At 48.0% G+C, this 71,899-nt stretch overlaps 1 protein-coding gene across 3 annotated transcripts; it reads left to right on the top strand.

The window, feature by feature from the left end:
* Window positions 1-47,998: 47,998 nt before the first annotated feature.
* Window positions 47,999-71,469, top strand: LOC132826707 (histone PARylation factor 1). 3 transcript variants are annotated; one of them, XM_060842815.1, is made up of 8 exons: window positions 48,001-48,154; window positions 49,260-49,425; window positions 52,723-52,909; window positions 53,498-53,596; window positions 56,136-56,271; window positions 63,902-63,989; window positions 66,781-66,953; window positions 71,247-71,469. In XM_060842815.1, exons 1-8 carry the CDS (start codon window positions 48,110-48,112, stop codon window positions 71,376-71,378), a joined length of 1,026 nt encoding a protein of 341 aa, XP_060698798.1. In that variant the 5' UTR covers window positions 48,001-48,109; the 3' UTR covers window positions 71,379-71,469. The 3 variants fall into 3 exon arrangements, with proteins under 3 accessions (XP_060698808.1, XP_060698798.1, XP_060698789.1); XM_060842806.1 differs by having other exon boundaries at window positions 48,002-48,154; window positions 56,121-56,271; XM_060842825.1 differs by lacking the exon at window positions 56,136-56,271 and having other exon boundaries at window positions 47,999-48,154; window positions 63,871-63,989.
* The last annotated feature ends 430 nt before the right edge of the window (window positions 71,470-71,899 follow it).

Here is a 71,899-nt window from a genome sequence, read left to right as displayed (position 1 = left end):
GCACTTAATGGTAAGGTCCTAGGGAGTGTTGCTGAACAAAGAGACCTTGGAGTGCAGGTTCATAGCTCCTTGAAAATGGAGTCGCAGGTAGATAGGATAGTGAAGAAGGCGCTTGGTATGCTTTCCTTTATTAGTCAGAGTATTGAGTACAGGAGTTGGGAGGCCATGTTGCGGCTGTACAGGACATTGGTTAGGCCACTGTTGGAATACTGCGTGCAATTCTGGTCTCCTTCTTATCGAAAAGATGTTGTGAAACTTGATAGGGTTCAGAAAAGATTTACAAGGATGTTGCCAGGATTGGAGGATTTGAGTTACAGGGAGAGGCTGAACAGGCTGGGGCTGTTTTCCCTGGAGCGTCGGAGGCTGAGGGGTGATCTTATAGAGGTTTACAAAATTATGAGGGGCATGGATAGGATAAATAGACAAAGTCTTTTCCCTGAGGTCGGGGAGTCCAGAACTAGACGGCATAGGTTTAGGGTGAGAGAGGAAAGATATAAAAGAGACCTAATGGGCAACTTTTTCACGCAGAGAGTGTTACATGTATAGAATGAGCTGCCAGAGAAAGTGGTGGAGGCTGGTACAATTGCAACATTTAAGAGGTATTTGGATGGGTATATGAATAGGAAGTGTTTGGAGGAATATGGACTGTTGCTGGCAGGTGGGGCTAGATTGGGTTGGGATATCTGGTCGGCAGGGACAGGTTGGACTGAAGGGTCTGTTTCCATGCTGTACATCTCTATGACTCTATAACTGTATAATACTGTAGTGCTAGCCTTTTCATTTCTTGAATGTTAACTGAATTTAACCTTCGTACAACCTCTATTCATTCACAGCCTGCCCACACCTAATTGCCCAGAGGGTGATTAAGGGGCAGCCACATTGCTGTGGGTCTGGAGTCACATGTCGGCCAGACCAGGTAAGGATGGCAGATTTCCTTCCCTAAAGGGCAACAGCAAACTAGATACAATTTTCTTGACAATTGACAAAGGTTTTTGGTCATCATTCGGCTCTTCATTTCATATTTTTTTAAAAAACTGAATTCACATTCAGGGTCAGATTCAAGCCCAGGTGCCCAGGACATTACCTGAGTATCTAGGCCCATCACCTCCCACCAGGCTTTGTTGCTTTCAAATGTGGGCTGCTTCAGTATCTGAGGAGTCACAAATGGCGAACATTGGTGAACATCTCCACTTCGGACCTTATGATGGAGGGAAGGTCATTGATGAAGCAACTGAAGATGGTTGGGTCTAGAACACTAGCCTGAGGAACTCCTGCAGAGATGAGATGATTGACCTCCAACAACCATAACCATCTTCCTACGTTCCAGGTATGATTCTAACCAAGTGAAAGCTTTTCCTCTGATTTCCATTGACTCCTGTTTTACTAGAATGCCTTGATGTAACAGAAATGGAGCCTTCTGTCAAAGGCAGTCATTCTCATTTCCCTCGAATTCAGCTCTTTTATTTATATTTGTAACTAGGCCTGGGGTTGAGTGGCCCTGGTAGAACTGAGCAAGTCATTGCTGAGCAGGGTGCTGCCTGATAGCACTGTTGGTGACCCCTTCTACCACTTTACAGATGATGAGGCAGTAATTGGTTGAGTTGAATTTGCTCTGATCTTTGTGTTTAGGACATACCTGGGCACATTTCCACGCTTCCTGGTTAATGCCAGTGCTGTTGCTGTACTGATAGTTTGGCTCAGGGCACAGCTAGGTTCTTGGACACAAGTCTTCGGCACCATTGCTGGACTGTCGCCAAGGCCCGTAGCCTTTGGAGTATCTTGGATGTTCAGCCTTATCTTAACATCATATGGGTGAATTAAATTGATTGCATCAGTGACTTTGGGGACCTCCAGATGACACTGAAATAGATCGTCCACTCAACATTTCTGGCTGCAGATTGTTGTGAATGCTGTGGGCTTATCCTTAGCACCGGGCTGTCTTGTTATGCTTGAGCTAGATTCAGGACCACACGTGAAATGCCTGCTTTGATGTGGGAGAAAGTGAAAAGCAAAATTGAAATATTGTAATGCTGAACAGTTCAAGTGGAGTTCAACACGAGCATTATCAAGGAAACACTTACTCAATCAGGAACAATTTATAAAATTCAAAACCTTCCTGCCAGCTCAAAAACATTGACTAAGATAATTGTGATTTTCTCTGGGTGATATGAGTGGCTTATTAATGCAGAATGAGGTTAAAATAAATGCATTTTTTGAAAAAGGAAGTCTCTATGGTAGGAATCTGCTGCTACAGCATAGGGAATGTGGAGTGTCTTTTCTTTAATTTATCTTTTCACGGGATGCAAATTGCATTTGTTGCCCCGTCTTAATTTAAGTGGCTTGTTAGCCCACTTCAGAGGGTATTTAAAAGCCAAACACATTATTGTGTCTGCACACGTATGCCAGACCAGGTAAAGTCTGCAGACTTCCCTCCCAGAAGGACTTTAGTGTGTCAGAATGGGTTTTACAACATTCAGTGGTGTTTACACAAAACCAGCTTTCAATTCCATATTTGATTAACAGCGCTATCCCTCAGCCTCTACTGAGCTTTTTATTCTTTTTGAAGCTCAGGTACCCCTCAATATTCAGGACCCAATCGTTGTCATCCTGCAGCTGTGAGACTCTAATGGTTTGATATACCAAATGACACTGTCAATTTGTTGACTTTGTTGTGATTGACTGTTGGCATATATTTAGGCTTTCCTCTCCTTCTCTTGCTGCTGTTCTCTGACCCTGATCTCCTCTCTTGAAAAGTGTGGCGCTGGAAAAGCGCAGCAGCTCAGGCAGCATCCAAGGAGCAGGAGAATCAATGTTTCAGGAAGGGCTTTTGCCCAAAACATCGACTCTCCTGCTCCTCGGATGCTGCCTGACCTACTGTGCTTTTCCAGCGCCACACTTTCCAACTCTGATCTCCAGCATCTGCAGTCCTCACTTTTCCCTCATCTCCTATGACTATTTTACCATTCTGAACAAAACAAAATTCTTTAGTTAATCCCCTGTGCCATTAGATTCCCCAAGAAAATTACAATTGTTGTGATGAAAATTCATAATGTATTGTTATTGTTCTGGGTTCTAACATGGAAAAATGTATGGCTTCAGATTTGACTCGTGTTTCTGAATTGTTGGTACATGCATTTATTTGAGTGTTTGAGGTAAATAGTGCAATGCATTAGAAGGCAAAAACAAATTAGGGGCGGCACGGTGGCACAGTGGTTAGCACTGCTGCCTCACAGCGCCAGGGACCTGGGTTCAATTCCCGCCTCAGGCGACTGACTGTGTGGAGTTTGCACGTTCTCCCCGTGTCTGCGTGGGTTTCCTCCGGGTGCTCCGGTTTCCTCCCACAGTCCAAAGATGTGCGGGTCAGGTCAATTGGCCATGCTAAATTGCCCGTAGTGTTAGGTAAGGGGTATATGTAGGGGTATGGGTGGGTTGCGCTTCGGCGGGTCGGTGTGGACTTGTTGGGCTGAAGGGCCTGTTTCCACACTGTAAGTAATCTAATCTAATCTAAAAATCTACTGTTGTCTTGCGAATCATAGAAAGACAGAACTGTCCAGAAGGTCAGGCAGTAGGTGCAAGTTCCGTGAGAGCAAAAAGTTGCTGTTAGTCTAGCAATCTCCAAAAAAATCAGGGCTGGGGCAACAGTCCTCAGTGACTCAGAAGAAAACTCCCAAATTAAAAAACTGCTTTAGGTATGAAACACCGAAGGGTTTGCCCTGAAGGATTTTATAAGTCAGTAAGAATTAAGCTCCAGAAACCAATAACAGCCATGCCAAAGGATGAAGGAAATTTAAAATGGAGACATGGTGGTGAGACTAGATTGGGTTGGGATATCTGGTCAGCATGGACGAGTTGGATTGAAGTGTCTGTTTCCGTGCTGTACATCTCTATGACTCTGTGACCCGATGACTGGGTATTCCATAAGGTTGTTGTTGAAGGATATCTGTAAGAAGGCTGTTTCAAATAGTTCTTAAATAGTGTAAAACATTCTTTGTGCTATTTAGTGTGTCATAAATATTGATATATCTTTGTTAAAATTACATCGGCTACCTCTGTGAATACGATCAGTCGGAGCATTCGGTACACTGCTCCTTCATCAGGAGCTAGCAGTGCTCCAAAAGCTGGTATTTTCAAATAAACCTGTTGGACTATAACCTGGTGGCGTGTGATTTTTGATCTTGTCCAACCCTTAGTCCAACACCAGGACCTCCACAATATGATCAGTGACTAACCACAATGGTAAACAAACTGCAAAAATAAAAAATTTGGTATATCAAACCAGACCCCACTCTGGTGTCTGACTTATCCAGTATTACCATCAGGTGGGATCGTAACACTGTTCTTATAAAGGCTGGCCCTGACTTCACTGAACTAAATGCATCAATCATTTAGAGATGGGAAAGTACAGGAAAAGAGAAGATAGAATCAAAGAGTCATAGAATCATACAGCACAGAACCAGACCCTTTCATCCAGCTATCCACGCTGACCAAGTTTCCCAAACTAATCTCGTCCCACTTGTCTGTGTTTGATCCATATCCCTCAAACCTTTCCTATTCATGTACCTGTCCAAATGTTTGTAAAATGTTTTGAATATCGTAATTGTACCTGCATCTACCACGCCCTCTAGCAATTCAATCCACACACACACCACCTTTGAGGTGAAAACATTGCCCCTCAGGTCCCTTTTAAATATTTTCCCTCTCACCTTAAACCTGTGCCCTCTAGTTTTGAAATCTCCTATCCTGTGGAAAGACCTTTGCTATTCACTTTATCAACGCTCCTCATGATTTTTGAAACCTCCAAAACCCCACAACTTCCTATGCTGCAAGGAAAAAAGGCCGATTCAGCCTCCCCCGATTATCCTGGTAACGTTCTTGTAAATCATTTCTATACCCTTGACAATTTAATAATATTGTTCCTATAGCGACCAGAATTGTATGCAGTACTCCAAATATGGCCTTATTCATGTTCTGTACAGTCTCAACATGGCATCCTAACTTCTATACTCAATGCTCTGACAAATAGAGTTATAGAGTGCAAGGTTTGTGAAGGTTTGTAGCTCAGGTTGAGGTTTAGGGTGTAGGTTTGCTCGCTGAGCTGTAGGTTTGATATCCAGATGTTTCATTACCTGGCGAGGTAACATCATCAGTGGTGACCTCCAAGTGAAGCAAAGCAGTTGTCTCCTGCTTTCTATTCATATCTTTCTCCTGGATGGGGTTCCTGGGGTTTGTGGTGATGTCATTTCCACTATGTTTTCTGAGGGGTTGATAGATGGCATCTAGATCTATGTGTTTGTTTATGGCATTGTGGTTGGAGTGCCAGGCCTCTAGGAATTCTCTGGCAAGTCTTTGCTTAGCCTGTCCCAGGATAGATGTGTTGTCCCAGTTGAAATGGTGGGGTTTTTTTTCATCCATGTGTAGGGCTATGAGGGAGAGAGGGTTGTGTCTTTTTGTGGCTAGCTGGTGTTCGTGTATCCTGGTGGGTAACTTTATTCCTGTTTGTCCTACGTAGTGTTTGTGGCAGTCCTTGGATGGAATTTTATAGATGACATTGGTTTTGTCCATGGGATGTACTGGGTCTTTTAAGTTTGTTAGTTTTTGTTTGAGAGTGTTGGTGGGTTTGTGTGCTACAAGGATTCCGAGGGGTCTCAGTAGTCTGGCTGTCATTTCTGAAACTACTTTGATTTATGGTAAGGTGGTTAGGGTTTCTGGCTGTGTTTGGTCTGCTTGTCGTGGTTTGTTCTTGAGGAATCTGCACACTGTATTATTTGATTATCCGTTCTTCTTGAATACGTTGTATAGGTGGTTCTCCTCTGTTTTCCGAAGTCCATCTGTGCTGCAGTGTGTGGTGGCTCGTTGGAAAAGTGTTCTGATACAGCTTCGTTTGTGTGTGCTGGGATGGTTGCTGGTGTAGTTAAGTATTCGGTCAGTGTTTGTCGGTTTTTTGTATACGCAGGTTTGTAGTTCTCTGTTGTCCATTCTTTCGACTGTGACGTCCAGGGATGCGGGTTTGTTGTCGGTTTCTTCCTCCTTGGTGAACTTTATGCCTGTGAGGGTGTTGTTGATCATGTTAGATGTCTCTTCTATCTTGTTTCGTTTTGTGATGACAAAGGTGTCATCTACGCAGCAGATCCAGATTTTTGGTTTGATGGTTTGTCATCACAAAACGAAACAAGATAGAAAAGACATTTAACATCATCAACAACACCCTCACAGGCATAAAGTTCACCAAGGAGGATGAAACCGACAACAAACCCGCATTCCTGGACGTCACAGTCGAAAGAATAGACAACAGAGAACTACAAACCTGCGTATACAGAAAACCGACAAACACTGACCAAATACTTAACTACACCAGCAACCATCCCAACACACACAAACGAAGCTGTATCAGAACACTTTTCCAATGAGCCACCACACACTGCAGCACAGACGAACTTCAGAAAACAGAGGAGAATTACCTATACAACGTATTCAAGAAGAGCAGATATTCAAAACATACAGTGTGCAGATTCCTCAAGAACAAACCACGACAAGCAGACCAAACACAGCCAGAAACCCTAACCACCTTACCATACATCAAAGAAGTTTCAGAAATGACAGCCAGACTACTGAGACCCCTCGGAATCCTAGTAGCACACAAACCCACCAACACTCTCAAACAAAAACTAACAAACTTAAAAGACCCAGTACATCCCATGGAAAAAACCAATGTTGTCTACAAAATTCCATCCAAGGACTGCCACAAACACTATATAGGACAAACAGGAATAAAGTTAGCCACCAGGATACACGAACACCAGCTAGCCACAAAAAGACACAATCTTCTCTCCCTCATAGCCCTACACACGGAGGGAAAAAACACCATTTCGACTGGGATAATACATCTATCCTGGGACAGGCTAAGCAAAGACTTGCCAGAGAATTCCTAGAGGCCTGGCACTCTAACCACAACGCCACAAACAACCACATAGATCTAGAAGCCATCTATCAACCCCTCCGAAAATGAACATGAAATGACATCACCACAAAGCCCAGGAACCCCATCCAGGAGAAAGATATAAATAAAAAGCACGAGACAACAGCTTCACTTCACTTGGACCTTGCCACTGATGATGTTACCTAGCCAGGTAATGAAACGTCTGGATATCAAACCTACAGCTCAGCAAGCAAACCTACACCCCATAGAGTCATAGAGTTATAGAGATGGATAGCACAGAAACAGACCCTTTCATCCAATTTGCCCATGCCGACCAAGATATCCTCAATTAGTCTAGTCCCATTTGCCAGCACTTGGCCCATAACTCTCTCTACCCTTCCTATTCATATACCCATCCAGATGTCTTTTAAATGTTGCAATGTATTAGCCTCCATCACTTCCTCTGGCAGCTCATTCCAAATACATATCACCCTCTGCATGAAAATGTTACCCCTTAGGTCCTTTTAAATCTTTCCCCTCGCACCATAAACCAATACCTTCTAGTTCTGGACTCCCCCACCCTGGGAAAAAGACCCCGTCTATTTTATCTTCCATGCCCCTCATGATTTTGTAAATGAAGGCATGTGTGCCAAACACATTCTTCACCACCTTTCAAGGAATTATATACCTGAACACCTAGGTATATCTGTTTGGCCATACTCCCCAAGGCCCTATTATTAACTGTGTTAGTCCTGCCCTGGTTTATCTTACCAAAATACAACACCTCACGTTCATCTAAATTAAATTCCATCTGCCTTGCTTCAGCCCCTTGGCCCAGTTGATCAAGATCTCATTGAATTCTTAGATAACCTCCTTCACTGTCCACTTTACCACCAATTTTGGTGTCAACTACAAACTTACTAACCATGCCTCCGGTATTCACATCTAAATCATAAATGACAAACAACTGTGGACTCAGCACCGATCCCTGCGGCACTCCACTGGTCACAGACCTCTAGTCCGATAAACAACCTTCTACCACCATCCTCTGTCTCCCACTTTAAAGCCAAGTTTGTATCCAATTAACTAGCTCTCCCCATATGATCTAACTTTACTGAGCTGTCTACCATGTGGATCTTTGTCAGGAACCTGTAAAGATAGTGGAGTGGAATGCCCCTCCGGTCGGATGTGAAAGCTCCGGGTTTAGTTGGAAATCCCAAGAGACAATGTCAGCAGGAGGTGTGGTTGGATGCGTTCATATTAGACCATTTAGAGTACTGGGGGCACAGTGTGTAATGGATAATGGCTTCAGAGAGGTGGTCACACTGCAGATACAGTCAGGTAGAGGGGTGACTGTCAGGAAAAGTAGGAAGATCATGCAAGAGGCTCCTGTGGCTATCCCTCTCTCAAACAAATATAACATTTTGGTACTGTTGGGAGGTGATAACCTCTTGGTAGATATCTAACAACTGGATAAGCTTTCTCACTTCATTAAGCAAGTGGCTCTTCAGCATTTAAATCATTAGAGACACAACAAAATGAACTATATCACCATAAACATAGCCATTGACTAAACTGTTTGACTCCTGTTTACCTTAATCAAGGAAGGATTCAGAGAGACACTTATGTTCATAACCTACCGCTGCAACTTTGGTATAGTATGGCTCTAAAAATGAACAGCATCAAATTGCTATCCCAGTAATGATTGTAAATCAGAAGGTGGAAGGGAGGGAGGAATTTAGTGAAATTACAATCACTAGGAAGCTGTCCTGAACAAACATCTTGCTTTATCATTCATAGGATGTGGGCTTCTCTGGCTAAACCACCATTCTTGGTCCATCTCTCATTCCCCAAAGGGCAGGTGAGATAAACACATTGCCGGGGTCTGGAGTCATATGTAGGCCAGATCAGGTAAGGATTAGAGACAAAGAAAAACTGCAGATACTGGCATCCAAAGTATATAGGCAAGAGGCTGGAAGAACACAGCAAGCCAGGCAGCATCGGGAGGTGGAGAAGTCGATGTTATGGGTGGGTGTAGGGGGAGCTGCAGATAAAGGGGGTGGCGGGGGCAGAGTAGGGGATAGGTGAAGGATGGCTGTTTCCTTCCCTAAAGGGATTTGTGAACCAGATGGGGTTTTCCTGACAGTTGACAATAACATAATTAGACTTTTATTTCCAGGTATTTATTGAATTCAAATTCCACCATCTGCTATTAGCAGGATTCAAACCCAGGTCCCCAGAACATTACCTGGGTCTCCGGATTAATAGCCTAGAGGTAATACCACAAGGTTATCACTTCCCATGACTGATGGTGCTGCAGGCTGCCACCTCCCCCGGTCCTGACTGAGTTCTTCCAAGGGTCTAAAAAGATACAGCTGATGACAGAGTCTCTTTCCATCGATTAGAATCCATACAGTGCAGAAACCGTCCTTTCGGCCCAACAAGTCCACACTGACCCTCCGAAGAGTAACCCATCCCCCAACTCATGCACCTATCACTATAGGCAATTTAGCATGGCCAATTCACCTGACCTGTGTATCTTTGGACTGTGGGACGAAACCGGAGCACCCGGAGGAAACCCACACAGACACGGGGAGAACGTGCAAACTCCACACAGACAGTTGCCCAAGGCTGGAATCGAACCCGGGTCCCTGACGCTGCAAGACAGCAATGCTAACCACTGAGCCACCGTGCCACCCTGAGTCATAGGTCATTTCTATTAATTGTTCAGAATCTGTTCGATTCTGGATATATTCCATCAGACCAGAAAGTAGCAAGTATGATCTCTCCATCCAACAAGAGAGGGAGGCAAATACAGGAAACCCTTCATCAATAGCTCACCACTCAGAGAGCATCATCCATACAGGAAACCCCTCATCAACAGCTCACCACTCAGAGAGCATCATCCTTACAGGAAACCCCTCATCAACAGCTCACCACTCAGAGAGCATCATCCATACAGGAAACCCCTCATCAACAGCTCACCACTCAGAGAGCATCATCCTTACAGGAAACCCCTCATCAACAGCTCACCACTCAGAGAGCATTATCCATACAGGAAACCCCTCATCAACAGCTCACCACTCAGAGAGCATTATCCATACAGGAAGCCCCTCATCAACAGCTCACCACTCAGAGAGCATCATCCATACAGGAAACCCCTCATCAACAGCTCACCACTCAGAGAGCATCATCCTTACAGGAAACCCCTCATCAACAGCTCACCACTCAGAGAGCATCATCCATACAGGAAACCCCTCATCAACAGCTCACCACTCAGAGAGCATCATCCATACAGGAAACCCCTCATCAACAGCTCACCACTCAGAGAGCATCATCCTTACAGGAAACCCCTCATCAACAGCTCACCACTCAGAGAGCATCATCCTTACAGGAAACCCCTCATCAACAGCTCACCACTCAGAGAGCATCATCCTTACAGGAAACCCCTCATCAACAGCTCACCACTCAGAGAGCATCATCCATGCAGGAAACCCCTCATCAACAGCTCACCACTCAGAGAGCATCATCCTTACAGGAAACCCCTCATCAACAGCTCACCACTCAGGGAGCATCATCTATACAGGAAACCCCTCATCAACAGCTCACCACTCAGAGAGCATCATCCTTACAGGAAACCCCTCATCAACAGCTCACCACTCAGGGAGCATCATCTATACAGGAAACCCCTCATCAACAGCTCACCACTCAGAGAGCATCATCCTTACAGGAAACCCCTCATCAACAGCTCACCACTCAGAGACTATCATCCATACCTGCTCAGATTGTCAATCAGGACACAGCACAACATTAAACATTTAGCTTTAATCTCCTCTTGGCTCTTGCTGATATTTTGCTGATTACATTTCTAGCTAACATCTATAAAAGTTGTGCATCTAAGCAACGCAAATAATAAGTCCAACTGAAAAGAGAGATGCAAGACAAGTATTATGGCTTTAGGATGTTGGAGTAATCCTGTGATGACGCAACAGAGCTGCTCCTCTCTGGGCAGAAATAGCACAGTTTAGGAAACTGAACCCAAGCTTCTGTATCCTTTCTGTGCAGAGATGTGTTTCCCAACCTCACTTAGGATAACTCTGGTTCAAATGTTTAGATTATGCTCCCTTGTAGCCCTTAAGTCCCCAACCAGTGGAAATTCTTTCTCTCCATTTACTTCTATCCAGTCGTCTTATTGTCTCGAATGTTTTCATCAAATCATCCCTCAACTTCATAAACTACCCCATTAGTGTGTACAATCTTTCCTTGTAATTGTATCCTTGGAGTCCTGATTTTATTCCAGTCAATCTACATTGCCCTCCCTCAAGGACAAAAGTGTCCAGAAGTATGATGTACAGAATTGTCCCAAAGTACTCCAGACATTCTGGGGTTTAATCTTTTGAGTATCTGTGCTTTATAGGCGAAAAAAGTAACTTTGCATGTGTTCAATGTTAAAAATCACACAATGCCAGGTTATAGTCCAACAGGTGTTGCGTGATTTTAAACTTTGTCCACCCCAGTCCAATGCCCGTACCTACACACTCATGTGTGTTGTGTGAGGCCACAAAGAACCTGGGACAAACTTGCAATGATGTTACGGAGCTAATCCTCATGGAACATGAATAACACAATGTGGGCAGAGTTAGAGGAGAAACAGAAACACATGAGAAGCCAGGCAGTAGCCTAAGGTCAAGCCTTCTAAATGTTTGAAACACCTAGAGTCATGGAGTCATTGAGATGTACAGCACGGAAACAGACTCTTTCGTCTGACTCGTCCATGCTGATCAGATATCCTAAATTAATCTAGTCCCATTTGCCAGTATTTGGTCCATATCCTCTAAACCCTTCCTATTCATATGCCCATCAAGATGCCTTTTAAATGCTGTAATTGTAACAAACTCCACTCCGTACTACCTTTCTTAAACAGTGGCACCACGTCTGCCAACCTCCAGTCTTCCGGCACCTCATCTGTGACTATCGATGATAAAATATCTTTGCAAGAGGCCCAGCAATCACTTCCCTAGCTTCCCACAGAGTTCTAGGGTACACCTGATCAGGTCCTGGGGATTTATCCACCTTAATGCGTTTTCAAGACATCCAGCACTTCATCCTCCGAAATATGGACATTTTTCAAGATGTCATCATCTATTTCCCTACATTCTATATCTTCTATGTCCTTCAACATGTTGACTGGTGACCTCCAGAAAACTGGAGATTGGCTAATGTGGTACCATTATATAAAAAAGGTGGTAAGGACAAGCCAGGGAACTATAGCCTGGTGAGCCTGAAGTTGGTGGTGGACAGGTTGTTGGAGGGAATCCTGAGAGACACGATGTACATGTATTTGGAAAGACAAGGACTGATAAGGGATAGTCAACATGGCTTTGTGTCTCATGTACCTGATTGAGTTTTTTGAAAAAGTAACAAATAAGATTGATGAGGGCAGAGCAGTAAATGTGATCTATATAGACTCCAGTAAGGCATTCACCAAGGTTCTCCATGGGAGACTAGTTAGCAAGGTTAGACCTAATGGAATACAGGGAGAACTAGCCATTTAAATACAGAACTGGCTCGAAGGTAGAAGACAGAGGGAGGTGGTGGACGGTTGTTTTTCAGACCGGAGTCCTGTGACCAGTGGAGTGCGACAAGGATCAGTGCTGGGTCCTCTACTTTTCTTCATTTAGATAAATAATATGGATATAAACATAGGATGTATTGTCAGTAAGTTTGTAGATTGGAGGTGTAGTGGACAGCAAAGAAGGTTACCTCAGATTATAACAGGATCTTGATCAGTTGGGCCAATGGGCTGAGGAGTGGCAGATGGAGTTTAATTTAAGTAAATACGAAGTGCTGCATTTTGGGAAAGCAAATCTTAGCAGGACTCATATACTTAATGGTAAGGTCCTAGTGAGTGTTGCTGAACAAAGAGACCTTGGAGTGCAGGTTCATAGCTCCTTGAAAGTAGAGTCGCAGGTAGATAGGATAGTGAAGAAGGCGTTTGATATGCTTTCCTTTATTGATCAGAGCATTGAGTACAGGAGTTGGGAGGTCATGTTGCAGCTATACAGGACATTGGTTAGGCCACTTTTGGAATATTGTGCGCAATTCTGGTTTCCTTCAATTAGAAGGATGCTGTGAAACTTGAAAAGATTCAGAAAAGGTTCAGAAAAGATTAAAAGGTTGTTGCCAGGTTTGGAGGATTCCAGCTATAGGGAGAGCTGAAGAGGCTAGGGCTGTTTTCCTTGGAGCATTCAAAGGCTGAGGGGTGATCTCATAGGGATTTATAAGATTATGAGGGGCATGGATAGGATAAATAGACAAAGTCTTACCGACTGGCATGAGGCTCACAGTTTTAAGATATTAGGAGAAAGGTATAGAGGAGACGTCAGAGGTAGGTTCTTTACACAGAGAGTAGTGAATACATGGAATGCTTTGCCAGTGGTGGTGACGGAAGCAGAGTCATTAGGGACATTTAAGTGACTGCTGGACATGAACATGGACAACAGTGAATTTAGGGGTGCATAGGTTAGGAGAAAGTGAGGACTGCAGATGCTGGAGTACCAGAGTTGAAAAATGTGGTGCTGGAAAAGCACAGCAGGCCAGACAGCATCCGAGGAGCAGGAGAATCGATGTTTCGGCCATAAGCCCTTTTTCAGGAATTAGGCTGGTGTGCTAAGCGGGCTGAGATAAAAGGTAGGGGGGAGGGAATTTGGGGGAGGGGTGCTGGGAATACAATAGGTGGAAGGAGGTGTGGGTGAGGGTGATAGGCCGGAGAGGGGGTGGGGAGGCGGAGAGGTCGGGAAGAAGATCGCAGGTCAAGAGGGTGGTGCTGAATCCGAAGGTTGGGACTGAGGTAAGGTGGGGGGAGGGGAAATGAGGAAGCTGGAGAAATCTACATTCATCCCGTGTAGTTGGAGGGTTTCTAGACGGAAGATGAGGCGCTCTTCCTCCAGGCATCGTGTGGCCAGGGTCTGGTGATGGAGGAGGCCAAGGACCTGCATGTCATTGGCGGAGTGGGAGAGGGAGTTAAAGTGGTAAAAGCAATGACTGCAGATACTGGAAACCAGATTCTGGATTAGTGGTGCTGGAAGAGCACAGCAGCTCAGGCAGCATCCAAAGTGCAGCAAAATCGATGTTTCAGGCAAAAGCCCTTCATCAGGAATAAAAGTGTTCAGCCGCAGGGCGGTTGGGTTGGTTGGTGCGGGTGTCCCAGAGGTGTTCCCTGAAACATTCTGCGAGTTGGGTCTAGCCTCAGGGGTGTAAAGATTCGTGCGCCAAACTACCACTGTGCCTCCCTTGTCTGCCGGTTTGATGGTGAGGTTGGGGTTGGAGTAGAGGGAGTGGAGGGCTGCATGTTGTGAGGGTGAGAGGTTGGAGTGGGTAAGAGGGGTGGACAGGTTGAGGCGGTCAATGTCACGGCGGCAGTGGTAGTTTGGTGCACTGATCTTTATACCACTGAAGCTGGACGCCAACTCGCAGATTCCTCCTCCTACTGCCTCCTTGACCATGACCCCACCTCACACCACCAAACCATCATCTCCCAGACCATCCATAACCTCATCATCTCGGGAGATCTCCCATCCACTGCCTCCAACCTTATGGTCCCACAACCCCGCATCGCCCGTTTCTACCTCCTGCCCAAAATCCACAAACCCAACTGCCCCGGTGGACCCATTGTCTCAGCCTGCTCCTGCCCCACCGAACTCATCTCAGCATAACTCAACACGGTCCTGTCCCCCTTAGTCCAAGAACTCCCCATCTACGTTCAGGACACCATCCACACCCTTCACCTCCTCCATGATTTTCACTTCCCTGGCCCCCAACGCCTTATCTTCATGATGGATATCCAGTCCCTATACACTTCCATCCCCCATCACGAAGGCTTCCAAGCCCTCCACTTCTTCCTCTACCGCTGACCCAACCAGTACCCTTCCACTGACACCCTCCTTCAACTGACTGAACTGGTCCTCACTCTTAACAACTTCTCCTTCCAATCCTCCCACTTCCTCCAAACCAAAGGAGTAGCCATGGGCACCCGCATGGGCCCCAGCTATGCCTGCCTCTCGTAGGATATGTGGAGCAGTCCATCTTCCGCAGCTACACTGGCACCACCCCCCACCTTTTCCTCCGCTACATCGATGACTGTATCGGCGCTGCCTCGTGCTCCCACGAGGAGTTTGAACAGTTCATCCACTTTACTAACACCTTCCACCCTGACCTCAAATTAACCTGGACCGTCTCAGACTCCTCCCTCCCCTTCCTAGACCTCTCCATTTCTATCTCGGGCGAAGGACTCAACACAGACATTTACTACACACCTCCCTCCCGACCTGCCCCCTGTAAAAATGCCATCCCCTACTCCCAATTCCTCCCCCTCCACCACATCTGCTCCCAGGAGGACCAATTCCACTACCGAACAACTCAAATGGCCTCCTTCTTCAAAGACCGCAATTTCCCCTCTGACGTGGTCGGCGATCCTCTCCACCATATCTCCTCCACTTCCAGCACCTCCGCCTTTGAGCCCCGCCCCTCCAATCGCCACCAGGACAGAACCCCACTGCTCCTCACCTTCCACCCCACCAACCTTCGAATACATCTTATCATCCTCCGTCATTTCCACCACCTCCAAACAGACCCCACCACCAGGGCTGCATAAGTTAGGTTATTTTATTTTACATTAGGATTAATCCTCGGCACAACATCATGGGCCGAAGGACCTGTTCTGTGCTGTACTTTTCTATATTCTATGTTTGGTGTCTTTTCATTGTGGTAGGGGAGTCCAGAACTAGAGGGCATAGGTTTAGGGTGAGAGGGGTAAGATATAAAAGGGACCTAAGAGGCAACCTTTTCTTGCAGCATATGGTGCGTGTATGGAATGAGCTGCCAGAGGAGGTGATGGAGGTCGGTACAATTGCAACATTTAAAAGGCATCTGAATGGGTATATGAATTGGAAAGATAGAGGGATATAGGCCAAGTGCTGGCAAATGGGACAAGATTAGGTTAGGATATCTGATTGGCATGGACGGGTTGGACCGGAGGATCTGTTTCCGTGCTGTACATCTCTATGACTCTTTGACTCTATGACTTCCTCCGGCAGCTAATTCTCTACACATACTACACTCTGTGTAAAACAATTGCCTCCGAGTTCCCTTTTATATCTTTCTCCTCTCACCTTAAACCTATGGCCTCTCATTTTGGACACCCCTACCTTGGGGAATTATTGATTATTCACCCTATCCATGCCCCTCATGATTTTATAAACCTCTATAAGGTCAGCCCTCAGCCCCTGATACTCCAGGGAAAATAGCCCCAGACTATTCAGCATCTAGCTTATACCCCACAACCCTGGGAACAGCCTTGTAAATCTTCTCTGCACCCTTTCAAGTTCCACATCTTTCTTACAGCAGGGAGTCCAGAATTTGACACAATATTCCTCAAGTGGCCTAACTAATGTCCAACACAGCTGCAACATGACGTCCCAATTCCTATACTCAATTCACTGACCAATAAAGGCAAGAGACATGCAGAGAAGTACATAAAATAGATGGACCAGCATTAGACAATAGAGTTAATTGAATTGTCTTTTAATTGTGTGACAGTAAGATTAAAGCCAGGTATATCTCTGGACGCCATTCATTTTAGTACTTAGCATGTATAAGTAATAAAACAATTTTATAAAAAGGCCAAGTCTGAAAACTGTTTTGGTCCTGCTTTCTCCTCAACCAGTCTTGAACCGAAACACAAGGCTGTGGCCATAAAACAACACGACGAAAGAACACCACACCTTCTGTGTGACTTGGTGATGCAGTTAAACTGCCCTTGTCTTTACAGATGCTGATGTATCAATTTATATACTGTATTCCCAACATCCTCTCTGTATGGTCATGGGATTGGAAAGTGTGCCATCTAGTGACACCATAATTAGTGCAACAACAACTTGAGTTAGGAAAAGGAAAATGCTGTGAGCACTGTAAATGTAAAATAAAAGCAGAAAGTCCTGGGAAAACCCTGTTTGCAGTCTGTGATTGTCATCTAATCCGTTTGGGATTTATGTTGATTGAGACTGCAGGGGACTGGCTGCCAGTAAATGTTCTCACTTATTGGGCTTGTCTTCTAGTTATATATCGGACCCAGACATAATATGAAGCTTCTAGATAGGAGGATTGCCCAAAAGTTCTGGTAGTTATGTGACCTATTATCATTCATGTAGATTACCTTCTTTACATGCTGAAAGTGTGTTGCTGGTTAAAGCGCAGCAGGTCAGGCAGCATCCAAGGAACAGGAAATTCAACGTTTCGGGCAAAAGCCCTTCATCAGGAATGAGGAAAATGTGTCCAGCAGGCTAAGATAAAAGGTAGGGAGGAGGGACTCGGGGGAGGGGCGATGGAGATGTGATAGGTGGAAGGTGGTCAAGGTGAGGGTGATAGGCCAGAGTGGGGGTGGGGGCGGAGAGGTCAGGAAGAAAATTGCAGGTTAGGAGGGCGGTGCTGAGTTCGAGGGAATCGACTGAGACAAGGTGGGGGGAGGGGAAATGAGGAAACTGGAGAAATCTGAGTTCATCCCTTGTGGTTGGAGGGTTCCCAGGCGGAAGATGAGGCGCTCTTCCTCCAACCGTCGTGTTGTTATGTTCTGGTGATGGAGGAGTCCAAGGACCTGCATGTCCTTAGTGGAGTGGGAGGGAGAGTTAAAGTGTTGAGCCACGGGGTGGTTGGGTTGGTTGGTCCGGGCGTCCCAGAGGTACTATCTTCTTTACATGTCAACATTAACACTGTACACTACACTGCCCAAATCTTTGACTATATTAGATTCCCTACAGTATGGAAACAGGCCCTTCATCCCAACAAGTCCACACAGACCCTCCGAAGAGTAACCCATCCAGACCCATTCCCCTACCCTATATTTACCCCTGACTAATGCACCTAACACTATGGGCAATTTAGCATGGCCAATTCACCTGACCTGCACATCTTTGAATTGTGGAAGGAAACCGGAGAATGCAGAGGAAATGCAGACACAGGGAGAATGTGCAAACTCAACACAGGCAGTTGCCCGAGGCAGGAAGCGAACTTGGGTCCCTGGCACTGTGAGACAGCAGTGCTAACCACTGAGCCACAGGGCTGTCTTATTCCGTACATTATTTACATTATGTTACATTCAGCAGAAATGGGGAGAGAAACAGAATTTATATTTGCGAAACTGAGGGGTGAGAGAGTAAAGTGATGGGTTTCATGCTGTCCTGTTCAATTTGACTTGTCAAATCTGATTCTCTCAGTACAACATGATACCGTATTTAATGTAGTATCATTCACCCAAGGGTGCTGCACATAAATGATATCAGATAAAATTTGACACCATTCACAAAACAAAAGTTTTGACACCAACATGTTATTAGAACAGATGACCAAATTCTTGGTCAAACAGATACAGACAGCTCTCCTATAACGCCGTAGTTGTATTTCAGTGAAACCTCACTTAATAGAAAAATTGTTTAATATAAATAATTGGGCCTATGGGAAACATGGGGTTAGGGGCAGACCAGCAAAAAATATCACTCACAATCGCTCAAAAATCACCCAAGAGTCTAACGCAAAGTGTAGCACAGCCTGAATGAAGGTTGAAATCATATTTATTAATGAAACAAAAGTAAATTTAATACAGTACTTTTTAGAAATGTAAGAGAACTGCTCTGTGTACAGTACCTCTCACAGAAAACTGCTCTGTCAGCAGCTGACATCAGTGCATGTGCTGAATGAAGTACACGGACTGATCCCCGCGCTATTATCAACAGAGGTAAGTGTTCTCCAAAGTGCCGTTCCCTAATTCTTCAGAGACGTTATAGCCAAATCGTGCTGCTGAAATGTGCGTTACCCCAGAACTACCTGTACTTTGTAAGGTGGCCCTTAAAGATTAAGAGAGAGATATAGAGAGATGGAGGAGTTTAAGGAATGAATTCCGAACAAAGGCAATCCCAATGATTAAAGGTAAAATGATTAAATGGTGTACCAGGTTAGTAAGATCTGGGGGGTGTTGCTGAACAAAGAGTCCTTGGAATACAAACTAGAGGGCATAGGTATAAGGTGAGAGGGGAAAGATTTAAAGCGGACCTAAGGGGCAACTTTATCACGCAGAGGGTGGCGCATGTATGGAATGAGCTGCCAGAGGAAGTGGTGGAGGTTGGTACAATTACAATATTTAAAAGGCATTTGGATCGGTACATGAATAGAAAGGGCTTAGAGGGATATGGGCCAAATCCTGGAAAATGGGCCTAGATTCATTTAGATTATCTGGTCGGCATGAACAAATTGGACCAAAAAGTCTGTTTCTGTACTGTACAACTCCATGACTCTACGAATATATGACCTTGCAGGATTGTAAGGCTGGAGGAGATTATAAAAACAGGGAGGGCAAGGGCACAAGGGGATTCCAAAAGAAGGAGAAGAATTTCAAAATTAAGGTTTTGCCAGTGAGCCAGGAAAGGGGTAGCAAGGGCAATAAAGCAATGATATGATGGATGAATGGATTAGCTGTGGGCTAGGACACGGAGAGCAGAGCTTTGGATGAGTTCACACTTATGGTGAGTAGTAAGTGGGAAGCCAATCAACAGAGCCTTGGAATTATTGCACCTGGAGGCAGAAGGCATAGATGATGGTTTCAGCAGTCGATGAGCTGAGGCAATGAGTTGATGTTATGAAGGCACAGATTGGTAGTGTTTGGGAAGGCAAGGATAGGGAGATAGGGAGTCATCCCAGGGTCAAACAGAAGCATCAAAAGCAGTAAATAATAGCCCAAGGTAGACTTCATGAGGCGCAGCAGCGTTATGACTGTTTATAACAATCTTTATTTGTGTTTCCAACTACACAATTTTATATACAGATGAAGTCTCTCACAAATTAAACCACAGCCTCTTTGCTGTTTGTGAGTTAGGGCTCCTGAGTTCAGTAAAGAACCATCACTTACACTGGACTAAATTATATGCAAAATAACATGTCAGCCCCATGATGTCAGCTAATCTTAGTTAGATATATTTAAAGATATGATAGCATGTAGAAGCAAAGAGGTAATAATAAGCAAAATTATATGTGACATATATAAACTGAGCTGACCATATAAATAGAAAGAGCAGATTACCCAACCTGAGAGTTATGATTAGCCACAATCATATCGAATGATGGAGCAGGTTCAATAATCTGAATGATTTACCCACATTGCCAACCTGGTGAAATGTTAGGCATGGTCTGTGGGTAATGATGTATGTCACTCACCTAGCTCCTAGTCGGAGAAACAAAACTAAAGATAGTGTAAACTGCTGGAGGTTGTAGGCAATTTTTCTTCTTCAAAGATCAAACTGCTCGGTTTCAACAGTCAGACAAGCAAAGTGTTAAAGGACTAAATGGTTCAGGTGAAAATGAGAGTCCAGACACTGCAATTTCAGTTTGGGGGTTTTGGGTGGGAAGGGGTGGGGAGGAGGTTATGAGAGGTCGGCCGGGAAGAACTCAGTGCAGTAAAGAGGATCTGAGGAGGTGGGCAGGCCCGACATCAAGAACTTTGAGCAAAAGTTCAAGAATGTAGCATTCCTTCAGCATCTACGTCCAAGCTCCTTTTCTCTCGCATGTCCTCCCCTCCAACACATGTCCCATTCCCCATCCAGGACTGGCCATGCCAGACCATGATAACACCCAATCCGCTGCCTCTCCATGAGCCCCGCCACACCCTGTGCCAAAAGTAGCCATCCCCACCATCCAACCCTCCCCCAGTACTCTTCTCCAGCCAAGAAAACACTTAGATTAGACTTACAGTGTGGAAACAGGCCCTTCGGCCCAACAAGTCCACACCGACCCGCCGAAGCGAAACCCACCCATACCCTTACATTTACCCCTTACCTAACACTACGGGCAATTTAGCATGGCCAATTCACCTGACCCGCACATCTTTGGACTGTGGGAGGAAACCGGAGCACCCGGAGGAAACCCACGCTGACACGGGGAGAACGTGCAAACTCCACACAGTCAGTCGCCTGAGTCAGGAATTGAACCCGGGTCTCAGGCGCTGTGAGGCCGCAGTGCTAACCACTGTGCCACCGTGCCACCCACAATGATATTTCATATTCATCATTACTGAGACAGGGAGTTTGGGTCCACACTGAGGCCTGGAGTTTGGGTCCGTGCTGAGGCTGGGAGTTTGGGTCCACACTGAGGCCGGGAGTTTGGGTCCACACTGAGGTTGGGAGTTTGGGTCCACACTGAGGCCGGGAGTTTGGGTCCACACTGAGGCCGGGAGTTTGGGTCCACACTGAGGTTGGGAGTTTGGGTCCACACTGAGGCCGGGAGTTTGGGTCCACACTGAGGCCGGAGTTTGGGTCCGTGCTGAGGCCAGGAGTTTGGGTCCGCACTGAGGCCGGGAGTTTGGGTCCACACTGAGGTCGGGAGTTTGGGTCCACACTGAGGTCGGGAGTTTGGGTCCACACTGAGGCCGGGAGTTTGGGTCCACACTGACGCCGGGAGTTTGGGTCCACACTGAGGTCGGGAGTTTGGATCACACTGAGGCCGGAGTTTGGGTCCACGCTGAGGTCGGGAGTGTGGGTCCACACTGAGGCCGGGAGTTTGGGTCCACACTGAGGCCGGAGTTTGGGTCCACACTGAGGCCGGGAGTTTGGGTCCGCACTGAGGCCGGGAGTTTGGGTCCACACTGAGGCCGGGAGTTTGGGTCCGCACTGAGGCCGGGAGTTTGGGTCCACACTGAGGCCGGGAGTTTGGGTCCACACTGAGGCCGGGAGTTTGGGTCCACACTGAGGCCGGGAGTTTGGGTCCGCACTGAGGTCGGGTGTTTGGGTCCACACTGAGGCCGGGAGTTTGGGTCCGCACTGAGGCCGGGAGTTTGGGTCCACACTGAGACCAGGAGTTTGGGTCCGCACTGAGGTAGGGAGTTTGGGTCCACACTGAGACCAGGAGTTTGGGTCCACACTGAGACCAGGAGTTTGGGTCCGCACTGAGGTCGGGAGTTTGGGTCCACGCTGAGGTCGGGAGTTTGGATCCACGCTGAGGCCGGAGTTTGGGTCCACACCGAGGTCGGGTGTTTGGGTCCACACTGAGGCCGGAGTTTGCGTCCGTGCTGAGGCCAGGAGTTTGGATTCACACTGAGGTCGGGAGTTTGGGTCCACACTGAGGTCGGGAGTTTGGATCACACTGAGGCCGGGAGTTTGGGTCCACACTGAGGTCGGGAGTTTGGATCACACTGAGGCTGGGAGTTTGGGTCCACACTGAGGCCGGGAGTTTGGGTCCACACTGAGACCAGGAGTTTGGGTCCGCACTGAGGCCGGAGTTTGGGTCCACACTGAGGTCGGGAGTTTGGATCACACTGAGGTCGGGAGTTTGGATCACACTGAGGTCGGGAGTGTGGGTCCACACTGAGGCCGGGAGTTTGGGTCCACACTGAGGTCGGGAGTTTGGGTCCACACTGAGGCCGGAGTTTGCGTCCGTGCTGAGGCCAGGAGTTTGGATTCACACTGAGGTCGGGAGTTTGGGTCCACACTGAGGTCGGGAGTTTGGGTCCACACTGAGGCCGGAGTTTGCGTCCGTGCTGAGGCCAGGAGTTTGGATTCACACTGAGGTCGGGAGTTTGGGTCCACACTGAGGTCGGGAGTTTGGATCACACTGAGGCCGGGAGTTTGGGTCCACACTGAGGTCGGGAGTTTGGATCACACTGAGGTCGGGAGTTTGGATCACACTGAGGTCGGGAGTTTGGGTCCGCACTGAGGTCGGGAGTTTGGGTCCACGCTGAGGTCGGGAGTTTGGGTCCACGCTGAGGTCGGGAGTTTGGATCCACGCTGAGGCCGGAGTTTGGGTCCACACCGAGGTCGGGAGTTTGGGTCCACACTGAGGCCGGAGTTTGCGTCCGTGCTGAGGCGAGGAGTTTGGATTCACACTGAGGTCGGGAGTTTGGGTCCACACTGAGGTCGGGAGTTTGGATCACACTGAGGTCGGGAGTTTGGGTCCACACTGAGGTCGGGAGTTTGGGTCCACACTGAGGTCGGGAGTTTGGATCACACTGAGGTCGGGAGTTTGGATCACACTGAGGCCGGGAGTTTGGGTCCACACTGAGGCCGGGAGTTTGGGTCCACACTTAGACCAGGAGTTTGGGTCCGCACTGAGGTCGGGAGTTTGGGTCCACGCTGAGGTCGGGAGTTTGGATCCACGCTGAGGCCGGGAGTTTGGGTCACACTGAGGCCGGGAGTTTGGGTCACACTGAGGTCGGGAGTTTGGATCCACACTGAGGTCGGGAGTTTGGATCCACACTGAGGTCGGGAGTTTGGATCCACGCTGAGGCCGGAGTTTGGGTCCACACTGAGGTCGGGAGTTTGGGTCCACGCTGAGGTCGGGAGTTTGGATCCACACTGAGGTCGGGAGTTTGGGTCCACACTGAGGCCGGGAGTTTGGATCCACACTGAGGTCGGGAGTTTGGGTCCACACTGAGGCCGGAGTTTGGGTCCACACTGAGGTCGGGAGTTTGGGTCCACACTGAGGCCGGAGTTTGGGTCCGTGCTGAGGCCAGGTTTTTGGGTCCACACTGAGGTTGGGAGTTTGGGTCCACACTGAGGCCGGGAGTTTGGGTCCACACTGAGGCCGGGAGTTTGGGTCCACACTGAGGTCGGGAGTTTGGGTCCGTGCTGAGGTCGGGAGTTTGGATCACACTGAGGCCGGGAGTTTGGGTCCACACTGAGGTCGGGAGTTTGGATCACACTGAGGTCGGGAGTTTGGGTCCACACTGAGGTCGGGAGTTTGGATCACACTGAGACGAGGAGTTTGGGTCCGCACTGAGGTCGGGAGTTTGGGTCCACACTGAGGTCGGGAGTTTGGGTCCACACTGAGGCCGGAGTTTGGGTCCACACTGAGGCCGGAGTTTGGGTCCACACTGAGGTCGGGAGTTTGGGTCCACACTGAGGACGGGAGTTTGGGTCCACACTGAGGCCAGGAGTTTGAGTCCACACTGAGGCCGGGAGTTTGGGTCCACACTGAGGTCGGGAGTTTGGGTCCACACTGAGGACGGGAGTTTGGGTCCACGCTGAGGTCGGGAGTTTGGATCACACTGAGGTCGGGAGTTTGGATCCACGCTGAGGCCGGAGTTTGGGTCCACACCGAGGTCGGGAGTTTGGGTCCACACTGAGGCCGGGAGTTTGGGTCCACATTGAGGTCGGGAGTTTGGGTCCACACTGAGGCCGGGAGTTTGGGTCCACACTGAGGACGGGAGTTTGGGTCCACACTGAGGCCGGGAGTTTGGGTCCACACTGAGGCCGGAGTTTGGGTCCACACTGAGGTCGGGAGTTTGGGTCCACACTGAGGCCGGAGTTTGGGTCCACACTGAGGCCGGGAGTTTGGGTCCACACTGAGGTCGGGAGTTTGGGTCCACGCTGAGGTCGGGAGTTTGGATCCACGCTGAGGCCGGAGTTTGGGTCCACACCGAGGTCGGGAGTTTGGGTCCACACTGAGGCCGGAGTTTGCGTCCGTGCTGAGGCCAGGAGTTTGGATTCACACTGAGGTCGGGAGTTTGGGTCCACACTGAGGTCGGGAGTTTGGATCACACTGAGGTCGGGAGTTTGGGTCCGCACTGAGGTCGGGAGTTTGGGTCCACGCTGAGGTCGGGAGTTTGGGTCCACGCTGAGGTCGGGAGTTTGGATCCACGCTGAGGCCGGAGTTTGGGTCCACACCGAGGTCGGGAGTTTGGGTCCACACTGAGGCCGGAGTTTGCGGCCGTGCTGAGGCGAGGAGTTTGGGTCCACGCTGAGGTCGGGAGTTTGGGTCACACTGAGGTCGGGAGTTTGGGTCCACACTGAGGTCGGGAGTTTGGATCACACTGAGGTCGGGAGTTTGGGTCCACACTGAGGTCGGGAGTTTGGGTCCACACTGAGGTAGGGAGTTTGGGTCCACACTGAGACCAGGAGTTTGGGTCCACACTGAGACCAGGAGTTTGGGTCCGCACTGAGGTCGGGAGTTTGGGTCCACGCTGAGGTCGGGAGTTTGGATCCACGCTGAGGTCGGGAGTTTGGATCCACGCTGAGGCCGGAGTTTGGGTCCACACCGAGGTCGGGAGTTTGGGTCCACACTGAGGCCGGAGTTTGCGTCCGTGCTGAGGCCAGGAGTTTGGATTCACACTGAGGTCGGGAGTTTGGGTCCACACTGAGGTCGGGAGTTTGGATCACACTGAGGCCGGGAGTTTGGGTCCACACTGAGGTCGGGAGTTTGGATCACACTGAGGTCGGGAGTTTGGATCACACTGAGGTTGGGAGTTTGGGTCCACACTGAGGCCGGGAGTTTGGGTCCACACTGAGACCAGGAGTTTGGGTCCGCACTGAGGTCGGGAGTTTGGGTCCACGCTGAGGTCGGGAGTTTGGATCCACGCTGAGGCCGGAGTTTGGGTCCACACTGAGGTCGGGAGTTTGGATCACACTGAGGTCGGGAGTTTGGATCACACTGAGGTCGGGAGTGTGGGTCCACACTGAGGCCGGGAGTTTGGGTCCACACTGAGACCAGGAGTTTGGGTCCACACTGAGGTAGGGAGTTTGGGTCCACACTGAGACCAGGAGTTTGGGTCCACACTGAGACCAGGAGTTTGGGTCCGCACTGAGGTCGGGAGTTTGGGTCCACGCTGAGGCCGGAGTTTGGGTCCACACTGAGGTCGGGAGTTTGGATCACACTGAGGTCGGGAGTTTGGATCACACTGAGGTCGGGAGTGTGGGTCCACACTGAGACCAGGAGTTTGGGTCCACACTGAGACCAGGAGTTTGGGTCCACACTGAGGTCGGGAGTTTGGGTCCGCACTGAGGTCGGGAGTTTGGGTCCACGCTGAGGTCGGGAGTTTGGGTCCACGCTGAGGTCGGGAGTTTGGGTCCACACTGAGGCCGGAGTTTGGGTCCACACTGAGGTCGGGAGTTTGGGTCACACTGAGGTCGGGAGTTTGGGTCCACACTGAGGCCGGGAGTTTGGGTCCACACTGAGGTAGGGAGTTTGGATCACACTGAGGTCGGGAGTTTGGGTCCACGTTGAGGTCGGGAGTTTGGATCATACTGAGGTCGGGAGTTTGGATTCACACTGAGGCCGGGAGTTTGGGTCCACACTGAGGTCGGGAGTTTGGATCATACTGAGGTCGGGAGTTTGGGTCCACACTGAGGTCGGGAGTTTGGGTCCACACTGAGGTCGGGAGTTTGGGTCACACTGAGGTCGGAGTTTGGGTCCACACTGAGGTCGGGAGTTTGGGTCCGTGCTGAGGCCAGGTTTTTGGGTCCACACTGAGGTCGGGAGTTTGGGTCCACGCTGAGGTCGGGAGTTTGGGTCCACACTGAGGACGGGAGTTTGGGTCCACGCTGAGGCCGGGAGTTTGGGTCCACACTGAGGCCGGGAGTTTGGGTCCACACTGAGGCCGGGAGTTTGGGTCCGAGCTGAGGTCGGGAGTTTGGGTCCACACTGAGGCCGGAGTTTGCGTCCGTGCTGAGGCCAGGAGTTTGGATTCACACTGAGGTCGGGAGTTTGGGTCCACACTGAGGTCGGGAGTTTGGATCACACTGAGGCCGGGCGTTTGGGTCCACACTGAGGTCGGGAGTTTGGATCACACTGAGGTCGGGAGTTTGGATCACACTGAGGTTGGGAGTTTGGGTCCACACTGAGGTCGGGAGTTTGGATCACACTGAGGCCGGGAGTTTGGGTCCACACTGAGGTCGGGAGTTTGGATCACACTGAGGTCGGGAGTTTGGATCACACTGAGGTTGGGAGTTTGGGTCCACACTGAGGCCGGGAGTTTGGGTCCACACTGAGACCAGGAGTTTGGGTCCGCACTGAGGTCGGGAGTTTGGGTCCACGCTGAGGTCGGGAGTTTGGATCCACGCTGAGGCCGGAGTTTGGGTCCACACTGAGGCCGGAGTTTGGGTCCACACTGAGGTCGGGAGTTTGGATCACACTGAGGTCGGGAGTTTGGATCACACTGAGGTCGGGAGTGTGGGTCCACACTGAGGCCGGGAGTTTGGGTCCACACTGAGACCAGGAGTTTGGGTCCACACTGAGGTAGGGAGTTTGGGTCCACACTGAGACCAGGAGTTTGGGTCCACACTGAGACCAGGAGTTTGGGTCCGCACTGAGGTCGGGAGTTTGGGTCCACGCTGAGGCCGGAGTTTGGGTCCACACTGAGGTCGGGAGTTTGGATCACACTGAGGTCGGGAGTTTGGATCACACTGAGGTCGGGAGTGTGGGTCCACACTGAGACCAGGAGTTTGGGTCCACACTGAGACCAGGAGTTTGGGTCCACACTGAGGTCGGGAGTTTGGGTCCGCACTGAGGTCGGGAGTTTGGGTCCACGCTGAGGTCGGGAGTTTGGGTCCACGCTGAGGTCGGGAGTTTGGGTCACACTGAGGCCGGGAGTTTGGGTCCACACTGAGGCCGGAGTTTGGGTCCACACTGAGGTCGGGAGTTTGGGTCACACTGAGGTCGGGAGTTTGGGTCCACACTGAGGCCGGGAGTTTGGGTCCACACTGAGGTAGGGAGTTTGGATCACACTGAGGTCGGGAGTTTGGGTCCACGTTGAGGTCGGGAGTTTGGATCATACTGAGGTCGGGAGTTTGGATTCACACTGAGGCCGGGAGTTTGGGTCCACACTGAGGTCGGGAGTTTGGATCATACTGAGGTCGGGAGTTTGGGTCCACACTGAGGTCGGGAGTTTGGGTCCACACTGAGGTCGGGAGTTTGGGTCACACTGAGGTCGGAGTTTGGGTCCACACTGAGGTCGGGAGTTTGGGTCCGTGCTGAGGCCAGGTTTTTGGGTCCACACTGAGGTCGGGAGTTTGGGTCCACGCTGAGGTCGGGAGTTTGGGTCCACACTGAGGACGGGAGTTTGGGTCCACGCTGAGGCCGGGAGTTTGGGTCCACACTGAGGTCGGGAGTTTGGGTCCACGCTGAGGTCGGGAGTTTGGGTCACACTGAGGTCGGGAGTTTGGGTCCACGCTGAGGTCGGGAGTTTGGGTCCACACTGAGGTCGGGAGTTTGGGTCACACTGAGGCTGGGAGTTTGTGTCCACACTGAGGCCGGGAGTTTGGGTCCACACTGAGGTCGGGAGTTTGGGTCCGTGCTGAGGCCGGGAGTTTGGGACAACACTGAGGTCGGGAGTTTGGGTCACACTGAGGCCAGGAGTTTGGGTCCACGCTGAGGTCGGGAGTTTGGGTCCACGCTGAGGTCGGGAGTTTGGGTCCACGCTGAGGTCGGGAGTTTGGATCACACTGAGGTCGGGAGTTTGGGTCCACGCTGAGGTCGGGAGTTTGGGTCCACACTGAGGTCGGGAGTTTGGGTCCACACTGAGGTCGGGAGTTTGGGTCCACGCTGAGGTCGGGAGTTTGGGTCCACACTGAGGTCGGGAGTTTGGATCATACTGAGGTCGGGAGTTTGGATCACACTGAGGTCGGGAGTTTGGGTCCACACTGAGGCCGGGAGTTTGGGTCCACACTGAGGTCGGGAGTTTGGATCACACTAAGGCCGGGTGTTTGGGTCCACACTGAGGTCGGGAGTTTGGATCATACTGAGGTCGGGAGTTTGGATCACACTGAGGTCGGGAGTTTGGGTCCACACTGAGGCCGGGAGTTTGGGTCCACACTGAGGTCGGGAGTTTGGGTCCACGCTGAGGTCGGGAGTTTGGATCCACACTGAGGTCGGGAGTTTGGATCCACACTGAGGCCGAGAGTTTGGGTCCACACTGAGGCCGGAGTTTGGGTCCACACTGAGGTCGGGAGTTTGGGTCCACACTGAGGTCGGGAGTTTGGGTCCACGCTGAGGTCGGGAGTTTGGATTCACACTGAGGTCGGGGGTTTGGGTCCACACTGAGGCCGGGAGTTTGGGTCACACTGAGGTCGGGAGTTTGGGTCACACTGAGGTCGGGAGTTTGGATCCACACTGAGGTCGGGAGTTTGGATCCACACTGAGGTCGGGAGTTTGGATCCACACTGAGGCCGAGAGTTTGGGTCCACACTGAGGCCGGAGTTTGGGTCCACACTGAGGTCGGGAGTTTGGGTCCACACTGAGGCCGGAGTTTGGGTCCACACTGAGGCCGAGAGTTTGGGTCCACACTGAGGCCGAGAGTTTGGGTCCACACTGAGGCCGAGAGTTTGGGTCCACACTGAGGCCGAGAGTTTGGGTCCACACTGAGGCCGAGAGTTTGGGTCCACACTGAGGCCGGAGTTTGGGTCCACACTGAGGCCGAGAGTTTGGGTCCACACTGAGGCCGAGAGTTTGGGTCCACACTGAGGCCGGAGTTTGGGTCCACACTGAGGCCGGAGTTTGGGTCCGTGCTGAGGCCGGGAGTTTGGGTCCACACTCAGGCCGTGAGTTTGAGTCCACACTGAGGTCGGGAGTTTGGGTCCACACTGAGGCCGGAGTTTGGGTCCACACTGAGGTCGGGAGTTTGGGTCCACACTGAGGCCGGAGTTTGGGTCCGCACAGAGGCCGGGAGTTTGGGTCCACACTCAGGCCGTGAGTTTGAGTCCACACTGAGGTCGGGAGTTTGGGTCCACACTGAGGTCGGGAGTTTGGGTCCACACTGAGGCCGGGAGTTTGTGTCCACGTTGAGGTCGGGAGTTTGGGTCCACACTGAGGTCGGGAGTTTGGGTCCACACTGAGGCTGGGAGTTTGGGTCACACTGAGGTCGGGAGTTTGGGTCCACACTGAGGTCGGGAGTTTGGGTCCACACTGAGGTCGGGAGTTTGGGTCACACTGAGGCTGGGAGTTTGTGTCCACACTGAGGTCGGGAGTTTGGGTCCGTGCTGAGGCCGGGAGTTTGGGACAACACTGAGGCCGGGAGTTTGGGTCCACACTGAGGCCGTGAGTTTGGGTCCACACTGAGGTCGGGAGTTTGGGTCACACTGAGGCCGGGAGTTTGGGTCCACACTGAGGTCGGGAGTTTGTGTCCACACTGAGGTCGGGAGTTTGGGTCCACGTTGAGGCCTGGAGTTTGTGTCCACACTGAGGCCGGGAGTTTGGGTCCACACTGAGACCAGGAGTTTGGGTCCACACTGAGGTAGGGAGTTTGGGTCCACACTGAGGTCGGGAGTTTGGATCACACTGAGGTCGGGAGTTTGGATCACACTGAGGTCGGGAGTTTGGGTCCACACTGAGGCCGGGAGTTTGGGTCCACACTGAGGTCGGGAGTTTGGATCACACTAAGGCCGGGTGTTTGGGTCCACACTGAGGTCGGGAGTTTGGATCATACTGAGGTCGGGAGTTTGGATCACACTGAGGTCGGGAGTTTGGGTCCACACTGAGGCCGGGAGTTTGGGTCCACACTGAGGTCGGGAGTTTGGGTCCACGCTGAGGTCGGGAGTTTGGATCCACACTGAGGTCGGGAGTTTGGATCCACACTGAGGCCGAGAGTTTGGGTCCACACTGAGGCCGGAGTTTGGGTCCACACTGAGGTCGGGAGTTTGGGTCCACACTGAGGTCGGGAGTTTGGGTCCACGCTGAGGTCGGGAGTTTGGATTCACACTGAGGTCGGGGGTTTGGGTCCACACTGAGGCCGGGAGTTTGGGTCACACTGAGGTCGGGAGTTTGGGTCACACTGAGGTCGGGAGTTTGGATCCACACTGAGGTCGGGAGTTTGGATCCACACTGAGGTCGGGAGTTTGGATCCACACTGAGGCCGAGAGTTTGGGTCCACACTGAGGCCGGAGTTTGGGTCCACACTGAGGTCGGGAGTTTGGGTCCACACTGAGGCCGGAGTTTGGGTCCACACTGAGGCCGAGAGTTTGGGTCCACACTGAGGCCGAGAGTTTGGGTCCACACTGAGGCCGAGAGTTTGGGTCCACACTGAGGCCGAGAGTTTGGGTCCACACTGAGGCCGAGAGTTTGGGTCCACACTGAGGCCGGAGTTTGGGTCCACACTGAGGCCGAGAGTTTGGGTCCACACTGAGGCCGAGAGTTTGGGTCCACACTGAGGCCGGAGTTTGGGTCCACACTGAGGCCGGAGTTTGGGTCCGTGCTGAGGCCGGGAGTTTGGGTCCACACTCAGGCCGTGAGTTTGAGTCCACACTGAGGTCGGGAGTTTGGGTCCACACTGAGGCCGGAGTTTGGGTCCACACTGAGGTCGGGAGTTTGGGTCCACACTGAGGCCGGAGTTTGGGTCCGCACAGAGGCCGGGAGTTTGGGTCCACACTCAGGCCGTGAGTTTGAGTCCACACTGAGGTCGGGAGTTTGGGTCCACACTGAGGTCGGGAGTTTGGGTCCACACTGAGGCCGGGAGTTTGTGTCCACGTTGAGGTCGGGAGTTTGGGTCCACACTGAGGTCGGGAGTTTGGGTCCACACTGAGGCTGGGAGTTTGGGTCACACTGAGGTCGGGAGTTTGGGTCCACACTGAGGTCGGGAGTTTGGGTCCACACTGAGGTCGGGAGTTTGGGTCACACTGAGGCTGGGAGTTTGTGTCCACACTGAGGTCGGGAGTTTGGGTCCGTGCTGAGGCCGGGAGTTTGGGACAACACTGAGGCCGGGAGTTTGGGTCCACACTGAGGCCGTGAGTTTGGGTCCACACTGAGGTCGGGAGTTTGGGTCACACTGAGGCCGGGAGTTTGGGTCCACACTGAGGTCGGGAGTTTGTGTCCACACTGAGGTCGGGAGTTTGGGTCCACGTTGAGGCCTGGAGTTTGTGTCCACACTGAGGCCGGGAGTTTGGGTCCACACTGAGGTCGGGAGTTTGGGTCCGTGCTGAGGCCGGGAGTTTGGGTCCACACTGAGGTCGGGAGTTTGGGTCCGTGCTGAGGCCGGGAGTTTGGGACAACACTGAGGCCGGGAGTTTGGGTCCACACTGAGGCCGTGAGTTTGGGTCCACACTGAGGTCGGGAGTTTGGGTCACACTGAGGCCAGGAGTTTGGGTCCACACTGAGGCCGGGAGTTTGTGTCCACGTTGAGGTCGGGAGTTTGGGTCCACACTGAGGTCGGGTGTTTGGGTCCATGCTGAGGTCGGGAGTTTGGGTCCACACTGAGGTCGGGAGTTTGGGTCCACGCTGAGGTCGGGAGTTTGGGTCCACGCTGAGGTCGGGAGTTTGGGTCCGTGCTGAGGTCGGGAGTTTGGGTCCACACTGAGGCCGGGAGTTTGGGTCCACGTTGAGGTCGGGAGTTTGGGTCCGTGCTGAGGTCAGGAGTTTGGGTCCACACTGAGGTCGGGAGTTTGGGTCCACGTTGAGGTCGGGAGTTTGGGTCCACGCTGAGGCCGGAGTTTGGGTCCACACTGAGGCCGGAGTTTGGGTCCACACTGAGGCCGGGAGTTTGGGTCCGTGCTGAGGGCAGGAGTTTGGATTCACACTGAGGTCGGGAGTTTGGGTCCACACTGAGTCCGGGAGTTTGCGTCTGTGCTAAGGCCGGGAGTTGGGGTCCACACTGAGGCCGGGAGTTTGGGTCCGTGCTGAGGCCTGGAGTTTGGGTCCACACTGAGCTCAGAATTGGGGTCCACACTGAGGCAGGGAGTTGGGGTCCACACTGAGGTCGGAGTTGGGGTCCACACTGAGGCAGGGAGTTGGGGTCCACACTGAGGTCGGTGTTGGGGTCCACACTGAGGCAGGGAGTTTGGGTCCACGCTGAGGCCTGGAGTTTGGGTCATACTGAGGCCGGGAGTTTGGGTCCACACTGAGGTCGGAGTTTGGTTCCACACTGAGGTCGGGAGTTTGGGTCCACACTGAGGCCGGGAGTTTGGTTCCACACTGAGGTCGGGAGTTTGGGTCCGTGCTGAGGCCTGGAGTTTGGGTCCACACTGAGGTCGGGAGTTTGGTTCCACACTGAGGCAGGGAGTTTGGGTCCACACTGAGGTCGGAGTTTGGGTCCACACTGAGGTCGGAGTTTGGTTCCACACTGAGGTCGGGAGTTTGGGTCCACACTGAGGCCGGGAGTTTGGTTCCGCACTGAGGTCGGGAGTTTGGGTCCACACTGAGGCCGGGAGTTTGGTTCCACACTGAGGTCGGGAGTTTGGGTCCACACTGAGGTCGGGATTTTGGGTCCGTGCTGAGGCCTGGAGTCCAAGCTGCCTTCCACCCCAGACGTCGCCGATGCCACCTGAGGATGGGAGGTAAATAGAAAAAGAAAATGAAAGGAAAACGTGAGGAGAGAAAGCAAAGAAAAGTAACATATGTATCAGACAATCTCTAGCTCAGGAGTCCTACTCCACCGCCATCTTGGAAGTTGGATAAAAGAAATAGGAAGGGAAATGTGGTGTAGACCGTCATTGCAAGAGTGTAGGGAATAATAGGAGGGATGTACTTTTGCTACAACTGTACAGGGAATTTGTCAAACTTTCCTTGTGTTTCTGGGTATTTGGTGTTCCTACTTATAAGCAATACCTTATGTCACCACTGTCACACCCACACCAGACGGGTTCTCAAAGTGGACTGTGAGCTACACTCTCATTTAGCCCTCCTTTGAGTATTTTTGAAAAAATAACCAGTAACAAAGCAAGTTTTGAACAGATCAAAATAAGCAGTATGCTGTCTTAGATAAAATTCAGATCCAAAGATTAAAAGCAAATACAGATAAAAGATACTTATCTTACTTTAGTTATCAGTCTGTTACTGCTACAGGCTACTTGCTTGAAGATTGTCACTTCAAAAGAAAGGTGTTGAAAATATAAAGTCAGAATTCCACAGCTGCAATGGCTTTTGTAATTGAATACATGATATCCCATGTGTGCACGTGTGTGATAATAATAAGGATGGCATTTGCTCATGTTAAGAACCTGTAGTTGTAATCTGTTGCACTACAGCTACCACACAGTTCTGCCCTTCTGGAAACTCTGCAGCTCTTGATGCCTGCTATAGGTTTATCAGGAGAATTTACAGATTGACAATCAATAAATGCTTCCGGAGTCATTGATGAAGCAACTGAAGATGGTTAGGTCAAGAAAACTATACTGAGGAACTCTTGCAGTGTTGTCCTGGAGCTGAGATGATTGCTCTCATGCTATGGTTGGCATGATCCCAGCCAGCAAAGAATTATCGCCATCCATCACCATTGACTCCAGTTTTGCAAGGACTTCTTGATGCCTCACTCAGTCAAATGCAGCCTTGGTGTCAATCCTCACTTCCCCTCTTGAGGTCAACTCCTTCAGCTATGTTTGGACCGACGTTGTAACAAAACCAAGTGCGAGTGGACCAGGTGGATTTGAGTGTCAGTGAGCAGGTTATTGATAATTAAAATACAGTCCAACTCTCATTAATCTGAGGGCCACCATGCTTCAGGCAAGGGGAGAGTCATGGAATCATAAAGATGTACAGCACGGAAACAGACCCTTCAGTCCAACTCATCCATCTCGACCATCTATCCCAAACTAATCTAGCCCAATTTGTCAGTACTTGGCCCATATCCCTCCAAACCCTTCCTATTCATAACGCATCCAAATGTCTTTTAAATGTTGCAATTGTAACAACCTCCATCACATCCTCTGGCACCACCCTCTGAATGAAAAAGTTGCCCCTTAGATCCCTTTTATATCTTTCCCCTCTCACCCTAAACCTATGCCTACTAGGACTGGAATACCCCGCCCCAGTGAAAAGACTTTGTCTGTTTACACTACCCATGTCCCTCATGATTTTATAAACTTCTATAAGATCACCCTTCAGCCTCCGATGCTCCAGGGAAAACAGCCCCAGCCTATTCAGCCTCTCCCTGTAGCTCAAATTCTCCAACCCTGGCAACATCCTTGTAAATCTTTTCTGAATCCTTTCAAGTTTCACAACATCTTTCCGATAGGAAGGAGACCAGAATTGCACACAATATTCCAACAGTGGCCTAACCAATGTCCTGTACAGCCGCAACATGACCTCCCAACTCCTGTACTCAATACTCTGACCAATAAAGGAAAGCATACCAAACACCTTCTTCACTATCCTATCTACCTGCGACTCCACTTTCTAGGAGCTATGAATCTGCACTCCAAGGTCTCTTTGTTCAGCAACACTCCCTAGGACCTTACCATTAAGTGTATAAGTCCTGCTCTGATTTGCTTTCCCAAAATGCAGCACTTCTCATTTATTAAAATTAAACTCCACCTGCTACTCCTCAGCCCATTGGCTCATCTGATCAAGATACCATTGTAATCCAAGGTAACCCTCTTCGCTGTCCACTACACCTCCACTGTTGGTTTCATCTGTAAACTTACTAACTGTACCTCTTATGTTTGCATCCAAATCATTTATATAAATGACGAAAAGTAGAGGACCCAGCACCGATCCTTGCGGCACTCCACTGGTCACAGGCCTCCAGCCTGAAAAACAACCCTCCACCACCACCCTCTGTCTTCTACCTTTGAGCCAGTTCTGTATCCAAATGGCTAGTTCTCCCTGTATTCCATGAGATCTAACTTTGTTAATCAGTCTCCCATGGGGAACTTTGTCGACGCCTGACTGAAGTCTATATAGATCACGTCTACCATTCTGCCTTCATCAATGCTCTGCGTTACTTTTTCAAAAAACAGGTTTGTGAGATGATTTCGCACACACAAAGCCATGTTGACTATCCCTAATCAGTCCTCGTCTTTCCAAATACATGTACATCCTGTTAGTCAACCTCCAGTCTTCCGGCACCTGACCTGTGACTATCGATGATACAAATATCTCAGCAAGGGGCCCAGCAATCACTTCCCTAGATTTCCACAGAGCTCTACGGACACCTGATCAGGTCCTGGGGATTTATCCACCATTGGGCACTTCAAGACATCCAGCACTTCCTTCTCTGTAATGTGAACATTTTTCAAGACGCCACCATCTATTTCCCTACATTCTGTATCTTCCATATCTTTCTCCACAGTAAACACTGATGAAAAATACTCATTTAGTATCTGCGCCATCTCCTGCAGCTCCATATGAAGGCCGCCTTGCTGATCTTTGAGGGGCCCTATTCTCTCCCTAGTTATCCTTTTGTCTTTAATGTATTTATAAAAACCCTTTGCATTCTCCTTAACCCTATTTGCCAAAGCTATCTCATGTCCCCGTTTTGCCCTCCTGATTTCTCTCTTAAGTATACTCCTATGTCTTTATGCTCTTCTAAGGATTCACTCGATCTATCCTGTCTATACCTGACATATGCTTCCTTCTTTTTCTTAACCAAACCCTCAATTTCTTTAGTCATCCAGCATTCCCTATACCTACCAGCCTTCCCTTTCACCCTAATAAGAATATACTTTCTCTGGACTCATTTCTAAAGGTTTCCCATTTTCCAGCCGTCCCTTTACCTGCGAATATCTGCCTCCAATCAGCTTTTGAAAGTTCTTGCCTAATACCGTCAAAATTGACCTTACTTCAATTTAGAACTTCAACTTTTAGATCTGGTCTATCCTTTTCCATCACTATTCTAAAACTAATAGAATTATGGTCGCTGGCCCCAAAGTGCTCCCCCACTGACACTTCAGTTACCTGCCCTGCCTTATTTCCCAAGAGTAAGTCAAGTTTTGCACCTTCTCCAGTAGGTACATCCACATACTGAATCAGAAAATTGTCTTGTACACACTTAACAAATTCCTCTCCATCTAAACCTTTAACACTATGGCAGTCCCAGTCTATGTTTCTCAATTTCCCTCTGACTATTAGGGGGTCTACAATACAACCCCAATAAGGTGATCATCCCTTTCTTATTTCTCAGTTCCACCCAAATAACTTCCCTGGATGTATTTCCGGGAATATCCTCCCTCAGCACAGCTGTAATGCTATCCCTTATCAAAAGTGCTACTCCCCCTCCTCTCTTGCCTCCCTTTCTATCCTTCCTGTAGCATTTGTATCCTGGAACATTAAGCTGCCAGTCCTGTCCATCCGTGAGCCATGTTTCTGTAATTGCTATGATATCCCAGTCCCATGTTCCTAACCATGCCCTGAGTTCATCTGCTTTCCCTGTTTGGCCCCTTGCATTGAAATAAATGCAGTTTAATCTATCAGTCCTACCTTGTTCTCTGCTTTGTCCCTGATTCTTTTCTCAACTGTACCAGTCTCAGATTGACCTCTTTCCTCACTATCTCCTTGGGCCCCACCCACAGCCCCCCCCCAATCTTACTAGTTTAAATCCTCCAAAGCGCTGTCGCAAATTTCCCTGCCAGTATACTGGTCCCCTTCCAATTCAAGTGCAGTCCGTCCTTCTTGTATAGGTCACTTCTACCCCAAAAGAAATTCCAATGATCCAAAAATTTCATACACCAGCTCCTCAGCCATGCATTCATCTGCTCTAACCTATTCCTACCCTCACTAGCTCTTGGCACTGGGAGTAATCCAGATATTATTACTCTTGAGGACCTCCTTTTTAAATTCCTGCCTAATTCTCTGTAAACACCCTTCAGAAGCTCAACCTTTTCCTTTTCTATATGTTGGTTCCAATGTGGACAATGACCTCCTGCTGGCCCCTCTACCCCGTGAGAACATTCTGCACCCTCTCGGAGACAGCCTTGATCCTGGCACCAGGAAAGCAAGACACCATTCTGCTTTTTTGTTGCTGGCCACAGAAACGTCTGTCTGTACCTCTGACTAGAGAGTCCCCTATCACAATTGATCGCTTGGAACCCAACGTACCCCTCATTACATTAGAGCCAGTCTCGATGCCAGAAACCTAGCTGTTCACGCTACATTCCCCTGAAAGTCCATCACCCTCTACATTTTCCAAAACAGCATACTGGTCTGAAATGGAGATAGTCACAGAAGACTCCTGTCTAGATTAAAGCGGTGCTGGGAAAGCACTGCAGGTCGGGCAGCATCCAAGGAGCAGGAAAATCGACGTTTCAGGCAAAAGGGCTTTTGCCCGAAACGTCGATTTTCCAGCTCCTCAGATGCCTGACCTGCAGTGCTTTTCCAGCACTACTCTAATCTAGGCTCTGGTTTCCACCATCTGCAGTCATTGTTTTTAACCACAGAAGACTCGTGTACTACCCACCTACTTCTCTTACCTTTCTTGGAATTAACTCATTTACCTGACTGTGTCTATGGCTTTTCTTCCTTCCTATAACTGTCATCCATCACAACTCTAGCTCTTGTAAATTCCTTATTGCCTCTAACTGTTGCTCCAACCGATCCATTCGAACAGGCAAGATTTGCAACCAACGACATTTATTGCAGATATAATCTTCAGTAACTTTTAAACTCACCTGAAACTCCTACATCTAACTAGAAGAGCATATCACTCTACTGAAGACCATTTTGCTCCTTCCAATCTATAGACCCAGAAAATAGCACCGTCTTATTGCTCTACAAAACACTGCTCCAGGCTAACTTGATGCTTATGGCTTATATCTTTAAAACTTAGTCAAGAGACAGATCTCGGTAAAAGCATATAATCAAGAAAGAACCCACTCTACTCACTATTGTAGATTTATAGCAAGGCTTAAAACTATTTACTTATCTGTTTCTGTGCTGTGACCTCTCCCAAACAGGTTCCTCCAAGATCAGTTGCGAATTTCGCTGTTTGTTAAATTTGCCCAGACACATTCCGATGTCCAGCGATACATGAATTCAAACAGCAAAGGCAGTAACTGTGCAGATTCACTGCTGTGTCAGTTAGCAGTGTGGGTTTCTTTCTCTCTCTCCCTTACAGACCATGTGCCTGCTGCCTTTGTCTGCTCTTCTCCCTTTTAAAACTGCTGTTGTTTTGACTTTTTTTCCAAAACTCCAAAACAATGCAACAGCATATAAAACAGTAATTGCTGCTCCCGGAATTCTCCAGCACCTAAAATACCTCAAAAAAGGAGCAGCTGTTACAGTCAGAAATTTTTCCTGTCCTCCATCTTGGAGAGGTTGAGAAGGAGAGTCCCTCATGATAACCTCACCCAGTGCAGGGATTAAACCCACTCTGTTAGTATTACAGCCATCCAGCCATCCAGCCAACTGAGCTATCTGACCCCCTTTGATACGAACACTGTCAACAAATTCCATTGCTTTGCTGATGATCAAGACGAGACGGTTAGGGGAGTAAGTGGCCAAGTTTAATTTGTCCTGATTTTGTGGACAGGTGAAATGTGGGCAGTTTACCACATTAGCATTATAGATGACTACAGCATCAGGAAAAGGCCTTTTAGCCCATCTGGTCTGCACTAGTCAAAAACAACCACCTAATATCCTTCTTTAGGGTGGCACAGTGGCACTGCTGCCTCACAGCACCAGAGACCCGGGATCGATGCCAGCCTCAGGTGGCTGTCTGTGTGGAGTTTGCACATTCTCCCCGTGTCTGCGTGGGTTTCCTCCGGGTGCTCCGGTTTCCTCCCATAGATGTGCAGGTTAGGTGAATTGGCCATGCTAAGTTGCCCAGATTCTAGATTAGAGTGGTGCTGGAAAAGCACAGCAGGTCAGGCAGCTGAACAGGAGGAACAGGAAAATCGACGTTTCGGGCAAAAGCCCATTATCAGGAATACAGGCAGGGTGCCTGCAGAGTGGAGAGATAAATGAGAGGAGAAACCGTCATAGAGTACAATAGGTGAGCGGGGCTGGGGATGAAGGTGATAGGTCAGGGAGGAGGATGGGAGAAGGTAGCAAAGAGTACAATGGGTGAATGGAGGTAGGGATGGAGGTCATAGGTCAGAGAGGAGGTGGGGGAAGGTAGCAAAGAGTACAATGGGAGAATGGGGGTGGGGATGGAGGCGATAGGTCAGAGAGGAGGGTGGAGTGGATAGGTGGAAAGGAAGATAGGCAGGTAGGACAGGTCATGGGGATGGTGCTGAGCTGGAAGGTTGGAACTGGGGTGAGTTCCACCGACTCCCACAGCTACCTGGATTACACCTCTTCCCACCGCACCGTCTGCAAAAATGCCATCCTGTATTCCCAATTCCTCCGCCTCTGCCGTATCTGCTCCCAGGTGGACCAGTTCCACCACAGAACACACCAGATGGCCTCCTTCTTTAGAGACTGCAATTTCCCTTCCATTGTGGTTAAAGATGCTCTCCAACGCATCTCGTCCACATCCCACACCTCTGCCCTCAAACCCCACCCCTCCGACCTTAACAAGGACAGAACACCCCTGGTGCTCACCTTCCAACTTACCAACCTTTGCATAAACCAAATCATCCGATGACATTTCCGCCACCTCCAAACAGACCCCACCACCAGGGACATATTTCCCTCCCCACCCCACTCTGCCTTCTGCAAAGACCGTTCCCTCCGTGACTACCTGGTCAGGTCCACCCCCCCCCCAACAACCCACCCTCCCATCCTGGCACCCTCCCCTGCCACCGCAGGAACTGTAAAACCTGCGCCCACACCTCCTCCCTCACCTCTATCCAAGCCCCGAAAGGAGCCTTCCACATCCATCAAAGTTTTACCTGCACATCCACTAATATCATTTATTGTATCCGTTGCTCCCGATGCGGTCTCCTCTACATTGGGGGAGACTGGACACCTCCTCGCAGAGCGCTTTAGGGAACATCTCTGGGACACCCGCACCAATCAACCCCACCGCCCTGTGGCCCAACATTTCAACTCCGCCTCCCACTCTGCCAAGGACATGCAAGTCCTGGGCCTCCTCCACCACCGCTCCCTCATCACCCGACGCCTGAAGGGAGAATGCCTCATCTTCTGCCTCGGAACACTTCAACTCCACGGCATCAATGTGAACTTCACCAGCTTCCTCATTTCCCCTTCACCCACCTCACCCCAATTCCAAACTTCCAGCTCAGCACCGTCCCCATGACCTGTCCTACCTGCCTATCTTCCTTTCCACCTATCTATTCCACCCTCCTCTTTCACCTATCACCTCCATCCCCACTCCCGTTCACCTATTGTACTCTATGCTAATTTCTCCCCACACCTACACCCCCTCTCATTTATCTCTCCACCCTGCCTCTATTCCTGATAAAGGGCTTTTGCCCGAAACGTCGATTTTCCTGCTCCTCGGATGCTGCCTGACCTGCTGTGCTTTTCCAGCACCACTCTAATCTAAACTCTGGTTTCCGGCATCTGCAGTCCTTGTTTTTACCTAAATTCCCTATAGTGTTAGGTGCATCAGTCAAAGGTAAATATTAGATAGGGAACGGGTTTGGTTGGGTTGCTCTTTGGAGGGTCGGTGTGGACTTGTTGGGCCAAGAGGCCTGTTTCCACACTGTAGGGAATCTAATCTAATGATTCTAATCCCATTTTGTAGCCTTATGTGCCTTAGCATCAGAAGTGCACATCTAAATCTTTTTCCAAATAGTCATAAATTCTATCTCTCCAGTACCTTGCTTACCAAAGATGTAATTTCCCTATTCTCTATTTTGACGGATTTCCCTATTCCCTTTCTTGAACGCAGGAAGAACATTCACCTCCCTACAATCATCTGGTACTACTCCCCCAAGAGTGAGGATCCAAAGATCATCGCCAGAGGCGCAGCAATCTCATTCCTCACTTCCCGTAGTAACCTTGGATATCTCTGGTCCAGCCCTGGGGGAATTATCAATCTTGATGCTTCCCAGAATTTCTAGCACATCCACTTGCTTAATATCAATCTGTCCAAGCGTATAAACCTGGTCCATGGTGTTCTCACTATCAACAAGGTTCCTCTCTCTCGTGAATACCAAAGCAAAAAAACTCATTTAGGGCCTCCCCTACCTCTTCAGACTCCAGGCACAAGTTCCCTCCACTATCCATGATCCTTTGCTAGAAGAACTTGGCAAATAAAAAGGAACAACCACATTGCAGCCTGAGGTTTGGTGCCATTGAATGTTGCCCAGTAATGTTTCCTCTCCAACAATCATGTGTTTGGTATGTCTGTGTCTGGATAAATGTATAAGGGGGATTTAGAAGGTGCTTTGAGTCTGTCACTCCTTTGTTAAGGAAACAGAAACGTGGAAACTACAACCCAGTTTGTTTAACATATTAGCTTATTGGGGAGGCAATGGCCTACTGGTATTATCGCTGGACTATTAATCCCATGTTAGATCTTGGGGACCACAGCTTGAATCCTGCCATGACAGAGATCGAAGACGGTTACAGAGAGTGGTGAACTCGGCCCGGACAATCACAAACGCCAACCTCCCATCTACAGAATCCATCTACCAGGCCCGCTGTCAAGGAAAGGCTACCAGCATTCTCAAAGACCCATCCCACCCTGGCAATGTTTTTTACAACCTCTACCATCGGGGAGAAGGTACAGAAGCCTGAACACACCCACCAGCCAGTTTCGAAACAGTTTCTACCCACCTGTTGTTAGAATACTGAATGGACTCACAAACTCTTAACATTCGCCAGTACCCTGTGTTTTTGTTTTTGGTGCTGTTTACCTATTATTTACTTATCTATGCTACTTAACTCTGTGGTCTGCCTGTATTGCTCACAAGATAAACCTTTTCACTGTGCCTCGGTACACGTGACAATAAATTCAATTCACTACCAAATCCGGAATTAAGAGTTTAATGATGACCATGAACCTATTTGCGAATTGCGGGGTAAAACCCGTCTGCTTTATTAATGCCCTTTAGGGAAGGAAACTGCCATCCTTAACCCTGTCTGGCCCACAGGTGACAGCAAGTTGATTCTTAAACTGCTCTCTGGGCAATTAAGGATGGGCAATAAATGCCTGGCCAGGCAAGCAATGCCTTTATCCCATAAATGAATACACAAAAAAAATAATGGGGAGTTGTGAAGAGGAAATAAACAGCCTACAAAGAGATATTGATAGGTGGAGTGCACGGGCAAAGATCTGTCAAATGGAGTACAACACAGAAAAGTGTGAAATTGTCCAGTTTGTCAGAAAGAATACACCACAGAAAGTTAGTCTGCAGATACAGAAAGCAATTAGGAAAGCTAATAGATTGTTTATTGTGAGTGAAATTGAATGCAAGAACAGGGAGGTAACACTTCAGCCAAACAGGGTATGGATGAGGCTTCGTCTGCATTACTGTTTACACTACCAGTCATCATAGTTTCAGAAGGATATTGACACATTGAAATCAGTTCAGAGAAAGTTTAGATTCATAGAACCTTACAGCACAAAAGAGGCCTGACAGCCCATTGTGTTTACCAGATGAATATATTGAACAAGTGGATTGCCTTATAAGGAAACGCGAGACAGGTTACTCCTGTATCCTTTGAAGTTTAGAAGAATCAGAGGTGACTTAATTGAAACATAGAAAATCGACGGAGGAAGGAGACCAGATGGATATGGCTGCACCTCCGGTGATGATCTTTGCACTGTCACTCTCCATGGGAGTATAAAGTTAAAAATCACACAACACCAAGTTATAGTCCGACAGGTTAAATTGGAAGCACTAGCTTTCGGACTGATGCTCCTTCATCAGGTGGTTGTCAAACTGATGAAGGAGCGTTGCTCCGAAAGCTAGTGCTTCCAATTAAACCCGTTGGACTATAACCTGGTGTTGTGTGATTTTTAACTTTGTACACCCCAGTCCAACACCGGCATCTCCAAATCCATGAGAGTAGTACCGGACGATTGGAGGGAGGTGAATGTTGTTCCTCTGTTCAAGAAAGGGGTTAGGGAAATCCCTGGGAATTACAGACCAGTCAGTCTTACGCTGTGGTAAGCAAGATACTGGAAAGGATTCTGAAAGATAGGATTTATGACTAATTGGAAAAACACAGTTTGATTAAAGATAGTCAGTGTGGCTTTGTGAGGGGCGGGTCATGCCTCACAAGCCTTTTTGGGTTCTTTGAGGATTTGACGAGACAAGTTGACGAAGGTCAAGCAGTGAATGTAGTGTATATGGGTTTCAGTAAGGCATTTGATAAAGTTCCCCATGGTAGGTTCATTCTGAAAGTTAGGAGGTATGGGATACAGGGAAATTTGGCTGGTCTGGATACAGAATTAACTGGCCGAAAGAAGATAGCGAGTGGCCGTGGGTGGAATGCATTCTGCCTGGAGGTCGGTAACCAGTGGTATCCCGCAGGTGTCTATTCTTGGGCCTCTGCTTGGGCCTTTGTAGTTTTTCTCAAAGACTTGGATGAGGAAGTGGAAGGGTGGGTTAGTAAGTTTGCTGGTGACACAAAGGTCGGTGGTGTTGTAGATAGTGTCGAGGGCTGTTGCAGGCTACAAGACATTGACAGGATGCAGAGCTGGGCTGAGAAGTGGTAAATCAAGTTCAACCTGGATAAGAAGTGATTCATTTTGGAAGGTCGAATTTGAATGCAGAATACAGGATTAAAGACAGAATTCTTGGCGATGTGGAGGAACAGAGGGATCTTGGGATCCACATACATAGATCCCTCAAAATTGCAACCCAAGTTGTTAGGGTTGTTAAGAAGGCATATGGTGTTTTGGCTCAAACAGGGGGATTGAGTTTAAGAGCCACGAGGTTTTGCTGCAGCTCAATAATACCCTGGTTCGAATACACTTGGAAGATTGTGTCCAGTTCTGGTCGCCTCATTATAGGAAGGATGTAGATGCTTTACAGAAGGTGTAGTGGAGATTTGCCAGGATGCCGCCAGGAACGGAGGGGGGGGGGCATGTCTTATAAAGCGAGATTGAGGGAGCTAGGGCTTTTCACATTGGAAAGAAGAAGGAAGAGAGGTGATTTGATAGAGGTGTACAAGGTAATGAGAGTAGATAGCCAGGCACTTGTCCCAGGACAGAAATAGCTGTCATGAGGTGTCATAATTTTCAGATGATTGGAGGAAGGTATAGGGGAGATGTCAGAGGGAGGTTCTTCACAGAGTGTGGTGGGTGTGTGGATGCACTACCAGCAGTGGTAATAGAGACAGAGACATTAGGGACGTTTAAGCGACTGCTGGACAAGCTCATGGATGGCAGTAAAAAGAAGGGTGTGTGGGTTAGGTTGATCTTAGATTAAGATAAATGCTCAGCACAATATCGTGGGCAGAAGGGCCTGTACTGTTCTCAGTTCTAAATGCTTCTTAAATGTGATGAGGGTTTCTGCTTCTACCATCCCATATCCATCTGAGGCTATCCTCCTCACTATTTATCACCCCACCAATTTTATATCATCTGCGAGATTACTAATTTGCCCTCCTACATCATCTATAAATTGTTTGTATAAAGCACAAACAGCAAGGGCCCCAACACCAATCCCTGTGGAACCGCACTGGACACAGACTTCCAGTCACAGAAACACCCCCTTGACTGTCATTCACTGCTGCCTACCACTCTGCCTATTCCGGGTCCAATCTGGCAAATGTCTTTGTATTCCATGGACACTTAGCTTCGATATCAATTTGTCATGCCACACCTACCAAAAGCCTTGCTGATGTCTCAGTAGACTATGTTGAAGGCATTGCCCTCATCTACACATCTGGTCACTGCTTTGAAAAGCTAAAGCAAGTTGGTCAGAGATGGTTTCCCTGAAACAAAACCATGCTGATTTTCTTTATTAATCCCTGCCTCACCAAGTGCAGATTAAGTCCGTCTCTCAGACTTGCTTTCAATAATTTCCCCTTTACTGAAGTTAGACTGATTGGCCTGTAGTTACCTAACTTATACCTTCCTCCATTATTGAATAATACCACATTGGCTGTCCTCCAGTCCTCTGACACCTCACCTATTGCCAGGTAGATGTCAGTATTGTAGCTGTCCTGGAACAGCTCAGCTGGAGGTATGGCTAGTTGCAGAGGACAAGTCTTCAGTATTATTGTTGGAATATTGTCAAGGTCCATAGACTTTGCAGAATCTACTACATAGATATCACATGGAGCCAACTGAATTGGTTGAGGTCCAGGCGTTTGTGATTCTGGGAATCGGTGGAAGAGGCTGAGATGGATCATCCAGTGAGCATTTCTGGCTTAAGATGCTTGCAAATGTTTCAAACTTATCATATGTACTGACATGCTAGGCTCCTCCATCAGTGATAATAGGAGTATTCGTGGTCTCTTTCTCCTGTGACTTAAATTATCCACCACCCTTCATGATTGAATAAGACAGGACTTCACAGTTCAGATGGTCACAGAGTCATAGAGTCAATGTAACATGGAACAGACCCTTCATTCCAACTAGTCTACACAGAGACCATGTTCCCAAACTAGTCCACACAGACCATGTTCCCAAACTAGTCCACACAGAGACCATGTTCCCAAACTAGTCCACACAGACCATGTTCCCAATTGTCTGCCCGTGGCCCATATCCCTCTGAATCTTTCCTATTCATGAACTTATCCAAATGTCATTTAAACATTGTTACTGTACCTGCATCCACCACTTTCTCTGACAGTTCTTTCCACACAAGCGTCATTCTGTGTTAAAAACGTTGTCCCTCTTGTCCTTTTTAAATTTTTCTTCTCTTACCGTAAAAATATGACCCCTAGTTTTTAACTTCCACACTCTAGGGAAAGGATCTTTGCTATTCACTTTAACTATGCCCCTCGTGATTTTATAAACCTCAGTAAGGTTACCCTCAACCTCCTATCCTCCAGCAAAGAAAGTTCCAGTCTCTTAGCTCCCTTTGTGTTGCTCTTGCAGCTTGGCACGCAAATAGACCGCTGTTGTAGGTTTCAGGAGGCTGATACCTCATCCTTAAGTAGACCTGGTGCTACTCCTGCCATGCCCGACTGTACTCCCCATTGAACCAGCCTTGGTTGATTCCCTGGGTCGATAGTAATAGCAGAGTGGGAAATTGCAGATTGTGGTTGAATATGCTTCTGCTGAAGAAGGTTCTGGTAGTGGCCCCTTCTCTGCGCCAGGAGATCAAGGTTTAGGTCCTGTCAGCTCCACAAGTGTGTAATAACATCTCCGAACAGATTGATTAGACAATATCTACAATTTTGCTGCTGATGGCCCATAGCGCCACATGGATGCCCTGTCTTGAGTTGCTAGATCTGTTCAAAATCTATTTAATGCAGTATGGTGGCAGAGGCAGGGAGCTGACTGTGTCCCTGTGGTGGAGGCGAGGAGCTGGCTATGTCCCTGTGGCGGAGGCGGGGAGCCGGCCGTGTCCCTGTGGTGGAGGTAGGGAGCTCGCTGCATCCCTCTGGCGGAGTTCGGATGCTGACTGTGTCCCTGTGGTAGAGGCAGGGAGTCAGCCGTGTCCCTGTGGCGGAGGCGGGGCGCTGGCTGGGTCCCTGTGGCGGAGGCGGGGCGCTGACTGTATCCCTGTGACGGAGGCGGGGCGCTGACCGTGTCCCTGTGGCGGAGGCAGGGAGCCGGTTGTGTCCCTGTGGCGGAGGCGGGGATCTGACTGTGTCCCTGTGACGGAGGCGGGGAGCTGGCTGTGTCCATGTGGCGGAGGCGGGGATCTCGCTGTGTCTCTGTGACGGAGGCAGGGAGCCGGCTGTGTCCCTGTGGCGGAGGCGGGGAGCCAGCTGTGTCCCTGTGACGGAGGCGGGGCGCTGACTGTGTTCCTGTGACGGAGGCGGGGAGCTGGCTGTGTCCCTGTGGCTGAGACAGGTAGCTAGCTGTGTCCCTGTGACGGAGGCGGGGAGCCGACTGTGTCCCTGTGACGGAGGCGGGGAGCCGACTGTGTCCCTGTGGCGGAGGTAGGGAACTGACCGTGTCCCTGTGACGGAGGCAGGGAGCCGGCTGTGTCCCTGTGACGGAGGCAGGGCGCTGGCTGTGTCCCTGTGGCAGAGGCGGGGTGCTGACTGTGTCCCTGTGGCTGAGAGGGGGAGCTGACTGTGTCCATGTGGCGGAGACAGGTAGCTAGCTGTGTCCCTGTGACGGAGGCGGGGAGCCGACTGTGTCCCTGTGGCGGAGGTAGGGAACTGACCGTGTCCCTGTGACGGAGGCAGGGAGCCAGCTGTGTCCCTGTGATGGAGGCGGGGAGCCGACTGTGTCCCTGTGACGGAGGCGGGGCGCTGGCTGTGTCCCTGTGGCGGAGGCAGGGCGCTGGCTGTGTCCCTGTGGCGGAGGCGGGGCGCTGGCTGTGTCCCTGTGGCGGAGGCGAGGCTGGATGTGTCCCTGTGGCAAAGGTGGGGTGCTGGCTGTGTCCCTGTGGCGGAGGCAGGGTGCCGGCTGTGTCCCTGTGGCGGAGGCCATCTGCCGACTGTCCCTGTGACGGAGGCGGGGCGCCGACTGTGTCCCTGTGGCGGAGGCGGGGAGCTGGCTGTGTCCCTGTGACGGAGGTGGGGCGCAGGCTGTGTCCCTGTGACGGAGGCGGGGCGCTGGCTGTGTCCCTGTGGCGGAGGCGGGGCGCTGGCTGTGTCCCTGTGGCGGAGGCGGGGCTCCAGCTGTGTCCCTGTGGCGGAGGCGGGGCACTGACTGTGTCCCTGTGGCGGAGGCGGGGAGCTCGCTGCTCTGGGGGGTGTGTTCAGAGTGTCTCCCTCTTTATTCTGCCTCCCCTGGTGAAGTTGGGTTTGTTGAATATGGCGGGACGCGGTAAGAGAAAAGCTGCATCTAGAGGCACCGAGGTAATGAATGAGGTTGTTCTGGTGAACACGGGATTGTTTTCAATGTGATACATTGTAGCTCCGGAAGTAACAATGTATCCCGGGGATTGAAGAGCTGCAACATTGTCTCACTGAGTGTTACTAACAATGTCTTTGCTAAATGCTGTCTGTTAGAAAAATCTCTCTCATTGCAGATATTTTAGTCCCGACAATGGAGCAAATTGTTTGCCCCAAATGCTGTTTTGAATTGAGTGAGGCACTGACCCCAGAGGCCTTGCCTCGACCATGTCGGCGCTTTTTTCCCCCCCCCCCCCAAATAAACGTGTGGTATTTTTGAGAAATGTAAAAGTATTGAGTGAATTGTCCGGATCAGAGGGAAGGGTGACATTTGACTTCTATCAACTAACATTACGACAAAGAACTGCGGGTGTTGGGAAACAAACAAAACCAGCAACAACAGCGCAGGTGTGCAGAGAGAGAGACAAAACACGAGTTAACATTTTGAGTCACTTTCATAAATTGTATGTGCCTGTGAAAGGGCACACGATGTCTTGCCTCCTTTTTAAAAACAAAGGTGCAGAAATCTCCATCACCCCAGAAGGACACGAGGAAGCTCTAAAAATCGGCAAGTTGCCCTCCAAACCGCCAGCAACAAAGGAGAAAGCATTGTAGGCCAGTAAAACCGTTCTACGGTTGGTCTGTCTTTATTTCATCGTTTACTATTTAGTTGCACCACTGGCAGGGCCGGCTTTTGTTGTCTATGCCTAGTTGCCCTTGAACTGAGTGGGCCTGGTAGCTATTTCAATGGAAAATAAAAGAATAAGAAGTGATCTTGTTGAAACATACAAGATTTTGAAGGGACTTGACAGGGTGGATATAGAAAGATTGTTTCCCATGTTCGAGAGACTAGGACCAGAGGCATAATCCCACTTATTGGCTACAGCTATGCCTTCAACACTATAATTCTAACGTCTTGAGACATAGGTGTCTGCTCCCCACTCTGTTACTGACTCTATGACTCCATCTATACTTGGAGCTGCCTAAGGCACTGACCTAGTGTTTTGAGGATGTTGCAGTGTTTACTGCTTGAATTAATTCAGTTTTCTTTGTGATTTGTTTACCTCAGTCTAAGAACCCGGTAGCTGAAGATGGGAAGAAGAACCGAGGAGAGAAATCCGGGGTTCCTGAGGAACTGCGACAGGAAGTTGAGGATCTCTACAAGCTACGGATGCCGGAAGATTTCTATCACTTCTGGGAATTCTGTGAGAAACAAGATCCACAGAATCCATGCGGTATGCTACCTCCCCCAACCCCATCCAGATTTGCGTATGTAATGCAGAAACCAGCCAGGCATCTGTGGCCAGCTAGGAGAAAGTGAGGACTGCAGATGATGGGGATCAGAGTCGAGAGAGTGGTGCTGGAAAAGCACAGCAGGTCAGGCAGCATCCGAGGAGCAGGAGAATCGACGTTTCGGGCATAATCTGTGGTTAGCTGTGCGAGAGCGTTGGGAGAGGTTTAGGATGAGAAATGTCTTCTGCCCCAACACTTGTACTCTTAAATACCGTCAACCCAGCCCCAATTCACAAAGTGCCTTGTGTCCGTGTTTGGTTTATGAGCAGAGAAGCAGACATCTGTGGTACAAATGGAATCAGAGGTTCACAGCATGGAAACGGGCCCTTCGGCCCAACTTATCCATGCTGTCCAGTTTTCACAATTAAGCTAGTCCCATTTGCCTGCATTTGGTCCCTATCCCTCCATACCAATCCCATTGATGTACCTGTGACTAGATAAATTTGGATGAAAGGTCAGCATGGGCAAGTTGGACCAAAGGGTCTGCTTCCGTGCTGTACATCTCTATGGCTCTAAATGACAAAATTGTATTCACCTCCACCACTACTTGTGGCAGCCTGTTCCAGACCCTCTGTGTGAGTAAAAAAAATTGGCCCTTTTGTACCTCTCTCCTTTCACCTGGTGTCTATGCTGGATCTTAGAGTGATTTTATTCACACACCTTCATCTTCTTGTCCTTGACCCTGATCCTCATCCTCCAGCGTCTGTCTGTTTTCCTTCGATGACCCAGTGACCTTGCAGGAGCAGCATTCTACTTCCCTAAAAGCACTGTGGGTAATCCTGCACCCCAAGCACTGCAGAGGTTCAGCACCAAGATCTCAGGGTTAGTTAGGGACGGGTAACATGTGCTTGCAATGCCCACATACTATAAGCAATTTTTTAAAAATTCCTTTCATTACTAATTATGGAACTTTTAGCATCCTTTTACATTATTCCAGAACCTGCAAACTTTAGTGAACAAAAGTGTTCTTCGGTTCCTCCACCAGTGATTTTTATTTTAATTTTTTTTCTTTTTACTCCCTTTTTTTGTGAAAAACTGGTTAGCTAACTGCGGTAGTGCTTATTTTTTTCCCCAGCACCCATGTTGCGTGTGTGCAGGCGTGAGACACAGTGACAGACACATTATTCAATTTTCACCACCAGGAAGATAGGAAAACACCTGAGTGGCCAGTGACAAGCAGTGCCCTTCACAAAAGGGCAATGCTACCAGTGATTTTTATGTCTGTGTTCTCTAATTAATGACCCACTTGCCAGAGGAACTAATCTTCTCCTTTCTTATCGCAATCTTAATTTGTCTTTGGAAGCCTCCATTAGCTTCCCTTTTATTCCAGGTTGTTTAAGACCGCTTTCTCTTCCCTTCTAATGTACATGCCTGTCCCCTCTCTGGTGGATGTAGATGATTCCCATATTGATATTCAGAGAGCCTTGCTTCTGTCCCCTGGCTGAAACCATACAAACAGTGCTGGGGTTGAACAGGTTTCAGTGGCCAAAAGTCAAAATTGCTGTAAAAGCTCAGGAGGTCTGGCAGCATCCGTGGAGAGAAATCCAAGTTAATGTTGTGAGAAATAAAACTCGTGTATTAAAAAATTTCAGTCCGAGTCAAATTCTGAAGCAGCGAATTTTATTGATACATACTTGCAAGAACGGGTGCCTAACGAGTAAGCACCCCGATCTGAGGGTTACATTCTGATTTATGCTGTTCAGCTGCGTCTCCCCTTTCACCCCATTGGTTATTTTTGTTGTAGCGCGTAGCCTCTCACAAGCTCTAGCTTCACTCCACCTTTGTCTAGCTTCTCTCTGCCTCTGTTTACTTCTCCCATTACTCTAAGCCTATCGCCCCTTACTCTTATTTATCTCATCCCTTATATGTGACTACCCTGGCATGGTTTGGTGTCTTCGTGCGATCATCCTGCCAAACTAAATTCCATCCATTGGCCACATCCCTCCTGAGACTGGCACACTATTCTGCTGTTACTGGTACATCCCGCTACACGGTCGCCCTGCCCTATTATTCAGAGATAATTCTACCTGTTTTCGCTTCTCGCTGTTTAGTATTTGCATGTGCAACCTAATTTTATAATGTAAACTTTTGCAGAAGCAACACCTGTTCCCTTATTCTGCACAATATTAACCCTATACCTTACAATGTTTTGGCTCAAGTCACTCTGATTTCTCTGCAAAGATGCTGTCAGACCTGCTGAGCTTTTTCAGCAATTTCTATTTTTGCTTCTGATTTAGAGCATCCACAGTTCTTCTGGTTTGTGTTCAGGGTTCAGTGGCAATGGGAAGGTTTCAGCATCCTTTAGTAAAACAGAGGTTACACAGTTGTTCAGAAAACCTGATGAAACCCCACTTCAGAAAAGACAAAGTTTGTCTGAACGTTTAGGTGAAGTCAGTCTTACACCTCCATGTTGCCTCATATATTTCAATAGGCTGTCCACAATGGCTGATGACATAAATACAAGATACTTCTATTCTTGGTTAGCAAATGCAGCAGTCATTTTTTTTTTCAAAAATCTGTTCATGGGGTGTAGATGCCATTCTCTCGCATCTATTGTCCATCCCCAAGAGCCAAGCCCATTGTTGTGGGTCTGGAGTCACATGTCGGCCAGACCAGGTAAGGATGGCAGATCTCCTTCCCTAAAGGACATGAGTAATGCGGATGGGTTTTTTTTTATGACAATCAACAATGGGCCATATTTTTACTGAATTCGGGTTCCACCATTGGGCATGGTGGAATTCGAACCTGGGTCCCCTGAACACAAACCTAGGTTTCTGGGTTGCTAATCCAGTGATGTCAATACTGCACCGTCACCTCCTCTAGCCAGCACAGACCACATTGACCAGGACACGGAATTCTCCCCCATTGTTGGTTGAGCAGTAGATATTGGTCTGGACGCTGGAGAGCTCTTCTTGGTGAGAGTGCCATGGGATCATTCTACATCCGAGTGAGAGCGTGAAAAGCAGCAGTGGTGGATAGTGCAGCACTCCCCTGGCGCTGCCGGAGGACTGTCAGCCTTAGTTTTCATGCTCTGGTCATGGATTGCTGCCTGAAGCCCACAGTCCCCTGACTCAGAGGTGAGAACACTACCTGCTGAACTGTGGCTGACACCAAATAAAGGGACACTGAACTCACGGGGAGTTGATGCTTCCAGGCAGAACAAGGGAGTAGACGGTTAACAGATAAGGGTTTGGTTTGCTCTGACCTGAAATGCTGTCTGTCTTTGCCCTCCTCTCTAGAGGCACTGAAGTCAAGCCTTGGACTCCAACTTGTTGGGCCTTTTGATATCCTGGCTGGAAAACACAAAGGAACAAAAACGTCTGGGCCGAATTACCTGCTGCACTGGCGTTACTTCTATGACCCCCCGGAATTTCAGACCATCATCAGTGGAGACCCTGAAACTCTATATCACCTCGGTTACTTCAGGTATCTATGGCCCAGGTGCATTGCTGAGAGTGGGAGCGGATACAGCCCTCCTGTGTTCATACTCTGCTGAGTCACACTCTGAGATTTGTAAGAGAAATCATTGTCAGGATACAGGCTTGGTCAGCGTTTGTTACTCAGCCTGTGGGGAAGCTGCCTGCACTCTGCAGAGTGGGGGGTGGTAGGAGTTATGTGTACCCACCCAGTGCTGTGAGTTAAGGAGTCTGACCCAGCAACAGTAAATAACGTTGGTTTAACGTTGGTCAGGGTGGGCTGTGGCTCCGGTGGGAATTAGCAGCTGACGGTATTTCCGTGAGTCTACTCTTCTTGTGTCTCGAGGTGGAAGAGGTTGGCGAGGGCAGGCGTTGGAAGGTGCTGTCGCAAGTGCCTGGGTGAGTTACTGCGGAGTGTCATGTAACTGGTCCACACTGCTGCCACTGTGTGTTGGTCATGGATGTGGTGCCAGTCAAACATGGTGCCTTGTCTTGGGTGGTGGCAAGCTTCTCGAGTGTTGTCAGAGCTGCACCCACCCAGGCAAGTGGGGATACTCCATCACACTTCAGTGACTATGTTGTATATGGTGTTTTACAGAGATTCTCCAGATGAATTGCCGGTATTCATAGGGGAAAACGAGGCAAAGAACGGCTGCTCGGTGGTTCAAATGGGAAACAATGTGTTTAGCGCGGTGAAGTATGTATATATCTGTTTCCTATCAGACTGTGTGTAACTGGCAGTGGGAGGGTAAGCTGATATCTAGTCAGAGACTCCTGGTTCATGTCCCACTCTGAAGGATCTAATTAAAAATCACACAACACCAGGTTATAGCCAACAGGTTTAATTGGAAGCGCTAGATTTCGGAGCGCTGCTCCTTCGTTAGGGGTCGTGGCTCACACCCACCCGATGAATGAGCAGCGCTCTGAAAGCTAGTGCTTCCAATTAAACCTGTTGGACTATAACCTGGTGCTGTGTGATTTTTTTTTTAACTAACTTTGTCCACCCCAGTTCAACATCGGCTCCTCTAAATCTGAAGGATCTAGGCTGTCATTCCAATGCAGTACCGAAGGAGTGCTCCATGGTCAGAGGTGGCATCTTTCAGACCAGACATGAAATGAAGATCCTGTTTGCCCTGATAGACGAACATAATCCTACTTGATTATTCCAAAAATCATGTGAAAGATCCTCTGGTTTTCTGGCTATACCTTGACCCACGTAACTAAAACTGTTTATTTCCAAGTTGCTGTGGTGGTATTAGCCACAAACCTGTTGTCGTACGCTGTAATGGTGATGATACTTCAGGGCTGCTTGATTGCATTTCTTCAAGTCATGAAATCCACTGTATAATTTTAGTTCCTTCATTCATTCCCATGGGATGCAGACATCTTGGCTAGGTTGTTGCCCATCCCTAATTGCCCTTGAGCTGAGGGGGGGCTCCTCAGGCCATTAGAAGGCAGTTAAGAGTCAACCATGATGTGGTGGGCCTGAAGTTGTACGTAGGCCAAACCAGATAAGGACGGCAGATTTCCCTTCCATGAAAGACATTTGCAAATCAGATGGGTTTTCCACAACAATCGTTGATGATTGTCAAGGTCACAATTACTGAGACTAGCTTTATATTTCAGGTTTATTAACTGAATCTCAATTGCACTGTGTTGGGGCTTGAACCCTTATTCCCATGGGTGGCACGGTGGCTCAGTGGTTAGCACTGCTGCCTCACAGCACCAAGGTCCCAGGTTCAATTCCAGCCTTGGGTGACTGTCTGTGTGGAGTTTGCACATTCTCCTCGTGTCTGCGTGGGTTTCCTCCGGTTACCTCCCACAGTCCAAAGATGTGTGGGCTAGGTGAATTGGCCATGCTAAATGGCCCATCGTGTTAGGTGCATTAGTCAGAGGGAAATGGGTGTGGGTGGGTTACTCTTCAGAGGGTCAGTGTGGACTTGTTGGGCCGAAGGGCCTGTTTCCATATTATAGAGAATCTAATCTAATCTAATGTAATGTAATCCCAGAGGCTGGATTACTTGTCAAGTGAAATTACTATTACGCCACCATCTCTAACAAAAAGGGCCAGTTTCTTTTCCTTTCAAAGAGTGCTGCATTCTCCAGTTGCATTTGATGAGAGGGTAAAATCCCATTGCCATGCTCTGAGCTCTAAGCCAAGAAAATAGAACTCCTTCCTACTTGTGAACCCATCCCCTTGTGCTAACCAATGTTCATTGCCTGAGTGTAGACAGGACCGGGTTTGATGCAACCCATTAAGAGATGGCCATGTTTGTACAGGGGCTGAAGTCAAACGTAGGTCAGACGGGGTAAGAACATCTGATCTCCTTCCCTAAAAGGTAATGAATTTCTTGGGTTCTATGATGGCGCCATCACCCTGGCAGTCAGTTCTCCAAAAATTAGCTGTTGCAGCTGAATTTTCCAGTGTTTGGATTATGCACTCCTGTATTCTATGTGTTCATACAGTTTTTAGGCAACAATTTTATCATTAGGTTTTGTCTATCTTTCTTTAAGTTGAAACTCGCCTAACCCATATCACCTTTCCTCCACCACCCCTCCCCATAAAACACAACCAAACAATCTTATTTCATTGTGTGGAAAGTTCTGTCACACCCTCTCTTGGTGTACTGAGTAGCACAGAGTCAAAAGGTCAGGGTTCAAGTCCCATTCCTGAAGATCTAGGATGTCATTCCAATGCACCACTGAAGGTATGCCATGTGACCGGAGGGGCCTCTCTTCACATGTCACACTGAGACTTGACTGCACCAGCACTGGCAGGCAGACATTAAGTGATCCTCCGTCATTGTCTCAGAGCAGATATTCCTCTGGTGTTCTGCCCAATATTTATTCTTTGATCAACGTTCCCAAATCTGGTCATTTACCACGCAGATCACTGACTTCAAACATTCCTGGCCTTGGGTGGTTGCTAGAAGTCTCCAGTTCTCTTCAGGTCTGTGGAGGGAGATCCTCCAGAGTGAATGCTGTGGGATAGTGGCCCCTCTTGCATTGAGTGTCCTCATGCTGTGACCATGGTAGAATGGAAGAGCCCCTGCTCCATTGACCATTTACATATTTTTTTAACACCTTTTTTTATTGTGATGGGGAGGGCCGGCGGGTGGAATAGAGTTTAAAAATGCGTGGAAAGTTTTTCTAAGTTTAGCTGTTTCCCTTTTTTTTTGTTTCCCTTCTCCCTTCCGTCCCCTCACTCCTCTGGTTTACAGCTTGGTTTTGTCCAGAAGACTGAAGGAAATGGGTAATAGGATTCAGAGCAGAGGTTTGAAAGAGCTCGAGACCAAACTGTCTACGGTAGCGAAGAAATTAGGTTATTCCCTAGAACAGAAAACTAAAGAAATGAAGCAGCGGGATAGGAAGGTAAGCGCTCACAACATACTTCCAGAACATTCCCTGCATGTACTGGCGTGGCATTGTGTTTCTGGTGAATTGTGACTGAGAGCCTTCTGCTGAATAAGTGTGAGGTTATCCACTTTAGTCAAAAATGCAGAAAGATAGAATATTTCTTAAATGGTGGGAGGTTTAGGTAGCCAATGGGCCTGGGTACCCTTATTTATTAGGCACTAAACTTTTAACAGATAGATGTAGCAAATGATGAAGGCAAATGGCGTATTGGCCTTTAACACAAGGGGATTTCAGTACAGGATTGAAGACCACTTGCTGCAGTAATATAGAGCTTTGCTGTACCTTTCTCTCAGGATATATAAACAGCTGCTTGGTAATTAAACATCAGTGGAAGGAGAGACTTGGCGGGCTCTCTCTCTCTCTCTCTCTCTCTCTCTCTCTCACTCTCTCGTTTGTAGAATATACAACCCGGTGACAGGCGGAGTGTATCAACACCACATCCCATTGACCATTTTCAGTGAGCCACTTAAACTTGCAAGCCTCAGAAAAATATATCCATCAATTAGGTGTGATTCTGCTATTGGCAGTCACTTGTTTAATAATCCTGACAGTGCTAGGAGTGATGGTGGAAACCAGTTTTAAGATTGCAGCCTGACGTGTGTGTGCTAGAAGCCACACAAATAAATACTCAGGACCTTGTTTGATATAAACAAAAGGAAGCTGAAAATGTGTTGCTGGAAAAGCGCAGCAGGTCAGGCAGCATCCAAGGAACAGGAGATTCGACGTTTCGGTCATAAGCCCTTCTTCTTCAGGAAGCAGGGCTTATGCCCGAAACGTCGAATCTCCTGTTCCTTGGATGCTGCCTGACCTGCTATGCTTTGCCAGCAACACATTTTCAGCTCTGATCTCCAGCATCTGCAGACCTCACTTCCTCCAATAACAAAAGGAACTTATATGTTCATTTAAAAAAAAGTTCTCCGTGCAGAGAGATCTCCATGTCCATGTACATTGATCCCTGAAAGTTGCCACCCAAGTTGGTAAGGTTTTTAAGAAGACGTAGCTTTTATTGGTAGAGAGATTGAGTTTCTGAGATCATGCAGCAGCTGTGCAAAACTTTGGTGTGGCCACACTTGGAGTATTGTGTACAGCTCTGAACCCCCACCCCCACCCCACCCCCAACCTCTAGATTCTCCTACAAGAGGAAACTGCCTTACCATATTGACTCTGTCAAGTCCCCTCAGGATCTTCTATCTTTCAATAAGGTCACCTCTGACTCCTCTAAACTCCAGAGGTTTTAGTCCATTAAACCTTCTCTGAACTGCTTCACCTCTCTGGGCAATGCCTTGACCAACCAGAGTAAGCCTGTCATCTTAACTTTAACCAAAGGTTGGCAGTTCACTATCAGTCATCATCTAACTGGTGCATTCTCCATGGTGACATGACTACCAATCAGAGTGAACTGGTCTCTGTTCCCTCTCCACAGATGCTGCCCAACCTGCTGAGTTTCTCCCGCACTACTGGGTTTTTGTTTGTAAGTTGGGAAAATGTAAAGGGAGAACAATGAGCAACCAGAACTGAACAATGATATTCCAAGTGTGGTCTAAGCTGGTCTCTAGAGCTGCAGCATAACCTTGCGGCTCTTAAACTCAATTCCCCTGCTAATGAAAGCCAACACGCCATACACCTTTTTAACAACCCTCTCAACTTGGGTGACACCTTTGAGAGATCTATGAACATGGACCCCAAGTTCCCTCTGTTCCTCCACACTGCCAAGATTCCTGCACTGTGCATTCAAATTCCACCTTCCAAAGTGAATGACTTCACACTTTTCCAGATTGACCTCCATCTGCCATTTATCAGCCTAGTTCTGCATCCTGTCAATGTCCTGCTACAACCTACAACACCCCTCCACACTATCCACAGCTCCACCAACCTTCGTGTCGTCGGCAAATTTACTAACCCACCCTTCCGCATCCTCAACCAAGACATGTATAAAGATCACAAAGAGCAGAGATCCTAAAAACGATCCCTGCGGAACACCACTGGTCACCAAGCTCCAGGCTGAATACTTTCCATCTACCACCACCCTCTGTCTTCTATGGGCCAGCCAATTCTGTACCGAGACAGCCAGATTTCCCTGAATCCCACGCCTCCTTACTTTCTCAATTAGCTAAGAATAAAGGGAAAGCAATTCCAGACTGAGATCAGGAGGAATTTGTTCTCTGAGGGCTTTGAGAGTGCTTTTGGATCTCCTAGTCACACACAGCTGTGGAGATAGTATCCTTGTGTGTATTTGAGGTGGATTTTGTTAGATTCTTGATGATTAGAGAATCAAGTGTTACAGGGAAAGGGCAAGAAAATGGACAGGAGAAAGACAGATCAGCCATTCGATAGTGGTGCAGGGACCGAGCAGTCTACTCCAGTTCACGTTTCATATGGTCTTACTCAACAAGTTTTCTCCAACCGTGTAATTATCTGCCTCAATACCACTCTAACCCCATCTTAAAGACCACCAGTGTCCTTCTATACTTTGAGCTAAAGCACGAAACTGAGTTGGTTCCATACTCATATTGAGCATCTATGTGCTAATTATGCCACTTTTTTAACAATTTATCATGGAGTACCCAGTTTGCATACAAAATTGTTGCGCAGCCGCTGCTGTGTTTTGGGGGTGTGAACCAATTCTTTAATTGGCTTAGAACTTAAAACATTACAGCGTAATACAGGCCCTTTGGCCCTCAATGTTGCGGCGAGCTGTGGAACCAATCTGAAACTTATCTATCCTACACTATTCCATTTTCATACAAATCTTTATCCAATGACCATTTAAATGCCCTTAAAGTTGGTGAGTCTACTCCTGTTGTAGGCAGTGCATTCCATACCCTTACTACTCTCTGAGTAACGATCCTACCTCTGACATCTGTCCTATATCTATCACCCCTCAATTTAAAGCTATGTCCCCTTGTGCTAGTCATCACCATCTGAGGAAAAAGGCTCTCACTGTCTACCCGATCTAACCATCTTATTATCTTATATGTTGCAATTAAGTCACTTCGCAACCTTCTTCTCTCAAACGAAAACAGCCTTAAGGCCCTCAGCCTTTCCTCATAAGACCTTCCCTCCATACCAGACACCATCCCAGTAAATCCCCTTTGCACCCTTTCCAAAGCTTCCAGATCCTTCCTATAATGCGGTGACCAGAACTGTACGCAATACTCCAAGTGCGGCCACACCAGAGTTTTGTACAGCTACAGCATGACCTTGTGGTTCTGAAACTCAATCCCTCTACTAATAACCGTTAACACACCATATGCCGCCTTAACAGCCCTATCAATATGGATGGCAACTTTCCGTGATTCATCTACATGGACACCGAGATCTCTCTGCTGATCTACATTACTAAGAATCTTACCATTAGCCCAGTACTCTGCATTCCTGTTACTCCTTCCAAAGTGAATCACCTCACACTTTTCCACATTAAACTCTATTTGCCACCCCTCAGTTCAGCTCTGCAGCTTATCCATGTCCCTCTGTAACCTGCAACATTCTCCAGTACTATCCATAACTCCACCAGCTTAATGTCATCCACAAATTTACTAACCCATCCTTCTACATCCTCATCTAAGTCGTCTACAAAAATGACAAATAGCAGTGGACCCAAAACAGATCCTTGCAGCACACCGCTAGTAACTGAGCTCCAGGATGAACATTTCCCATCAACCACCACCCTCTGTCTTTCAGCGAGCCAATTTCTGATCCAAGCCGCTAAACCATCCTCAATCCGATGCCTCTGCCTCTGCAGTTTGTGCAATAGCCTACCGTGGGGAACCTTATCAAACACCTTACTGACATCCATATACACCACATCAATCACTTTACCCTCATCCACCTGTTTGATCACCTTCTTAACTCAATAAGGTTTGTGAGGTATGACCTATCCGTCACAAAACCGTGTTGACTATCCCTAATCAACTTATTCCTCTTGAGATGATTATAAATCCGATCTCTTATAATCCTTTCCAACACTTTACCCTCCACCAAAGGAAGGCTCACTGATCTATAATTACCAGGGTTATCTCTCTCCCCTTCTTGAACAAGGGGACAACATTTGTTAACCTCCAGTTTTCTAGTACTATTACTGTAGACAATGATGACATAAAGATCAAAGCCAAAGGCTGTGCAATCTCCTCCCTGGCTTCCCAGAGAATCCGAGGATAAATCCCATCCGGCCCGGAGACCTATTTTCACGCTTCTCAGAATAGCAAACACCTCCTTATGAACCTCAATCCTGTGTAGTCTAGTAGCCTGTGTCTCAGTATTCTCCTCAACAACGTGGTCTTTTTCCAGTGTGAATACTGATGAAAAGTATTCATTTAGCGCTTCCCCTATCTCCTCAGACTCCAAGCACAATGTCCCACTACTATCCTTGATTGGCCCTAATCTTTCTCTAGTCATTCGTTTATTCCTGATATACCTATAGAAAGCCTTCGGGTTTTCCTTGATCCTTTCTGCCAACAACTTCTCATGTCCCCTCCTGGCTCTTCTTAGCTCTCTCTTTAGGTCTTCCCTGGCTAACTTGTAACTCTCAAGTGCCCTGAACCTTCATGTGTCATCCTAACATAAACGTCCTTCTTCCTCTTGACAAGAGATTCAACTTCCCTCGCTTGAACACTTCCTCTCTGCCTGACAGTTACATACTTATCAGGGACACGCAGTTGCTGTTCCTTGAATAAGGTCCACATTTTAATGGTGCCCATCCCCTGCAGTTTCCTTCCCCATCCTAAATCTTGCATCATAATTGCCTTTCCCCCAGCTATAACTCTTGCCCTGCAGTATATACCTATCCCTTTCCACCACTAAAGTAAACATTACCGAATTGTGGTCTTTATCCCCAAAGTGCTCACCTACCTCCAAATCTAACACCTGGCCGTGTTCATTACCCAGTACCAAATCTAACGTGGTCTTGCCCCTTGTTGGCCTGTCTACAATCTGTGCACACATTGGACAATAACTGATTCATCTAAAATACTCAAATTATAGTATTTCCAGTCAATATTTGAAAAGTTAAGGTCTCCATAACAACTATCCTGTTCCTCTCACTCCTGTCCAGAATTATCTTTGCTCTCCTTAACGCTGCATCTCTGGAATTATTTGGAGGCCAACAGAAAACTCCCAACAGGGTGACCTCTCCTTTCCTGTTTCAAACCTCAGCCCATACTACCTCTGTGAGTCAGTCATCAAATGTCCTTTCTGCCATCGTAATATCGTCCTTGACTAACAATGCCACATCTCACCCTCTTTTACCATCTTCTCTGTTCTTACTGAAGCATCTAAATCCCGGAACCTGCAGCAACCATTCCTGTCCCTGCTCTATCCATGTCTCTGAAATGGCCTCAGCATCCAGTTCCCAGGTACCAACCCATGTTGCAGGTTTACCCACCTTATTCCGGATGCTCCTGGCGTTGAAGTAGACACACTTCAAACCACCTTCCTGCTTGCCAGTGAACTCTTGCGACCGTGAAACTTCACTTTTGACCTCACTGCTCTCAACCTCTTGGACACTGGAGCTACAATTCAGATTACCATTTCCCCTGCTGAATTAGTTAAAACCCTTCCGAAGAGCATTAGCCAATTTTCCCCCCAGGATATTGGTACCCCTCTGGTTCAGGTGAAGACTATCCTGTTTGTAAAGGTCCCACCTACCCCAGAATGAGCCCCAATTATACAGGTATCCGAAACCCCCTCTCCTGTGCCATCCATGTTCAATTCCTCTCTCCCTATTCTTCGCCTCGCTAGCATGTGGCACTGGCAACTAACCAGAGATAACAGCTCTGTTCTAGCACTAAGCTTCCACCCTAACTGCCTGTATTTCTGCTTTCAATCCCTATCCCTTTTCCTACCTATGTCGTTAGTGCCGATGTAGACCATGACTTGGATCTGTTTCCCCTCCGCCTCAAGGATCTCCAAAAAAGATCCAGTCATCATGAACCCTGGCATCTGGGAGGTGACACACCAACCATGAGTCTCTCGTTCCACAGAACCTCCTACCTGTCCCCCGACCTATGGAGTCCCCAATGACTAATGCTCTGCTCACCTTCCCCTTTCCCTTCTGAGCAGCAGGGACATACTCTATGCCAGAGACCTGTACCCCATGGCTTACCCCCAGTAAGTCATTCCCCCCAAACAATATCCAAAAAGGTATACTTGTTTTTGAGGTAATTGGCTACAGGGGATCCCTGCACTGTCTGCCAGTTCCCTTTCCATCCCCTGACTGTAACCAATCTACCTTTTTCTTGCACTGAGGTGTGAGTACTTCCCTGTAAATCCACTGCCCCCTGAATGATCCAAAGTTTATCCAGCTCCAGTTCCTTAACATGGTTTTCAAGGAGCTGGAGTTGGGTGTACTTCCCGTAGACACAGTCAGCAGGGACACGAATGGGGACCCTTGCCTCCCACATTCTACAGGAGGAACATTCAATTGCCCTAACCTCCACTCCCACTATTCTAAATTCCCAAAGAGACTAGGGTCCTTCCTATACAATAGGACAACAGCCTTTTGAGAAACTGTGTTGGCTGCAGTTTCCTGGATTTTTTTTTTTGCAAGAATTGCTTTAACCATTCTTATTGAAATAACAGCACAAAGGCCATCATCACTTATTTACATGTGACCAGCCAGCTCAGAGTCAGTTCTGAAGGGATTCTAAATATCTTGGTTGTATATTTTTTTAATTGACCCCCACACTACCGCCAAACAATGGTAGTGCTTATTTTCCCAAGCGGTTTCCTGGATTTATTGGTGTGATGAGCAGTGTCTGGGAACTGGCACAGGAAGCAAGCATCTTACAGCAGTTACCAGACTCCAGATTAAACAAGAGCAAGGTCACGAGAACTTCATTTAGGTGTTTTTCTACATGTTTCAAATATCGTGTGCATTGTCCACAGGCTGTGTCCGTAACACAGAAAATTGCCAAGTGTTCTTTGTTGACAGGTCAGTGTGATCAAAGAAGCAATATCCGTCAGGCTTTTATTTTGCTAAGTCTGACGTCATCTCTGACTCACTGAAGTAAACATGCCACTGATACAGTCATCTACCCTTCGTCACTTGTACAGTCACTAATCAAAGTTGTCAGTGCCTCAGTCTGTGTCTTTGATATTAATGATATTTACTGTCTGTGCAGCAAGATGCAGTTGCTGTTTGTTTAATGGACCGGCACAATGGCTCAGTGGTTCGCACTGCTGTCTGACAGTGCCAGGGACCCGGGTTCGATTCCAGCCTCGGGTGACTGTCTGTGTGGAGTTTTCACGTTCTCCTCGTGTCTGCGTGGGTTTCCTCCGGGTGCTCCGGTTTCCTCCCACAATCCAAAGATGTGCAAGTCAGGTGAATTGGCCATGCTAAATTGCCCATTGTGTTAGGCGCATTAGTCAGAGGAAATGGGTCTGAGTGGGTTACTCTTCAGAGGGTTGGTGTGGACTGGTTGGGCTGCAGGGCCTGTTTCCACACTGTAGGGAATCTAATCTTAAAAAAAAATGGATGGACAGTCTGTGCTGTACAATTTCAGCTCAAAATTAATGTGTTTTGACGATCTGAGATTGACTTTACTCCCCATCTTACAGAAAACCCATCTCCTCTATCCTTCGCTTCCAGGTCGCTACCAGAACCTTTCATGGAGCTGGTTTGGTTGTTCCAATTGATAAAGCTGGTGTAGGTTACAGAGAGCTTCCTGAGACAGACGGTATGTTTGTAATCTTTACTGTTCTGCTTTACGAAGGGATATATAAAAATGCATAAGCTACATGGAAATTGCAATGGGAAGTTGTTTAATTGTTTGCCTTTGCTCTTCCATTTTAAAAACTTATGGTGTTCAGGATCAGTTTGGTTGCCATGTGATGAGTAATAGTCACTATGGCATCAGAGGTGGTCATTCAATTCATTGAATCCGTGCCTGTTCACCCATTTCACCCCTCCACTGCAAGTCCATTCAGATTCTTATCCTGTTTCCTTTCTGAAATCACTGATTGCTTCCACTCCCACTAAATTTGCAGGCATTGGCTTCAAAGTCATGGCTATTCAAGGCCTTTCAAGAAAACATTCAGCCCTGCATTCCACCCTGCATCTCTTACCCAAATGTTTAGGTCTACGCACTTCTGTCCCCTCCAGTCCTTGTACCACCATCCAACAGACAGCTTTTCTGAAGCTGCCTTTATTTAAAGCTATTGTAATCTTCTCAATCTTCCCAAAACCTCCTTTTTTTTTTCTCTTTTGAAGAATTAAGAAGAATCACAGCTTCCCCAGCCTCACCCTGTGGTTAAAGCCCTTCGTTCCTGGAGCTGTTCTGGCTGGTCTCCGCTGCACCCTTTCGAGTAGATACACTTTTGTCCTGAAATGTGGTGACCAGAGCTCAGTGCAGCATTCCAGTTGTGGCTTAACCAGAGTTTTCTAAAGGTTCGGTTTCTGCTTTTATACATTGTCCCGAGTCTACTAATTAGGAGAGAATGTGGTGCAGTGCCTGTGTTTTTCTTAAAAATGTCTGTTCAGACTGTGAATCATTTTGCGATGTTTAGGGTTATAGAATTGGAAATTGTTGCAGGTCTTTTCCTGGTTCACAAGCCCAGAGTTACTGAGAGCAGTGACTGACGACCCTCAGTCCAAGGTTGAAGTCAGCTCAGTCCAGATGAAATGGAGGATTGGACATTCGAGTCCCTACAGTGTGGAAATAGGTCCTTCAGCCCAACAAGTCCACACCGACCCTCCGAGTATCTCACCCAGACCCTATTACTCTACATTTCCCCTGACTAATGCACCCAGCCTACACATCCCTGAACACGATGGGCAATTTAATACAGCCAATTCATCTAACCTGCACATCTTTGAACTGTGGGTGGAAACTGGACCATCCAGAAGAAACCCACACAGACACTGGGAGAATGTATGGAGTTTGCACAGACAGTCACCCAAGGCAGGAATCAAACCTCAGTCCCTGGCGCTGTCAGGCAGCAGTGCTAACCGCTGAGCCACTGTGTCACGGGATCTTTCAGGGAATTGTAGCTTCTTCTGTTTTTCTTCATCTTCATGGTTTTGGGGGTATTAAGGGTTTATTTATTTTAAATGTTTTTTGTCATCACTGCAGAGAGCTGAGCTGACGATGCTCTGAATAAAGTGTTTTCTCTTTGGTAAGACATTATACTCAGGCTCTGTGAGGTCTTTCCGATTGATGTAATATATTTCACTATCACTATTTCAGAGTACTCACTGATGTCCTAGTTAATGCTTATCCCTCAACCAATCCCTCAATGTTATAGACCATGAGACATTCAGAAGTAGGCCATTCGGCCCATCGAGTCAGCTCCCTCATTTAATGAAATCGTGGCTGATCTAATAATTCTCAATTCCATTTTCTTGCGTCTTCCCATAATCCTTGATTCCCTTACTGATTAAATCTCAGCCTTGAATATGTTTAATGATTTGGCTTGGACAGCCCTCTCTCTTATTCCAGAGATTCACTTCCCCCAGAGAAGAAATTCCTCCTCACCCCTGTCTTAAATGGGTGACCCCCTTATTCTGAGATGATGCTGTTTGGTCCTCCTACAATATGAAACAACCTTTCTGCTTCTACTCTGTCCAGTCCCCTAAGGACCATGTATCTCCAATGAGGTTGCCTCTTATTGAAACATACAGGAGGTCCCTGATTTATGAATTTGTGATTTTGAGCACCATCTCGTGCAGGGGTGTGATTTTAAAGATCTGATTGACAAATGAACATTTTCTGTATTTACAAACAGCTGCTTTTTAGTTTCCTCAATTGTGCTCCAACTCGCAAACAATTCCACTTGCAAACAGACTCCAGAATGGAACCTGCCTGTATAGCAGAACCGTGTTTATAGGATTTTGCTGTTAGCACATTGGCTGCTGCATTCCCTGTACACACAGTCCCCATTTGTGAATGGGTTCCATTCTGGAGTCTCGGGTAAAAAATGAGGTCTGCAGATGCTGGAGATCACAGCTGAAAATGTGTTGCTGGTAAAGCACAGCAGGTTAGGCAGCATCCAAGGAACAGGAAATTCTTGGATGCTGCCTGACCTGCTGTGCTTTACCAGCAACACATTTTCAGCTGTGATCTCCAGCATCTGCAGACCTCATTTTTTACCTGAAGATTTTAACCTACTGCGAATCCTCTTACAAGGATGCCTTCCTTGAAGAAGCTCTCTTCCGAATTTCCTATTCCTTGGATGCTGCCTGACCTGCTGTGCTTTACCAGCAACACATTTTCAGCTCCATTCTGGAGTCTGTTCACAAGTCAATTGGTACGCATGTTGGAACACCATGCAGGACAATGTAAAGCAGTAAGTATGAAAAAATATTCACGTCAGATCTTTAAAATGACACCTCCATGTGAGATTGCGTTTGTAAGTATGAATGTTTGTAAGTCGGAGACCATTTGTATCATCAATCTATTTTTCTTCCATCTGGATTTGGGGAAAAAAATAACCACTGTCTCTTTTATCTTCCAATCACAAAATTGACAGGAAGTCTGAAAAAGATATGTAAAGCAATTGTAGAAGCAACGACTGATGAGGCCCGGATGAAAGCTTTTGCCCCAATTCAAGAAATAATAACTTACGTTCAGTTTGCAAATGATGAATGCGACTATGGAATGGGATATGAACTAGGAATTGATCTTTTCTGCTATGGATCACATGTGAGTAGATGCAAATGGAGTTCAGCTTGTTCTCAACATTCTAACATAACACAGCCTCTCCCCAACTCTACAAGCCCTTGGTGCGACAACAGTGCTCAAAATTCATGTGCCAGTGGACAAATTACCCCGAAACCTTGGAAAAATTCGCCCACGAGAAAAGTCAGCCCTGTGTGCAGAGGAAGGAGAGGGGGAGAAGCTGCTGTGCCAGTCACACACTGTCTCCCTGGTGTTCACTGCTAATGAGCAAAAACAGGCCAGAAACAGCCTGAGAGTGGAACAGCAAGTGAAGTGGCTGAGTCATTGCTGGTGGTGAGGGAGTTTTGGCAGTGATGGGTGTAGAGAGGTTAGCCTAGTCAGGACCAATTTAAAGATACAGGGTAGGCTATTTGGGACTGAGAGGAGGAGAAATGTTTTGACCCAGAGAGTAATGAGCTTGTGAAATTCTCTTCCACAGAAAGCATTTGAGGGCAAATCATTGTATGTTTTCAAGAAGGACTAGGATATCCTATAAGGGATCAAAGGATATGGGGAGAAAGCAGGACAGTACAGAATTGTATGATCAGTGTTGAATGGCTTACTAGTCCGCTGTTCTATATTTCTATGTAAAACCATAAACCAATCCAGGTAAAAACAAGGACTGCAGATGCTGGAAACCAGAGTCTAGATCAGAGTGGTGCTGGGAAAGCACAGCAGGTCAGGCAGCATCCGAGGAGCAGGAAAATCGATGTTTCGGGCATGAGTCCTGTCATCCCAGTAACTGTTTTCCCAAAGTAAAGATGAGGTGTGCAGCTTGGTGTGTAACAGGAGAGGCTGCTAAAGGAAACAGCAGGAAACAAACTGGTCAGGGTTTCAAAACCGACAACAAAGCAACACTCGCCTAAAAGCTGGGGAATTTGAGGTAGTTAATTGCTTGCAAGTAAATGTGTTATTTCTAGCATAACGCTGTTATGTTCAGGGATACATTATCAGAAATATATTGGATGCTGTTGTAATGAAAACTGTGTCAACTGTTGAATTTAAATCTGATATTAAGATCTAACGTATCAAAAAGGATTATAAATGCCTGCTTAAAATAGTCCAGCTATCTGAATATGTGATGAAATCATATCAGTTGTGACCTGTGGTTTGGAGGTAGTATTTATAAGGTGGCTTCTTGAGTGGAGAAGCTGTGTGTCAGTTATTTGAATTGTCAGAATTTTAAGGTCTGTCTTTGTAGATGTACCTCAAATGGTGAAGTTAGGATTTTCATAAATTTTGAGAGTTAGTGATCAGCACGCTATCCTCCACCAACCACCACCAACTTTAATTCCCTCTACCATCAGCACAGTGACAGCTGAGAGTCCCATCTATGAGATGGACTGCAGCAATCCAATGAAGCTTCTGTAACATTATCTCCCAACCTGTCTCTCTATCGGCTAAGTAGAACAGTCCATCTTCTGTAGTTACACCAGCACCACTCCCCATTTTTTCCTCCACTACATTGATGACTGCATTGGCACCACCTCGTGCTCCCATGAGGAGGTTGAGCAGTTCATCAATTTCACCAACACATTCCACCCCGACCTTAAATTCACATGGACCATCTCTGACCCCTCTTTTACTCCCCACCCTGCCACTTCCTGGACCTCTCCATCTCCATCAACAATGACTGACTCAACACTGACATTTTTTTTTAACAAGCCCACCAATTTCCAGAGCTACCTGGATTACACCTCCTCCCACCCTACCCTATCCAAAAATGCTATTCCCAATTCCTCTGCCATATCAGCTCCCAGGAGGACCTGTTCCACCACAGAACACACCAGATGGCCTCCTTCTTTTAAAGACTGCAATTTCCCCTCCCACATGGTTGAAGGTACCCTCTACTGTATCTCATCCACGTCCTGCACCTCTGCCCTCAAACCCCACCCCTCCAACCGCAACAAGGACAGAACCCCTCCCTGGTCCTCACCTTCCACCCTGCCAATCTCCACATAAACTGCATCATTTGTTGACATTTGTGCCACCTACAAACGGACCCCACCACCAGGGATATATTTCCCTCCCCATCCCTATCCGCTTTCTGCAAAGACTGCTCCCTCTGAGATTACCTGGTCAGGTCCACGCCCCCAACACCCCACCTTCCCCCTGCCACCGCAGGAATTGCAAAACATGCGCCTACACCTCCTCCCTCACCTCCATCCAAGGCCCTAAAGGAGCCTTTCACAACCATCAAAGTTTCATCTATACTTCTACACGTCATTTATTGTATCCATTGCGCCCGATGTGGTCTCCTCTACACTGGGGAGACTGGACGCCTTCTTGCAGAGCGCTTCAGGGAACATCTCCGGGACACCCACACCAATCAACCCCACCGCCCTGTGGCCAAACATTTGAATTCCCCCTTCCCACTCTGCCGAGGACATGCAGGTCCTGGGTCTCCTCCATTGCCACTCCCTCCCCACCCGCCGCTTGGAGGAAGAATACCTCATCTTCTGCCTCGGAACACCTCAACCCCAGGATGTCAATGTGGACTTCACCATTGTCCTCATTTCCCCTCCCCCCACCTTATCCCAGTTCCAAATTTCCAGCTCAGTACCATCTTCATGATCTGTCCCACCTGTCAATCTTCCTTCCCACCTATCCACTCCACCTTCCAACCTATCACTTTTACCCCTTCCTCCATCCATCTATTGCACTCCCAGCTACGTTCTCCCCAGCCCCATCCCCTCCCAGTTATCTCTTCACCCCAGAGGCTTCCTGCCTCATTCCTGATGAAGGGCTCCTGCCTGAAACGTCAGTCGATTTTCCTGCTGTTTGGATGCTGCCTGACCTGCTGTGCTTTTCCAGCACCACTCTAATCTCCTAATCCCAGGTCTAGTTACATCAAGAGCAGCAAGTGTTTGGTGTTAATGGGTGAACAACCTGGAACCTTTTATCTTCAGCACAGAAACTGTGACAGGTTAGCACCATCTTCTTCAGGGCTGTTGGAAATGGACAATAATTGTTGAACTTCTAAATGCAGGGGAGCTTTTGAAAACTCAATCAAATAATCTGGAGTACTTCACCAGTACAGTACAAAAGGGGTCTTGATGAATTTTAAATGAACTGAATACAAGTGTATAATTTAATCTATTTTAACACCATTTAATTTTAGAGTTTGGGTTTTGAACCAGTGACATTAGATTCTTGTCTATTTCTGGAGCTATAATTTTTTAATGCAATATCAGAGCTCCTGGGGTGATGATGGAAATACGTTTGCATTGGGAGTTTTATGAGCAGTGTAAACAGAAGAGCTTGAGCTGCTGTCAGAAGAATCAGGAATTGTTTTCTTTTTACAAGGCATGGGGGTGAAAGATTAGAAAGCTTTTGTTTTCGGTTTGCAGAAGTCTTGGTTGAAGTTTCAACAGATGAAACCATTTTAGAGTTAGTTCAGAAAAGTCAGGAAATAGGTCACCTCAGTGTAGACATTTAAATTTAAACATTCCAGACCAGAAATGTTTGGTTAAATAGTGAAACGGGTTATTTAAAGCTGAGAAAGTCCAGCCTAAGCCCATTTATGATGAAAAAAAGGCTCTCAAACTCAAAATAGGGAACTGAAAGCAACAGTTAAAACTACAGCTATGATGTAGAAGGGAATTGTCTGTTTGAGTACTGGGAAGTGGTGATGGTAAAATACAATGCCATCTGTCCTATGTGTTTTTGAAGTCTTTCAAATTTTGATATAGGTAAGTTTTATGTGGCTTATTTTGCTTCACATAATAAATTTTTGTTTTACTTTATGCAGCACTGTATGCTTGTAGTAAAAGGCCATTTATTATATCACTGTTGCAGTCTGGGATCTGTCTTGGCTGGTACTAACATCTGCTGGGATCATAAGCTGCACTTGATAATTTACTTTTATAATTTATTGCCCATCAGGAATTATTCTGGTGTAGATGGTGCTGAGTTTGCTTCCTGAACTGTGGCAGTTCAGATGGTGTAAGGACACCCTTAATACTGTTTAGGAAAGAAATTCCAGGATTTTAGAACAGTGACAGTGAGGGAATAAGATTTCCAAGTCAGCAAGGTGCATGACTTGTTGGGAGCTTGGAGTTGATGGGGTTCCCATGCATTTGCTAACCTGGTCTTGGTTAAGTGTGTTGAAGGAGCTGAGGTGAGTTCCTGCTGTGCATAGTGTACGGTACACACTGGGAAGGGCTTTGTGGTATTTAAAGAATGAGATGCTGGAGGAAAATGTTTCAGCTGTTCAGAAACTGAGTAGCAGGATTTATGATTCTTTCACAAACACTTTCTTTTCACTTCCTTTTTCAGTACTTTCACAAAGTGGTACAGCAGTTGTTACCCCTAGCATACAAGTTGCTGAAGAGGCAACTGTTTGCTGAGATTATTGAGGTACATTTGGCCAACAGAAAATGGAATGATGTGGACCAACTGACTGTTTGAAGATTCTGATTTTGTAGCAAAATCAAAAAACTATTACATTTTAGTTTACAGAACAAGTCTGTATCATCTGTGTTGTATACGGTTTATTTTGATGCACAAATTTAGCATTTTTTTTAACAATAAAGATCTTTTGTCATTGTTTAAGTGTTTGTGATTTGCTGCTTCAAACAGTTTTAGCAGCTTTATTATCCATGATATACCTTCACTAGTACATAAAGTTGTATCTAAAGAATATGTACCAGCTTCAATGAATTTGAACTTGAAAGTCATTCACTTAATCCATGTCATAAGAACACAAGACCATTCAATACAGTTGTAGCTGATCAACCATTTCCGCCGCTCCTCCCCCCCCCCCCCACCCACACAACTCCATATTCCTTTATAACTTGCCCGTTTAGAAAGGAGTGTTCAGTGTTAGCAAACAAGGTTCCAAAGCCCCTCCTGACAGAATTCTAAAGATTGTCAATCGTTTGTGTCAAAGAAATTCTCTCCTCTCCTCAATCCTAAATGGTTTCCCTCCT

This window comes from Hemiscyllium ocellatum, chromosome 2 (genome assembly GCF_020745735.1).
Source record: "Hemiscyllium ocellatum isolate sHemOce1 chromosome 2, sHemOce1.pat.X.cur, whole genome shotgun sequence".
Classification (NCBI taxonomy): domain Eukaryota; kingdom Metazoa; phylum Chordata; class Chondrichthyes; order Orectolobiformes; family Hemiscylliidae; genus Hemiscyllium; species Hemiscyllium ocellatum.
The sequence above is the reverse complement of the archived record's forward strand: the minus strand, read 5'-3'. Positions and strand labels throughout refer to the sequence as shown.

Bases quoted from the DNA above. Each gene is read 5' to 3' on its own strand.
- LOC132826707 (XM_060842806.1), top strand. From the start codon at position 48,110: ATGGCGGGACGCGGTAAGAGAAAAGCTGCATCTAGAGGCACCGAG. The intron at 53,597-56,120 runs GTATGTATATAT...TCTGGTTTACAG, and splicing joins AATGTGTTTAGCGCGGTGAA to CTTGGTTTTGTCCAGAAGAC. The intron at 63,990-66,780 runs GTATGTTTGTAA...CAAAATTGACAG, and splicing joins AGAGCTTCCTGAGACAGACG to GAAGTCTGAAAAAGATATGT.